The sequence below is a fragment of the Mytilus edulis genome, chromosome 6 (assembly GCF_963676685.1).
Source record: "Mytilus edulis chromosome 6, xbMytEdul2.2, whole genome shotgun sequence".
Classification (NCBI taxonomy): Eukaryota; Metazoa; Mollusca; class Bivalvia; order Mytilida; family Mytilidae; genus Mytilus; species Mytilus edulis.
The window spans coordinates 74417739-74489827 of NC_092349.1; the positions used below are offsets into that span (position 1 = coordinate 74417739).

General features: G+C 33.2%; 4 protein-coding genes across 4 annotated transcripts; 2 read left to right on the plus strand and 2 right to left on the minus strand.

The window, feature by feature from the left end:
* The first annotated feature begins 20982 nt into the window (after positions 1-20982).
* LOC139526611 (uncharacterized) lies at positions 20983-22257 on the plus strand. Its single transcript, XM_071321770.1, has one exon. The coding sequence runs from the start codon at positions 20983-20985 to the stop codon at positions 22255-22257; it is 1275 nt and encodes a 424-aa protein (XP_071177871.1).
* Positions 22258-23040: 783 nt separating this feature from the next.
* On the minus strand, positions 23041-26943 carry LOC139526807 (uncharacterized). Its single transcript, XM_071321961.1, has 4 exons — positions 26261-26943; positions 25351-25529; positions 24922-25044; positions 23041-24247 (listed from the first exon to the last, which is right to left on the minus strand). Exons 1-4 carry the CDS (start codon positions 26827-26829, stop codon positions 23115-23117), a joined length of 2004 nt encoding a protein of 667 aa, XP_071178062.1. The 5' UTR covers positions 26830-26943; the 3' UTR covers positions 23041-23114.
* Positions 26944-36927: 9984 nt separating this feature from the next.
* Positions 36928-37911, minus strand: LOC139526613 (uncharacterized). The gene has a single exon (XM_071321771.1). It carries the CDS (start codon positions 37909-37911, stop codon positions 36928-36930), a length of 984 nt encoding a protein of 327 aa, XP_071177872.1.
* A 2151-nt stretch (positions 37912-40062) lies between these two features.
* LOC139528386 (uncharacterized) lies at positions 40063-45329 on the plus strand. Its single transcript, XM_071324356.1, has 3 exons — positions 40063-41012; positions 43289-43454; positions 44991-45329. The coding sequence occupies exon 1, from the start codon at positions 40241-40243 to the stop codon at positions 40988-40990; it is 750 nt and encodes a 249-aa protein (XP_071180457.1). The 5' UTR covers positions 40063-40240; the 3' UTR covers positions 40991-41012; positions 43289-43454; positions 44991-45329.
* The last annotated feature ends 26760 nt before the right edge of the window (positions 45330-72089 follow it).

A 72089-nucleotide genomic window follows, 5' to 3' on the forward strand; every position in this document is an offset into this window, starting at 1 on the left:
CAGCACAACGGTAACAGGACAGAATTGGTAACAGAAAGGATTTTTCTGCTTTATTTTAAAGTTTAAGAAAAATACATCATTTTAAATTGGTCACAATTGGAAGATAACAGCAAACAATGTCATTTATCCTTTGAAACTGTATTTGCAAGATGAAAAATCTGCCTAGGTAATGAAAAATTCTAAAATAAATTCCTTTCTGTTACTATCTACTAAACTAGAATTGCACAATGTTCTCTGCTGTTATCAAAAGCAAAAAACCTATTTTTTTATTCAATATACTTTATATTATTTTGAAATTTATTTAATATGGTGGTGATAACTTATATTAAATGAAATGGTTGGCATATAGTAGATTAACTTTTCGGTTCTTCAGTGAAATTGTCTTGAACATCCTTCCTGTTACTGATGATGGTTATGCTGTTACTTTTTATCAGGTAACATGACAGAACGTAACAGAAAGGAATTACGCGATAGTTTTTGTCCTTTTTATCACATTAAATGTAAGTGTATTTCCTGTGACATATAACTTTTAAAAAGATGATATAAAAACACACTTAATGCTGTGGTGCACACTTAAAAATATTCTCAGAAAGTGTAAGAAAAGGCTGTAACAGGATAGAACACCAATAAGTATTTTTCTATAAATTCTTACCTTTGATGGGCTTGAATTTTCAAACCTGGCCGCCTTTCCAACTATTTCTTTGTACTAATGCATTCAGGAAATGATGCTCTTCACAATACATAATGGGAAAATAACTCTTGGTCTTGTAAACGTTTCCACAGGTAAAAAATAACCAGTGGTAACAGGAGGGAAATCACCCCTGGGGACAAATTTTTTTTCTCGTAAAATTTGCAAAATTTTATTACATGCTATAGTTATAATATAAAAAGACAAATTAGGGGCAAGTTTATTATATAATATATCATATATGTGAGAATCAGACGCCTGTTTAATTAATTTGGATATTATTTGAATGATTTAGTTTTCTAAAAAACACAGGGGACAACATGATTTTAGGGGGGGGGGGGGGGGGTTGAACATTTAAATTACAATATCTTATTGGAAGAAATATAAGAATGAGTGTTTAATTGGCAGGACATGGTGCATTATATAACTTAGTTTATACTGAAACTTAAAATTTTCAAAAAAGATGGTTGAATAAAAAAATAATTGCTGGTGAAGTGAGGGACATGGAAATTAGACTTTTTCAGATATTGTCTCATTTCTGTTGTGAAGTTGCTAACATGAGAATACCTAAATTGCACCTATATTGTCAGTTTTTTCACCAACTTTTTTAAATGTACCAGTTTATTCTGTGCTTATTTTGTAGACTATCCTTGTTTACAATATAGTTACACCAATTTAATTTTGAGTCCATGTAGAGTCATAGAAAAATGGGTTTGAAATGACCTCCAAACAATCCATGATACTGTAATGAGGTCAGTACCCAAATTCCATACATCATTACATGTATGGCTAATTTCAAATCCTTAACACTGGAAAATAAACAGATGATTTGTTTTATTTCTTCAAATATTTCAAACAATTTGACATTATTCCATGCTTCAACTATTATTTTTTGAAGAAAAGGATGCTGGTAACAAATTTAATTTGCTCATTTTAAAAAAATGATTTAATTAGATAATGGTGAAAGAAAACTTGTAAAATTTCTGCAGTTTGTTTTTGGGCTGAATAGGTGCAATTTGGTAACTGAGTGCAATTTTGGTACTGTGATGTTATATACATGTAACCATAAGTGTGTATTGCTAAAAAGATTGAAATGTGAACCTGATAGTGATACATGTATAGTGATAAAGTACTTGGTAGAGTGAAAATGTTTTGATCAGGTTTAAACTGACGCATAAAATATACAGGGGACTGCTGCAGCTTGAATTTTAAAGGATGTAGCCCACATACTTCCAGGTAACATGCCCTGTATATACCTATCGAAGTCATGGTATTCTCATGGGTTATCATACCTCCATCTCCCCATAAAATCCAATTTTGAACAATATGGGAGCATACAATATACAGTACTACTCAGACTCAAGTCTTTTATGATTAAACTTTAATAGAGAGCGAGAAAACAAAACAGTTTCCTTCTCCTGGGACTTATAAGGTAGATATCTGATATGTGAAGTAATCAATGAAAAGATTTGTTGAGAGTTTGCTATTTGAAGGAAGTGCAGAATTAGAAGACTGTGAATTATTTGAATATGTTTTTTTGTTGTTTTAAACTTTTATTAAAGTTGTGAGTTAGTCTGTGGGCTACCATAGGCGGATCCGGTGGTTTGGGGGGGGGGGGGTGGGGGTGGGGGGGGGGGGCATTTTCGTGGAGAAAAAAATGTTGATTATATAGGGAATCACTGAAGCATGACTGGAGTGCCCCATCAGCGTGCCCCCTTATGAAAAGTTCTGGATTCGCCATTGGCTACATGAATAACCGTGATCACATTCAACAGTATAACCAACGTCATTATCACTGTTCCTTGATGTGGGGAATTATGTGGCAGATGAACATAAGTAGTCAAGGTCAACCAGTGCACCGGAGTTTACCCCGCATGTCGCAAGGTCATTATAAAAAAAATCCAAAATGTATTACTTGCAGAGGTTTTTTCTGTGTTCCCATGGCTGGACGGAACTTTTACGCTAAATATGTTATCGTTGATTATGATTTTGTGACTTTTAAATGAAGCACCTGTGATTATTTAAGTAATTTGACCTCACTGATAATGGAAAGTTGAAGCAGACGAAACATGGCGTCAGTTGTTGTCCTAACTTCTGAAAAGCTTACCTATGCTTTGATTTACAAAAATATGAGAGCTTACTTCTTATATACGAATCAAAAATAAGTGCACTTGCTATTGAACGGGGTGATACACAGTTTACATAAAGCACTAGCAACTGAAAGTTTCTGTAAATTTTGTGGAGATAACGTAGAATATTGTGCGCATTTCCTTTTATAATGTCCCCAATATAAAAACCTTCGGGAGAATTTATGTTTAAGTTTAACTTTTCAAAAATTGGTTATAGTTAATGTTTTCAAATCAGTATCATATTTAATTAATCAAAATAAAATGGCTGTAAATATATCAGATACTAGTAAGCATTTGAATATTAAAAAAAGGAGATGTCAGATGTGGTATGATTGGCAATAGAACAACTATCCACCAAAGTTCAAATGAAGTGGATGTAAGTACATTGTCATTTCAGGCAATCGTAGGGTCAATAACAATGAGGAAACCACAATTTAAAGTTCAAAACAATGCTTAGTGTCGGTATACAGCATATAATACATTTTCTTTTATTTTGCATTATCATTATTTGTCATGTTGTATATGTCATGTTTGTTGACTTACACTTGAAATACGCAATGCCATCTTTATATATATATATATATATATATATATATGACCCTACAGCCAGGCCATACGAATAAAAAGGATTTGCTCCACCAACGATATTGCAAAAAAACGTCTACAAGAACTTCGCGGTCACCTTAAACATCGGGGCTACAAAAGAAAAGACATTGATAAAGGTTTTTCTCGTGCTAACAACATCAGCCGAGATGAGCTTTTACAATATAAAGAAAAAAAGGTCAACAAGAGGGTGCCTTTTGTGTTGAATTACCATCCAAAATTTGACAACTTATCTCACCTAATCCGCGAAAATTGGAAAGAGATCGAAAAACATTCAAAACTATCCAAGATCTTTCCCGAGCCACCTGTACTGGCATTCCGTAGGCCCAAAAGCCTTAAAGACTTGCTGGTGAGAGCTGATTTATCCTCTCAAGCAGGCTTATCATCTATGGGATCTTGCAAGGGTTGCGGAAACAAACGATGTCTGACTTGCAAACAAATACTGGATACCCAGACTTTTAACAGTCACTCCACTGGCACAGAATACACCATATTTTGCAATGTTAATTGCAAGACTTCAAATGTTGTGTATCTCTTACAGTGTAAATGTGGTAAACAGTATGTTGGCGAGTCAGAACAGCCGTTTCACAAACGAATGAACGGCCATCGTAGCGACTACCAATGCAAGCCAGACCTCCCTCTCAGTCGACATTTGAGATCCCCTGGCCACACTAAGGCAGATCTCAATCGACTGACCATTAAAATCATTGACCACAACTCTGCTTGGTCTAAGGAGGATAGACTCGCTCGGGAAAGATTTTGGATACGAAAATTAACAACTTTGGCACCAAATGGGATAAATGAAAAGATGTAGTTCGACTCCGTGTAGTGCTTCACATTCAGGTTATATTACTTATTATTACAGTCTCTATTTCTTTTTCTCAACCTTTTTCATTTGTTAAATACATTTGTTGAAGATACCAATTTAAATTGCTTAATTTTTTGAGGGATGTATAAGTACCTAGCCACATTCTTCTAGTTATACTTAGTAAAAAAATATTATTACATTTTTACGGCCGTTTGTTCACGATGTTTAAATATTCAGACTCTGTTGTAACTACTTTACTCTCAATTTCAAATATTTAGATCGTTCAGTGCTGTCTATTTGGTAATTTTACAGACGTTATCATGCGTATACATGTTATATCATCATAATTGTCGTTCCCGATACAGTTTTAGAATTGTGCTAGTTCACATCGCACATTATTATTTGTATTTAAAGCATATATATGAGCTCTCTGTTGTAATAAACCATATAACCTATGTCATGTTAACATTTTTTTAGAATGGTGCAAGCGTCTTTACTGATGTTCGGTTTGACTTTTTTTATTGTATAAAATTCAAGATTTAGTAAAAGTTTAATCTAACGAGACTCAAAGATTATTCATTTCACATCAGAATCTGACTGACGAAGGATATCTGTTATCCGAAATATTTATAAATAATTACATTTATAGTTACCTTTTTTTGTATTTGGAGTTGTTGTGTACACTTTTTTAGGCGTTTATATATATATATATATATAATATAATATATATATATATATAAAGATCACTATAATAAATGTTCTTGTGTATAGAAATATATATAGATTACTAAAAAATCCAACATTTCCGGTATGAATAGTTTTAATTCACTAGTACTTTCATGTTTAAATAACAATCTTCAGGTGAAACTATACATGATTAACGTAACTATGTAACGGTAGGTATGTAACGTCATAGTTGTCGTTGAGTATATAAAGGGAGATAAATCGTATTACACTTAGTCTATATATAGAAGTATGGAGCGTCATTATTACACAATAGAAAATGCATAGTTTGCATTCAATCGTGCTTTAAATTTTGAAATAAAATGTTTTTCCTTTACTTCTCGTGTAATGTCACAACCCATATTCATTTTATAAATTGGGAATATTTTAAAAAATCCCCCTCCACATTCGTCTAAATGTTTGCTTAGGGGGATTTTTCTGTATTGTGGCTGCCTTATATGTTGTCTATGAATGCGCACTCTTTCTGTTACACTGTTCCCTGTTTGGCCGATATAAATTTCCTGGCAACCATTACATTTAATGCAATAAATTAAGTTCTCGGATTTACAGGTAATGTCTTCGTTGGTAAAAAGTGATAGACCATTAGGTACGTCCATTCCCTTGCCGACATGGATATACGGACATGCTCCACAACGACTATCTCGACATTTTGACACACTGAATGTTCTTTGTTGGTCGAATCGTGCTCGGGTCAATAGTCGTTTAAGGTTTTGTGGTTGCCGTTTACTTTGTAGAAGTGTTTCTGTATTAATTAAACGGCGCATCTTTTCATCCTGATCAAGAATAGGTAAATTTGCCTTTGCAACGGGAATAATTTTAAAGTTCCGGGGATTATGTGTAATAACGAACGGTATTTTATCGTTGTTATTACTCTGCTCCTCGCAGGTGGAGCGTAGTTGGTTGGTTGGGATCTGTTTTGCCATTTGAATTCCCCTTTCTATTAAAGTCTCTGGATAGTTTTGCTTGATCAAAAATGATTGTAGTTCCTCTAGACGGTCTTCTCTCAAATGTTCATCCTCGACTACCGTACATATTTTTCTTGCTAAACAATAGGGGATATTCCTTTTGGTATGAGATGGGTGGCACGAATTAAAATCTAAATACTGATGAGTATCAGTACCTTTGTAAAAAATATCGGTTTTAATTTCAGTGCCATCTTTAATAACAAGAATGTCTAGAAACGGTAATTGGTTAAAATTTTCAAGAAGTTGAAAATAATTTTGGAGTTGAATTTGCAAGAGAATTCGAATTATCATGGAAAAGATACCTTGATGATTGCTTCATTATCTGGAACAAATCCGACGAAGAACTCCAACTATTTTCGGACATACTAAATAACCTTCATACCTCCATAAAATTTACGAAGGATGAAAATTTTAACCAATTACCGTTTCTAGACATTCTTGTTATTAAAGATGGCACTGAAATTAAAACCGATATTTTTTACAAAGGTACTGATACTCATCAGTATTTAGATTTTAATTCGTGCCACCCATCTCATACCAAAAGGAATATCCCCTATTGTTTAGCAAGAAAAATATGTACGGTAGTCGAGGATGAACATTTGAGAGAAGACCGTCTAGAGGAACTACAATCATTTTTGATCAAGCAAAACTATCCAGAGACTTTAATAGAAAGGGGAATTCAAATGGCAAAACAGATCCCAACCAACCAACTACGCTCCACCTGCGAGGAGCAGAGTAATAACAACGATAAAATACCGTTCGTTATTACACATAATCCCCGGAACTTTAAAATTATTCCCGTTGCAAAGGCAAATTTACCTATTCTTGATCAGGATGAAAAGATGCGCCGTTTAATTAATACAGAAACACTTCTACAAAGTAAACGGCAACCACAAAACCTTAAACGACTATTGACCCGAGCACGATTCGACCAACAAAGAACATTCAGTGTGTCAAAATGTCGAGATAGTCGTTGTGGAGCATGTCCGTATATCCATGTCGGCAAGGGAATGGACGTACCTAATGGTCTATCACTTTTTACCAACGAAGACATTACCTGTAAATCCGAGAACTTAATTTATTGCATTAAATGTAATGGTTGCCAGGAAATTTATATCGGCCAAACAGGGAACAGTGTAACAGAAAGAGTGCGCATTCATAGACAACATATAAGGCAGCCACAATACAGAAAAATCCCCCTAAGCAAACATTTAGACGAATGTGGAGGGGGATTTTTTAAAATATTCCCATTTTATAAAATGAATATGGGTTGTGACATTACACGAGAAGTAAAGGAAAAACATTTTATTTCAAAATTTAAAGCACGATTGAATGCAAACTATGCATTTTCTATTGTGTAATAATGACGCTCCATACTTCTATATATAGACTAAGTGTAATACGATTTATCTCCCTTTATATACTCAACGACAACTATGACGTTACATACCTACCGTTACATAGTTACGTTAATCATGTATAGTTTCACCTGAAGATTGTTATTTAAACATGAAAGTACTAGTGAATTAAAACTATTCATACCGGAAATGTTGGATTTTTTAGTAATCTATATATATATATATATATAAATGACTGAATAAATAGTCAACGATCAATCTTACAGGGCGATGGATCATGTAATATGATTCTGTACACTACAAAATATAATATATAACAAGTCAAAAAGGGTACAACATCACCATTAAATAACTATAAAATACACAAATATTAGATATTTCGGATAACAGATATCCTTCTTCGGTAATTGCACAATGACAAATGAATCATGTCAATTCAAATTGAGACTCTATCAAAATCTTGATTTATACAATTTAAGCGAACGCTGGAACAATTTTAAAATTTCCAAACACACCGCAAAGACTACAGAAATATGCCAAAAATAAAAATAGTTATTTACGATGTGAAATGGCACAACTCTAGATTTCCAAAGGTTGTGACAGTTGAGATGTTATAACTGCATTGAGGGCAGTCCTCAAACAAAAAAATCAAAAATGTCCTAACCGATCAAGGATGGTATAAATTAGACAACGGTAGGGCAATTACAACAGAAACTACATATTTAAGCCTCCCAAACGAATATCAGTATAATACTGATTGAAAAAATAAGTATTGTATAATGAGGTAAAATAATTGAACGTGGCAACGTACTTATACATCATCCCGAATCAATGAAAACCTGTAATTTAAACTGTTATTTTAAAAATAATTTCGAACTGTAAAGCCAGTACTAAATCCGGCGTTGTTTGAAACAGGTAGTCACAGGAAAATGAGGGACTCGTTCTATGTTTTTTCATTTATACCCTCTGGGGAGACTGTCCGTAACTTTCTTATCCAAAATCTTTCCCGAGCGACTCTGTCGACCTTCGACCAACCCTCGTTGTGGTCACGATCATAGACCACAACGAGGGTTGGTCGAAGGTCGACAGAGTCGCTCGGGAAAGATTTTGGATAAGAAAGTTACGGACAGTCTCCCCAGAGGGTATAAATGAAAAAACATAGAACGAGTCCCTCATTTTCCTGTGACTACCTGTTTCAAACAACGCCGGATTTAGTACTGGCTTTACAGTTCGAAATTATTTTTAAAATAACAGTTTAAATTACAGGTTTTCATTGATTCGGGATGATGTATAAGTACGTTGCCACGTTCAATTATTTTACCTCATTATACAATACTTATTTTTTCAATCAGTATTATACTGATATTCGTTTGGGAGGCTTAAATATGTAGTTTCTGTTGTAATTGCCCTACCGTTGTCTAATTTATACCATCCTTGATCGGTTAGGACATTTTTGATTTTTTTGTTTGAGGACTGCCCTCAATGCAGTTATAACATCTCAACTGTCACAACCTTTGGAAATCTAGAGTTGTGCCATTTCACATCGTAAATAACTATTTTTATTTTTGGCATATTTCTGTAGTCTTTGCGGTGTGTTTGGAAATTTTAAAATTGTTCCAGCGTTCGCTTAAATTGTATAAATCAAGATTTTGATAGAGTCTCAATTTGAATTGACATGATTCATTTGTCATTGTGCAATTACCGAAGAAGGATATCTGTTATCCGAAATATCTAATATTTGTGTATTTTATAGTTATTTAATGGTGATGTTGTACCCTTTTTGACTTGTTATATATATATATATATATATATATATATATATATATATATAAATATATATATATGTGTGTGTGTGTGCTTCATCCAATGAAATATTTGATTTGATCTAAGATGACCAACCGAAAATAAGTAAATCTGACTTACAATTTTGTAAAGTGTAGTGCTGTTTTGCAAAAACTGAACGTTTTCTTCAAACACTGCAAAGTGCTTGACTAATTGAATAGCGCGAAACTTCCTTAGTATGTGAAGTTATCATCATTATGACGTTACGTCATGTCATATTAATAACGTTAATTTTTGAAAAAAATAACATCTATACTTTATGTTTGGTAATTCTTCAATTATTTGAGTTAACATGCTGTTATACAAGACTGAATAACAATTTAATGTTTTTGATATTTTTTACTGAAATTGACCCGTTTCTGGACAATTTTTTGAAATTTAGCTACGCACTAAGAGGGTTAAATCGTTTGGTCTTTGGAGAACATAGTGAAATTTCTATACTATAATAAGTGGGAAAAGTTCATATTTTCCAAACATTCAATATACCACCAAGAAAAATATACTATATTCAATGGTCTAATATTACAAATTTAGAACTATCTCCACAAAACATTTCAATACAAAAAGGTATTGTGAATTTCTGTGATACACTGCGTATCCCTATTTCATCATTTTGCATGTATACCATTATTTGCTGAAACCCTGTATTTTAAGATATAGAATATATACATGTATATTTACTAAGGGTTATTAAAATTCCCTCCAGAAGTTACCGTATTAAAACAGACTTGAAACAGACGGAAAATGTGTGTATTGGGTATATTGTTTTTTGTGTTGTTTATTTTGTATGCAATCGTTTAATTAGATGTGTACGCTTATTTATTTTCGTCTTTGAATAAAAGTAACTAGAAATTTTAAACTTAACAATATAAATTTAAGGAGTTGTGGTATGATTGCCAATGAGAGAACTGTGAAGTGAACGTTAGCAATATCACTGCCAAATAAATTTTCAACGAAACCCCGTCAGTGCCAATGCTTTTTTGATTGTCTTAACGATTATGCAAAAACGGCGACGTCATAGTACAAGTATAATAGCGCCAAAAAGATTTTAACTGAAAATGGCGGGAAGAATAAACCTTTTTAATAAAAGTCTATTTTGTTTCATATATTACCGATTTTTGATTCCGGAGTTGAATTATTTAGACAAGTTAAGTTTTATAAGATATTTTGGTTCCGGTTCTAGCAAGGATTTGTATAGTAAGAATCCTTAGTTCTAGTAAGTGCAACTTATAAGGTAAAATATTTTTTTGGTATTGGCCTTGAGTAGGGAGAACTATTTTATATGTCCATGAAACATGACAAAATAATTGCACCGATTGTAAGTTTTACTTTACTTCTTTCAATTGCCCTCTCTTCAACTGATACCAGAAAATCAAATGCCCTACCCGTAGAAGGCAAACCTGTCTTTAACTCTTTCGCTGCCAAATAAATTTTAAACAAAACCCCGCCAGTGCCAATGCTTTTTTGATTGTCTTTACGATAACGCAAAAACGGCGACGTCATAGTACAAGTCAACTTCCGAAGCAAGGTTGTCGGCTCTCCAGACATTCCCGAAGTCCTGCGTTTAACACCCTTGCCTTCAGCCTAGGTTGGTCCCCTCCGTAAAACATTCAGTATGCCTTCGGAATATATACAAATATTGTCAAGAATTTCAATAACGGCCGGGAAACAGACTACCTTCAGCCGTACTCACCGTGTGCAAGATCTTGCAGAGATTAAGCATCCGCAGCGCATGCATACATTTTTTCATTAATTGCATAACCATATATTTAAAACATGTTTTTGTATTAACTTTAACAGTTCATTTTTAAACATACGACAATTTGTAGCCGTTTGACCATTCTGTGGAAAGTGCGTACATGCGAACTACTTTGTTTACGCCAGCGTACAAACCATGCAGGTATGATTTTACTTATATTAAACGATATAACTATTTTAAATCAATGTATATGACAGAATTCAATTGCATAGGTGTCAGGTATGATCGCTGGTGGACAATAAACAAAATTGCCGTTTCTTGGAAGGAGAAATAACAGAAATTTAAAAAAGGGGGAGGGGGGTACTTAAAAAAAAAGGTATCACACTTTATTCTAGCTGCGGTACCATACTGTGGCATGCATACATTTATTCTCATAGACAAAAAATAGTGTTTGCTGGATATTAAAGATGGTAGGATCCCCCCTCCCCCCCCCCCCCCCAAAAAAAAACCCACTGCATTATCATTATTGTGTGGCATTAGCATGAGCAAGGATTTGTACTATACAAATCCTTAGCAAGTAATTAAGTAAGTAAAACTTTATTTCGATTCAGCATATTGACAAACAGTACAAACATATGCTCTAATGAGCTTTTCACCAAATATAAAAACATATGCAATAACAAATAAAACAAGGCACGGGGCATGCAAAATAAATAATAAAAAGCAGCACCAAAAATTAGCTCTAAGCAATAGCATATACATGTATCTGCTATTGGAAGCCGCATGCATGATTAGGAATCAAATGAGCTAGCAATAAAAGGTTACCTATGAAATTATGGTGTCATTATTTATTTGTACATGTATGTCATGAAAAGAAAAAATCTATTTCACAGGTTTTGTGTCTATAATTTCTAAACAACATTTATAAGCTGGAGTATATATCAGTAACACTCAAGAATGTGTCCACTCAATGTATTAACCCTCTTGATGCCAGATTTTAAAAAATCAACGTTTCGACGTTGTCAATAGGCAATAACAATTTGACGTCGCCAGTGCCGAATTCTTTTGACGTCGTCTTTTTGGCGTTATTTTTCATATTGATTTATAAAGTAGTTTTTTTCTACACGAACGGCATTCACAAGGGCGGTGACCAGGAGAACATTTTGATTATTCTTTATTGACTGATTAACAGTTGGAAAGCAGGTCACGGTTTGACCCCAAGTTTATCAGCAACAATAGAGTCACGTGACCGTGAAAATTCAGTAAAAAAACGGATGAGACAAACCTCATTTTAACTCACTGAATACTATTGTCGTAATAAAAACTTATTGACCTAACTAATCTTGAGGATCCATAGTTTATTCTCGTCAAAGCTCACACATCAAATCAAAGTCCTTTATTCTTTAATTTATCTGCAAACTTGGAGTTTGGGTGAAAATTGTCAAGTCTCCTGAACGAAAAATCTAAATATAAATTTACGAGGAAACTAAAAATGATGGGCTGAATTTAAATTTAATAAAGCATCTCATTAAGACAAACACTCGATATGAATATCTCGGCAATAGAATGTTGGATACGCAAACGTCAAATTGATTTCCAACTGAAGCGGTGGTTTTTATGCCGATTTGTGCAAGTGGTTATCTCCCCTTAATATCACCAGTCAAAACTGTTAAGAGCCTTTAAACTCAAGCCTATGTTTCTAAGTTGAACAGTAAAATACAAAAAAGGGATTTATAAGTTTTATACCAAAAATATTGACAGAAATTCGGTAAAAAAAATATATGCTTTAAATTATAAGTGAAAGTGACACAATTTTGAATTTCAGAATCATTATTATTGTAAAATTAAACTATTAGATTAGCTTGCATAGTAGCCCTTTGTTTTATTTCTCAGACTATTTTATAGATTATGAAAGTAAACTTTTTGGAAAAAATGGGGCTTCCTCTCTTAAACAGGTTGCTGTATCAGCTTCTTTAAATAATTACATATTTATAAACAAAGTATTGTACATATACTTTACCTGAAAACTAGAGTGGGGTGCTCATTTTCGCCATAACTTTCCATGTTTTCTGCAGTGTATGTTCAGGTTTTTATGTTTTTGAAGTATACTGATATTTTTATATAAAGTTAACATTAAAAGCAATATATTCTTAGCTTGCAAACTTGTTTCTTGGAAAAAAAATTATCTGAAAAATTAGATGAAAGGCTGTTTGAAATGTCCTGATATTTTGTCAAAGGGGGACACATATTCGCCGTTTTTACATATCTATTTTAAACCAAATAACTGCAGCTTTAATAATTTTTTTATCAAATCAATTTCATTATGGATGAATAGCAAACATTTCAAAGGTGTACATAACTGACATTTAGGGCAATCAGTCAAAGAAATATTAAGAAATACTTCTATGAAATCGTGTTTTTCATTCAGGAAATTGGCCGAAAATCGTTGTCGTTTTTTTTGTCCTTTGAGGTAAGTGCCTTAATTTTGTCTAAGTTTCAAAAATAATCACATTTGGTATAAAATTATAATTTACCGGCATATTTCTTCCATTTTAGCCATCCTTTGAAGTTTTTACACCTCAAAATCATAAAACGGCGAAATTGTGTCCCCGGCGAATATGAGCTCCCCGCTCTAGTAATAGGAAATGAAATGAAACTGGTGGGACAAATTTTGTGCATTTTACTTCAATAATGATCAAAAGTTGACAAGAATTTGCCATTTGAATAAATTCAATTTTGTAAGAACACACGCACATCTCTATGAATAAACTTCTTGTTTGGCTGACTTGGCTTGATTAGCTAGTTTTTGCTCTTATTACTATAAAATTGAGAATGGAAATATAGCTTACTAAGTAAAGAGATAATAATATAAGCAAGATTTTATTAACTGACCTTCATTTTCTTTTTTCATATGTTTTTTTCCTACAGAATTTTCTTTGCAATGCATTTTCTATTGCTATTTTTGTGCTTTTGTCCATCCATACAGTAGGCTATCAATAGCTTGTCAGATCTGTCAGAATTTTCCAAGACGTTTAGCTTTAAACGCAATAAAGAAGATCTTTGTTTGTTGTTTCACTTTTCCAATGTGTAAATTTTTACTATGCACATGACCCTGACACATATTTTGTTATAAACGTTACATGACGTATGTTGAAAAAAGAAAACAATGTCACCGTCAATTTGTGTAGGGGATCAAAAGGGGTTTTAGTTACTTTAAAATACAAGTATCGTATGGAATTGTGAAAATCCACAACTTTTAATCAAAATTTTCATGTCTTTAATAAAATCAGTATTTTAGAGCACTTTGAAACAGGTACAATGAAAAGAAGCTAAACTTTACTGTTTTGAAGTAGAAACGTAGCTAAAACCAGATAAAAATTGACATGGCTGGTGGTCACTAAAATTGATGTATAAAAGTAAAAAATGATGGCTTCAAAACAGTGTATAAATTTGAAATAGGTCTCCCGGTTTCATTTAAGATTATAACCGTTCTTTTCTGTATTTGGATACGCAAACGTCAAATTAGGAAAAATCGATTTTTTTGGCGAACAAAAAAGATGGCTAATTTTGTTTAGAACTGACAGGATAAAGGAATAGCAATAACAAGCTATTTTTTGTAATGTTTGTATGTCGTAAAGAAATTATATTGGTCACAAAACCTACAAATTTTAAAATTTAATTGTAATAAAAGCATGGCAAGTTGCAAAAAATACTTTAAACGTCAATCTTTTAGCCGATTGATTTGGCGGACTTTTTGACGTTACGGACGACTGTACATAGCGCCACCTAATTAATTCCCCCTGCTATTGTTGCTGATAAAGCTTGACGACAACGGACGTTTCCAATGACTTGCTTTCCAACTGTAAAATCTTTTTATACAAATTTGCATCTTGATGAACCAAGGAGATTCACAAATGTAAAGTAAACTGATATTTTTTCAAAATGCTGTTGAATTCGTGCAATTATAAAAATATCTTTTTTAATTGAGAGAGAATTTTTTAAAGTATTATGCGCCGCCTACAATTTTTTGCTACATATTTTCATATCATAACAGTTTTTAAAAAGATATTTTAGGGTATTTATGGGCGGATTTTTACCAAACCTTATGTTGAAAGACGCGGAATTGCCGGAAATACGTTTGTTTATATGGTCATAATTTTATCTTTGATCGTTTTTATTTTCTACTGATGTGGACATCTATAATAATATTTTTCAAACCAATTTTGGTAAAATATATGGCAAATTTCAGGATAAAAAATAATGTTTATATCTCCAGTAAAAGATAGTTGTTCAGTGATAAATATAATCTGATAAACAAATAGATATGTGATAACAAATAAATCTTTTGGTTGATTGACATCCCATAAGAAATAACTTTATAAAATTTATTAAAAAAATGCAATATATAGCACAAAGTTGTTCGTGACAATATTCTTCTCGCCACTGTATGAAAGGGTTTCGTACATCATTTCTTCTAAAAGGGTAATAAAGCGTCAGTTATAATCGGTTTTTTTATCCATGTCCAAGAACTTTTATTTTTCTATAAGTAACATTTTGATATAACAATTACCGATACAAAAGGAGGCGAATAATGTCGGGATATTTTAGCCTCATATCATTGTCCTGTGCTGTCTGAATACATGAACCATGCGAGCAGAAGCCTTTTTTTTTATATCTCACATTTTTTTCTTGCATATAATGTGTAGGGATAAATTCAGAAGACTGGCTTGAATTTATCCCCGTCTCGACACGGGACTATTTACTTTATGAAGTTTTATACATTTTGTAGATGTGATTACGTATTGAATGTTTGTTTTAATTCATTGTGTCTTTTGATGTTGGCCTAAATAAAAAAAATAACATGAAGGTCACGAAATTCCTTTTGTGTAAATTTCTGAAGAACCACATACATTTCAAAAACCTAGCAAATACAAAACAGTATGAAAGGAAGTATTGCCCGTAACTATTATCTAAAATAATTTTATTATTCATACTCCTTGTACTCCTCACGTGCAAAACAACTTATATTATTTCTTAATTGTATATGTTACATCATTATCCGAATCAAAAGATAAAAATAGGTCCAGATTTTAAAGGCCTAAAAACCGCTGCTGGTTTTGTGTAACAAAATTGTGCGATTAGAGGGTGTCTCCTCTTATATATCTTTTCGTGTTCTCTTCTAAGTCTTCTAACGAATGCCAAAAAAAAATGGGTGTTCATTTTGGATTTTTTAGTGTGAATCATCGCACAGATAAATAGAGAATTATTTTATCGACAAGATCCTTTTAAGTTAAATTATAAAAATGAATGCCAAACACTCGGAGAACATATTGTTCCATCAGTTTATTCTCTATAATTTGGTTAATATTTCATGACCAGGTCTTTGGTTTCCCGTTAAGTGAAATTCAAATCCCTAGCTTCTATTAAATCCGGAAAAGTCCGACTTCAAATAAAAAAGACTGGTGCCTTTAAAATTTCAAGCTACTTACAGATGGTGCATGCATGCATGCAGGGCTAAAAAATACCAAAATAATGTCATGAACCTGTATGTTTATATAAGGATCTGTAAAGGGTCTATATTGAATTCAATTAAGCTGATGCTAATATAGATGAATAGTCCCTGAGCAATACAGTCTCCTAGAAATCATATTGGATATAGAAATACAGAACCCGTTACAAATATTTAAAGGTTAAAATTCGTTAATTTTCATTTTTTCCCTCTCAATTAAATGATTAATACTTATTTAGTATATACACGAGTATGAATAAGCCAAATATAGTATTATGAATTAGGCCATTCATTTTCTTGAATGAATTGTTTCCCATTTTACATTTCAGGGCCTTCTGTAGGCGATTAGTTGTACTGTTTTTTCTCATTGTTGAAGGCCGTACGGTTGCCTGCAAAATTGCTAACATCCACTTCATTTCAACGTTCTTTGATTGTTGTCTCATCATGTTCATTGGCAGTTAAACCGAATCCCCTTATTTTTATATTATAATTATAAGTATGAAATATTTGTCGCTGAACTAAATGACACGCAATTAATTAATCGTAATTTCAGTTTTAAAATAGCTTTAGTTAAAATTTAAAATTAAATATTTCGTCTATCAATTATGTGAAGCCGACTGAAAGTGTCCGTCAATAATGCACCATATATAATGTTTAATAGTGACACGATTTCAGTCCTAAAATAAATGTTTACCTATAAATATTTCTCCTACGGGATTCAGACAAATAAAAGTCTTAAGTTTACGAAACGTATGTTTGTAAAAAAATGAATAAACACTTTCCACCTTCATAGCAAGCTCTAAGCTAGCAATAATAAAGAACACTTTAAACATCAAAAGGAGTAATTCCAATGGGCGAAAACTAATAAATATGAAATTTAGTTTATCAAATTAAAGCCAACTTGCAAATATTTGTCGCTTATCAATCAAACACCATTTGGATAAAAGGAACTCAATTTAGATAGGAAAATGTGAACATTGACAGTGTGTGTTTTATCGATCATTTAAGGTGAATTTTGTTTAGTTCCATGCTGAAAATTAGTGTTTTTCTAAATTTTCATAACTCCAAATCTTAACATTCTTTTCAGTGTTAATAATCGAGTTTTCTTGTGCCATTATTCTGTCATGAGTGGACGGGCCGATTTCCTGTTTCGGACTGTCTTAGAGGATAAACACATCTAAACATTAATATTCGTACATACGTAATGTGCGAAACTTTATAAGTCATCATAGTTTTCAACACACAGTTTATCGAATATGTCGGAAATGCGTCAATAAAGTGTTTTTAATTATGTAAGTCTAATAAGTAACGATGCAAAAAAAGGGTGACCCGGTTTTATTCAATTATCTTGTGTTTCCAGCTCTTATGTCAATCACTAAATTTCAGCACCAGTGTCATGTGCTTGCAAAGATCTGCAAATATAAAAACCAACGTTGCCGTTTGCCGCTTGTTAATGTGATTTTTTTTCTGAGAAAGAATATTCAATTTACTTTTGCCATAATTATAACGTCATAATGACTTCAAAATACACTAAGATGACCGATGGTCAACAATGTTATAAAGGTTTAAATATTTACTGAAGTGAAGATTGCAAAATTTTGATTTATAGTATACACTATTGTTGAAACGACATATATGTCGCCTTGGCATCAAACCCCCAAACGACGTATATTGGCATCAACACTAGAACGACATATGTGTCGCTTTGGCTTCAATGTTCCCCCCTTTAACACTTGCATGTGTAGGCTGAAGGTAAAGACACAGAAGAGTGCCGAGTTTATGAGCTTCGGTCCTTGCTTGGAAGTTGAGTACAAGTATAATAGCACCAACAAGATTTTAACTGAAAATGGCGTGATTAATTAACCTGTTTTAATAAAAGTCTATTTTCTTACATATTTTACCGATTTTTGATCGCGAAGTTATAATACATTTAAATTCATAAAAGTTTGACCATTGTTACTACACGTTGTCATGGTTGTGACGTGACGTTGTTGATGAAATACAGAAGTTCCGGTTCAGAAAATGAAGGTCAGTTAATAAAATCTTGCTTATATTATTATCTCTTTACTTAGTAAGCTAAATTTCCATTCTCAATTTTATAGTAATAAGAGCAAAAACTAGCTAATCAAGCCAAGTCAGCCAAACAAGAAGTTTATTCATAGAGATGTGCGTGCGTTCTTACAAAATTGAATTTATTCAAATGGCAAATTCTTGTCAACTTTTGATCATTATTGAAGTAAAATGCACAAAATTTGTCCCACCAGTTTCATTTCATTTCCTATTACTAGAGCGGGGAGCTCATATTCGCCGGGGACACTTGTATGCAAATTAGTCCGCCATCTTTAATTTATTCCGGTCAATAGGTCATTTGGAGACGGAAACAATATTGGCGGCCATAATGATTGGATTGTACATCAACTTGATGATCAAGACAACTTCTTTATATTTTTCACGTCGATAGCACGCAATAACAATGCTCAACTATTATACTTTTAACATTGCATACTCGTAAGTTGTTTCACAAGTGAAATATTTAAGAATTGAATGCTCTTTTTTGTAAATTTATTGGGGTGTAAAAGCGTTGACCGAAGTACATTTTGTATGAAGCGCGGAAGCGCTTCATACTTAAAATGTGCGCACGGTCAACGCTTTTACAACCCTATAAAGTTACAAAAAAAAGCATTCAATACTTATAATTACATTTTTACCTATTGGATCATGAAAACAACGCCTTTTATCAAGTTTTTATTTTATTTACCTGTGCACTTTATTGTGGGACCTCGTGTCATCATGAATGAGAAGTTTTATTGAGTGATACAACTGCTTAAGGAATAACACATGATGTGCAGTTAGCCAATCAGAATAACGTATTGTAATGAAACATACATCTAATGTAATTATATATATTTGAAAGCACGAAAAGATAAAAGCAAGTTGAAACCGTGGACCCTGGTTAAAACTTACGTCTAACCTTGAAGGTCGTGGAAGTGAAAATTATGTAAACATATGATACAATTTCGATTCAGACCATTCTTCTACTTATAAAACAAACGGCCTTCTATTGCAGAATATACTGGGTTTTAATTATTTTGATTTGTTTATGGGGTGAAAACCTTTCAATTGTAAGTTTAGTCTGAGAGAAAAAACTGAAATATTATGAAAGAAGGGGCTATCATTACTATCACTATCAGTGTTGGGACTGGCATCAAAGTTCCTGGAAAAGGTGTAGCAATAAACTGAATGGGGTTATTTCTTAAAAGTGTTTCCTCCAGACTCAGGTGCTTGTTAATGGTTCATTATTATACCATCATCATGAAATAAAAATGCCAAACAAAATCACTATCAGCAGACAAATTCTGTGGTCATGTCACCAACGCAACAAAAACTGTAGTGGTAGCCGTAAGCCACCTGACGATTACCCTTGGCAGGGATGAAACAGTTTTAATTCCCAACCGACAATGTTTGGTACAAAGTACACTTGTTTTTCTCTCTATTACTATAGGGTAGCTTACACATTAAATGTATGCTATAAATTTTTGTGTGTATGGTAATATCAAATACAAAGATAATACCTGTAGTGGCAAATATATTTGATATGTATAAAGGTCTTGCTCATTATTTCATTTGAAATAGAATGGGACCCTGTTTTCTCTTGCACGACATGTCAGTCTTTTTTACAACTATACTGTTTTAATAATGTAGCCTCTACAGAATTAAATATAATTTATCAAGTGTCCATGAGCATGATACTAACTATATCCAATACCTCCGAAACACAATACCAGAATATTCGGTTAGTTCAATAATTAACACAAAACATACTTAACAATAAAACTTTAATCTTGTACATGTAAACATCTTTGCACATGCAATATAAAACCAGTACAACCACTGTAAAAGTTATCAGAAATGTATTTCATAATATTGATAAACATGAACAAAATACTATAATTTGTTATACATTGTATCAAGTATACATGTATTTTATAACAGAACAGTTATGGTTGATAAAATGCTTCGTCTACTATTCATATTCAGAAATTATATAACAACAAAAATAAATTTATAAAATATCTAGTTTGATTTATTGGTTAATTTGACATTTTCGTTGCTTTTATACTTTGACAGCTCTTACAAAAGGGGTATGTTGCATGTGTTTATTAGATGTTCAGTTTGTTAATTATGTTTTTCTTCAAATGAAATGGCTAAAAGGAATTGTGCTGTGTTCGGATGTACACAAAATGGAAAAAAATTAATAAAATGGAGGGAAATTCACTGTGATATTCATGACTGTAATAAAGGCACATGTCGTTGCATATGTGAACCACCTTTTACGCTCTTTCCCTTCCCAACTAAAGATCTTGAGAACAGAAAATTGTGGATTAAAGCAATAAATAGACAGCAAAAAAAAAGGCAAGATTTGGGAACCAAATTATGATTCAAGAGTATGCTCAGAACATTTTATTGATGGTCACCCTTCTGATGCAAATCCCTATCCAACTCTTAAACTTGGGTATGATCCTATTAAAAGATCTCGTGCGCGTCGTCCACCTCTAGACCGGAGTTTGATTCAAAATCAATCCCCTGTTAAAAAGCCACGACATGATATTAAAGATGTATCTTTTCACACTGAACCTATGGATGTTCCCACATGTACGTCATCAGTGCTTCAGATTGAACATTCTACACCTGATAGTTCTGTTCTAGAGGAACTTGTCACAAGTAACTGTGACCATGATTTAGCCTTGAATTTGTATGCATATGGGTCACATGAGCTTCAGAATGAATCTTTCATTTCTAATGCTGAAGATCTAAACACAAGTAACTGTGATCATGACTATTTTATAAATTGTGAAGGTTGTATGAGTAGAGACATAAAAATTGCAGAACTTAAACAAGAAATTAATAGATTAAAAAAAAATTTGGTAGTTCACAAGGCAAACTTAAATGAAAATGTAAAAAAAAACACCTTTAATACTCAAACAGTGCTGAACAGTGACCGTAAGGTGAAATTTTACACGGGTATACCAACTGTAGCAGTTTTTGAAACGCTATTTTCTTTTATTGAGCCAGTGGTAAAAAAAATGACATATTGGCGTGGACCTAGGCGTGTTGCTAATCCATTGAAATATAAAGCTAATTTTAGAACTTTCAAGCGAAGATTATCTTTCCGTCAAGAATTTTTGTTAACATTAATGAAATTAAGACTAGGCTTGTTGTCGGAAGATCTAGCTGATCGATTTGGTATATCCACAGCAACAGTTTCAAGTGTCTTTACAACATGGATAAGAGTGCTTTCCAGTATACTTGGACAATTTGTTTCTAACCCTTCAAAAGAGGTTGTAAGGGCAGGTTTACCACCATCATTTAAAAACAATAGGTACCAAGATGTTCGTCATATTATAGACTGTACTGAGGTTTTTATTGAAAGACCAAATAATTTAGAAGTTCAGGCCCTTACTTGGAGTGACTACAAACACCACCAAACAGCAAAGTTTCTAGTTAGTATCACTCCATCTGGAATGATTAATTATGTTTCTCAAGCATATGGAGGAAGGGCAAGTGACAAATTCATAACCAACAACAGTGGGTTTCTACAAATCATAGAGCCTTATGATAAGGTTATGGCCGATAGGGGTTTTCAGATTAGAGAAGAACTTGCACTACTCTCGGCTGAACTGTTAGTGCCCCCTGGTAGACGTGGTGTGTCTCAAATGTCTAAGAATGAGGTACAATTTACGAAAGATATTGCAAACAGACGCATTCATGTAGAACAAGCAATAAGAAGAATGAAATGTTTCAGAATTCTTAAATTTGAGTTACCTTTAACACTTTTGCAGCATTTAGATGAAATTATTAGGTCAATAGCAGGTCTTTGTAACCTGTACCCCCCTTTACCACGATATGAATAACCAAGTCTGTGTTATTTACTGTTTCAAATTCATCATATCTTTTATTGTATTTCTTCTTCTGCTGTTTACATAAATTTAGATATGATTTTTATTAAATTGCATGCCTTCATTATTTAAAATGTTTCAGGTGATAGCCATCCATGGCATATTAACATGATTGCTGAAATATTACTTAATTGACATTATATTTAAATTTATCTTGAAGTCATGATCAGAATTTGTCTCTGAACTTGCCAATAATGAATCTTGATTTAGTTGTTTCATCAATATGAATGCCAGAAAATTTTGGAAAAAAAATAGTAACTTTTAATACTATAACTGCTGATGGGTTTCTTTTTAGTTGTATTGTGCCTTTTATAATCTTACAACTTCCTGTTAGAAGTACATGTATGACCTAGAAAATTGGATTTAATTATTACATGTACATATCATTCTTGTCCACTAGTAATACAATATACTAAATACATGTACATCTATAGTATGACAGTCATCCTACAATAACTCTTATTTAATGTGTATTTAAAGAAGCATACATAAATAACCTCATCAATATTCAAGAAGCAAAAAAATGGTGAATTGATTGCATCTGTATTAAAATTTGAGGATTTTCAAAACAAAATTAATGAGTTTGTATTACTTTTGTATATACAAAATGTATCATTGTAAAAATACTTGTATGAGTACTGAAACATTTCAAATCCAAATCCTTCTTTTTTACTTCAGATTTTACATTTGAAAAGGAAAATAATGTTTGAAATATTATAATTACTTGACTTTGGAAATTTAGTAAGAAAGAACTATAGCAGGATGACTTTACATTATGTAGTTAAAGGGAAATAACTCAAAAGTTACTAATTTTATTCACAGTTTTGACAAAACCATTCTTTATTCTTACATTTATCTAAAAGGGTTTTTGTCATTTTTATACATTTGAAATGATACCATTTGTTACATTTATCACAACAAATACTTCTTTTAGAGAAGCTGTTAATATTTTCTTGCTCTTTAATAACTGATTTGCAAACAGGACAGAAAAAAATGCTTCCTGTAATATCTTCACCAACATTAACTGATGTAATTGACATTTTTTCTTTCAGGCTTTGACTTAATAACTCTGGTACCATGTATTTTGCAAAAAAATGTTTGACATTTGTGATTAATTGTTCAGTGTACATTTGGTCAAATACAATTCTTTCTATAAAAGTACCATTACATGTATGTATAAAAAAATCACACCATTGCCTGTTACAAAATGCCATTTGAGCTTGAACTTGAGCAAAATATTTATGATTATGCTTAAGAGATAACTTTCCATCTGTGTGATACAAACAATTTGGAAGAGTACAATGACAAAACCCTGAACATTTTTTACACTCTTCAATGCATAAACATTTCACTTCCAATACACCATCACCACAACATGAACATGTTACAAGAGCATCTGGGGATGCAGCAAGGTATGAACAACGCTTATTTAGAAATATGCCACAATCAGACAATATAACATTTTGATGATTACAAATATATTGTTGATAATAAATTTTCTTTGCCTCAGGTTCCATTTCACGGCCATATTTCAGTGACTTTATATTTGCATTGGGTTTCGAATAACCACACAACATACCAAGTAAATTATCAACATTCTCTCCAGGTTTTTTTAATACAGAGTTTACTCTGGTGTACACAGCATAAAAATTTGAGGCTGTTATCCTGCCTTCCCTTATCTGTACCCATTCAGGATTTTGAAATTGACCTAAAGTTGAAAAGTTGATAGATAACTGTTCTTCATCAGTAAGTTCTGGAATAAAATCCATGAAATTCAAATGTAAATTGTCCTTTGTTGCCTTGAAGTGGTGCACAATGGTAGGTAAAAAATGTTTTGAGACATCAAAAATAAGAGGCGGTTCCAGAGAAACTTCAGACACATTTTCTGCATGTGATGTATCCATAGTCACAGCTGCTGGTTGTTCTGCTTTTTCATCAGGAAAACCTAAAAAAGAACACATAAATTTATTCCTCATTTTAGGCACTGTGAAGGCTTTGGGTTTACAAATTGGAAATAATTTTAAACAGTACCAAAGTCAGCAATTTTCTTATTCAGAACAAGAAGTTGAGGATATATCTTTGGAATTATATGAACACCGAAAAAAAGGAGCTTGGGAGCAATTTTGGTTGGGATTAATTGCCTGGACAGTTAAGGAATAAATCATTCATGGACCAAAACCATTTCTTCTTTAATACTTTTTACAAGTCTTAGTGTACATGTACATTGTTCTATGATTTTCTAATATTCTTGAAAAATTTCTATATTACAGTCACATTCTGATGCACAAAGGGAAGTAATCCTTATATTATGAAATTATCTTCCCTTTTAACAATTTGTCTAGCTGTTTTATATCATTGATTCTATAATGCAGTTTAACATTTCTTTTTTTTTTTATTGTCTTTGACCACAAGTGTTGTACTGTCAATAATGTGTACAGTTTTATGACTGAGTACAATAATTCATTGCATTGGATTTAACCTGTAGACTAGTTGTATTGATAAGTAATTTCATGAACCACAGTATCTTTTAGGTACTTTTTTTTCAATGGGTTGCTAGCATAACACTTTGACACAAACATAAGCATGTGATAAACATTTAAAAATTTAAATAAAACATACCTTTAAACATACAAGAATTTGGTGTAACTGCTTTCAGGTTTTGGATAAGCTGATCAATATCTTGTATCTCTGCAACTGGTCTGTAATTCCTCTTGCTTGTATTAACAAGTGGTCTGCTGTGTTCTAAATTAAATAAAACCAACTAAAATAAGCAAAAAAAAAGTGACTTGACTGAACATGCTGTATTTTGCAATGGATATTCAACCACTCTTTAAAATTGCCCTTGAATTTCCTTAGGCACAATATTAATTACTATTCTAATGCAATTTGGATGTAACATTTTTTTTTATTTAATCCTCTTACCATAAATAAAAATAATTGTGTCCTTGAACATAAATATCAAAACATACATTATATTTCAATGTGTAAATTATCTTGACATTTGGACTGGAGAGCAAAAAAATATGATCTTGTTACCATGAAACTTACTTCTACCATGTCTTGACTTCACAATGTCTATTTCAACCAGTGGCTTATGGTGTAGTTCACTCTTTTCATTTGGAACGGTCCATTTGCTTTTTGAGGAAGTGCAACTTGTTAAGCCAAGTCTGTTTGCTGATTCAATCCTGAAGAGCAATCCTGCTACATGATTACATGTCTGACCAAGTCTGAAATTTAAGCAAATTTTAAACGTCTTGTTTAATAAGAGGTAGTCATATTTTTTATTTAATTTTATGTAAGCTTTTGGTTAAGATGTTGTACAAAAATGTTTACATGTATCTAGTGTTATGTTATCGTAACCATGTCAGTTTTCCATTTGTGTTATTTCTGTTGACAAAATTTGTTAAGATTCTGTTATTTTTAAATATATTTATTAAACTAAATATTAATAAAAATATGCCATAAAACTGTTATCAATTTTGAAGTGAAGTACTTAAATTGGCCAATTGTACAAAAATGTAAAGAAGAGTATGAACTGAAACATAAACAAAACCTTTGCAATACACATGATACACAGACATTTGAAATGTATCCTGTGTAATAATAAAGATATACAACAGAAATCACACACAAAATTAAATTTATTTTTAAATTGCAATACTAGTATATATATAACAGAACTACATGTATGGATTAAAGTTATCTTGTACACCATACATGTACACATGTATGTTGCTAAGTTCCCTTATTTATACAGTGTTATAATGAATGAATGCCATGGAACCATTTAACCTTCTTATTTTGTTCATTAATGCTGGGACTATTGTGATAATATTAGTATAATAGTCCCTGATTCATGGTTATTATAGAACATTTTTAAAGAGATGTGGTATGAGTGGCAATTGGACAACTCTCCATCTACATGTTATATATATGCATGAAAATAAATTATACCTACCCAGCCGTGCAAGTACAGTAAGCAGCTTTGACATCTCCAGATTCTTTATCAATGCAGGCCCATACATCATGGTCTGTATCAGATAGTCTTTGTGATGGGGTACATTTAGCTCTGAGTAAACAGGATGGATGGTCTCTCTTAATGTTGTGGTAAAATACCTCCTTCAACCAGTCACTTTTGAAGTACTCATAGGCTTTGCCAACCTTATATTCACTGAGGTATTTGTTAACTATTCCGATGGTGGGGTTCACAGTATTTATATAAGAAATAATGTCTGATAAAAAGGTAGGTGGCCAGTGTGCTATACCCTCTTTCTCGTCACACCACTTTTCTGACAAAGCCAATGGGTCGGGAATGTCTTGTGTAGAGAGAATTTTATCATAATCTTCTTTATTAAGCCTTAATACTTCTGATTGGGATGGCACACAAGGTAATGACAATCGACTCGCCGCATATGTCAGAGCAACAAGTTCGGCTTTGGTACCTTCACCTGAAAGTCCACGAAGACTAAGAAATTCTTTAAGTGAGGAAACTTTCCAAGTATTAAACTCATCTAGTGATTCTGCCATAAATTAAAATTGAATAAATAGTTACAGATATTAACTTTGAAGTTGTAGTATTACTGTTTATCGATTAGTTTTGGTGCTGCGCTGATGCTTGTTTAGAAGTTGTCATGGGATTAGCTTCCGTCTCCAAATGACCTTTTGACCCGCGGTGCTTCCGGTGACATGCGCAATAAACGATACAAGTGTAAATACGTCTATAGGCAATACACCTTATCGCTATTTGTCCGCCATTGCTAGAAATCACACAGGTTCCCGTAAAATTTTGACGTCATAAAACAAAATGTCTGACGCCACAATGGAAAAGTGATTGTTGTTGACGTCAAAAGTTCAAGCGGACGGGTCAGCCGGGAATAGCGATAAGGTGTATAACAATTTGACGTCGCCAGTGCCGAATTCTTTTGACGTCGTCTTTTTGGCGTTATTTTTCATATTGATTTATAAAGTAGTTTTTTTCTACACGAACGGCATTCACAAGGGCGGTGACCAGGAGAACATTTTGATTATTCTTTATTGACTGATTAACAGTTGGAAAGCAGGTCACGGTTTGACCCCAAGTTTATCAGCAACAATAGAGTCACGTGACCGTGAAAATTCAGTAAAAAAACGGATGAGACAAACCTCATTTTAACTCACTGAATACTATTGTCGTAATAAAAACTTATTGACCTAACTAATCTTGAGGATCCATAGTTTATTCTCGTCAAAGCTCACACATCAAATCAAAGTCCTTTATTCTTTAATTTATCTGCAAACTTGGAGTTTGGGTGAAAATTGTCAAGTCTCCTGAACGAAAAATCTAAATATAAATTTACGAGGAAACTAAAAATGATGGGCTGAATTTAAATTTAATAAAGCATCTCATTAAGACAAACACTCGATATGAATATCTCGGCAATAGAATGTTGGATACGCAAACGTCAAATTGATTTCCAACTGAAGCGGTGGTTTTTATGCCGATTTGTGCAAGTGGTTATCTCCCCTTAATATCACCAGTCAAAACTGTTAAGAGCCTTTAAACTCAAGCCTATGTTTCTAAGTTGAACAGTAAAATACAAAAAAGGGATTTATAAGTTTTATACCAAAAATATTGACAGAAATTCAGTAAAAAAAATATATGCTTTAAATTATAAGTGAAAGTGACACAATTTTGAATTTCAGAATCATTATTATTGTAAAATTAAACTATTAGATTAGCTTGCATAGTAGCCCTTTGTTTTATTTCTCAGACTATTTTATAGATTATGAAAGTAAACTTTTTGGAAAAAATGGGGCTTCCTCTCTTAAACAGGTTGCTGTATCAGCTTCTTTAAATAATTACATATTTATAAACAAAGTATTGTACATATACTTTACCTGAAAACTAGTAATAGGAAATGAAATGAAACTGGTGGGACAAATTTTGTGCATTTTACTTCAATAATGATCAAAAGTTGACAAGAATTTGCCATTTGAATAAATTCAATTTTGTAAGAACACACGCACATCTCTATGAATAAACTTCTTGTTTGGCTGACTTGGCTTGATTAGCTAGTTTTTGCTCTTATTACTATAAAATTGAGAATGGAAATATAGCTTACTAAGTAAAGAGATAATAATATAAGCAAGATTTTATTAACTGATCTTCATTTTCTTTTTTCATATGTTTTTTTCCTACAGAATTTTCTTTGCAATGCATTTTCTATTGCTATTTTTGTGCTTTTGTCCATCCATACAGTAGGCTATCAATAGCTTGTCAGATCTGTCAGAATTTTCCAAGACGTTTAGCTTTAAACGCAATAAAGAAGATCTTTGTTTGTTGTTTCACTTTTCCAATGTGTAAATTTTTACTATGCACATGACCCTGACACATATTTTGTTATAAACGTTACATGACGTATGTTGAAAAAAGAAAACAATGTCACCGTCAATTTGTGTAGGGGATCAAAAGGGGTTTTAGTTACTTTAAAATACAAGTATCGTATGGAATTGTGAAAATCCACAACTTTTAATCAAAATTTTCATGTCTTTAATCAAATCAGTATTTTAGAGCACTTTGAAACAGGTACAACAAGTGAAACTGCGAGCTACTGCTCACTGATGATACCCCCGCCGCAAGTGGATAATATTAATAGTGTAAAAATATGCAAGTGTTCGGTAAACAGGAAGTTGTCGAGTGATGAATCTGAAAACGCATCACACGGTATAGCTGACTTATAAAAATCCTGAAACCAAATTTCAGAAATCCTTGTATTGTAGTTCCTGAGAAAAATGTGACGAAAATTTTTAACTTGGTTATCATGTGTAAAATCATACAAGTGTTCGGTAAACAGGAAGTAGTCGAGTGATGAATCTGAAAACGCATCACACGGTATAGCTGACTTATATAAATCCTGAAACCAAATTTCAGAAATCCTTGTATTGTAGTTCCTGAGAAAAATGTGACGAAAATTTTCAACTTGGCTATCATGTGTAAAATCAGACAAGTGTTCGGTAAACAGGAAGTTTTTGAGTGATGAATCTGAAAACGCATCACACGGTATGGCTGACATATATAAATGTTGATACCAAATTACAGAAAGGGTGGATGTGTAGTTCCTGAGAAAAATGTGACGAAAGTTTCATGGGACGGACTGACTGACTGACTGACGGACGGACTGACGGACGGACTGATGGACGGACTGACAGACAGAGGTAAAACAGTATACCCCCCCTTTTTTAAAGCGGGGGTATAATGAAAAGAAGCTAAACTTTACTGTTTTGAAGTAGAAACGTAGCTAAAACCAGATAAAAATTGACATGGCTGGTGGTCACTAAAATTGATGTATAAAAGTAAAAAATGATGGCTTCAAAACAGTGTATAAATTTGAAATAGGTCTCTCGGTTTCATTTAAGATTATAACCGTTCTTTTCTGTATTTGGATACGCAAACGTCAAATTAGGAAAAATCGATTTTTTTGGCGAACAAAAAAGATGGCTAATTTTGTTTAGAACTGACAGGATAAAGGAATAGCAATAACAAGCTATTTTTTGTAATGTTTGTATGTCGTAAAGAAATTATATTGGTCACAAAACCTACAAATTTTAAAATTTAATTGTAATAAAAGCATGACAAGTTGCAAAAAATACTTTAAACGTCAATCTTTTAGCCGATTGATTTGGCGGACTTTTTGACGTTACGGACGACTGTACATAGCGCCACCTAATTAATTCCCCCTGCTATTGTTGCTGATAAAGCTTGACGACAACGGACGTTTCCAATGACTTGCTTTCCAACTGTAAAATCTTTTTATACAAATTTGCATCTTGATGAACCAAGGAGATTCACAAATGTAAAGTAAACTGATATTTTTTCAAAATGCTGTTGAATTCGTGCAATTATAAAAATATCTTTTTTAATTGAGAGAGAATTTTTTAAAGTATTATGCGCCGCCTACAATTTTTTGCTACATATTTTCATATCATAACAGTTTTTAAAAAGATATTTTAGGGTATTTATGGGCGGATTTTTACCAAACCTTATGTTGAAAGACGCGGAATTGCCGGAAATACGTTTGTTTATATGGTCATAATTTTATCTTTGATCGTTTTTATTTTCTACTGATGTGGACATCTATAATAATATTTTTCAAACCAATTTTGGTAAAATATATGGCAAATTTCAGGATAAAAAATAATGTTTATATCTCCAGTAAAAGATAGTTGTTCAGTGATAAATATAATCTGATAAACAAATAGATATGTGATAACAAATAAATCTTTTGGTTGATTGACATCCCATAAGAAATAACTTTATAAAATTTATTAAAAAAATGCAATATATAGCACAAAGTTGTTCGTGACAATATTCTTCTCGCCACTGTATGAAAGGGTTTCGTACATCATTTCTTCTAAAAGGGTAATAAAGCGTCAGTTATAATCGGTTTTTTTTATCCATGTCCAAGAACTTTTATTTTTCTATAAGTAACATTTTGATATAACAATTACCGATACAAAAGGAGGCGAATAATGTCGGGATATTTTAGCCTCATATCATTGTCCTGTGCTGTCTGAATACATGAACCATGCGAGCAGAAGCCTTTTTTTTTATATCTCACATTTTTTTCTTGCATATAATGTGTAGGGATAAATTCAGAAGACTGGCTTGAATTTATCCCCGTCTCGACACGGGACTATTTACTTTATGAAGTTTTATACATTTTGTAGATGTGATTACGTATTGAATGTTTGTTTTAATTCATTGTGTCTTTTGATGTTGGCCTAAATAAAAAAAATAACATGAAGGTCACGAAATTCCTTTTGTGTAAATTTCTGAAGAACCACATACATTTCAAAAACCTAGCAAATACAAAACAGTATGAAAGGAAGTATTGCCCGTAACTATTATCTAAAATAATTTTATTATTCATACTCCTTGTACTCCTCACGTGCAAAACAACTTATATTATTTCTTAATTGTATATGTTACATCATTATCCGAATCAAAAGATAAAAATAGGTCCAGATTTTAAAGGCCTAAAAACCGCTGCTGGTTTTGTGTAACAAAATTGTGCGATTAGAGGGTGTCTCCTCTTATATATCTTTTCGTGTTCTCTTCTAAGTCTTCTAACGAATGCCAAAAAAAATGGGTGTTCATTTTGGATTTTTTAGTGTGAATCATCGCACAGATAAATAGAGAATTATTTTATCGACAAGATCCTTTTAAGTTAAATTATAAAAATGAATGCCAAACACTCGGAGAACATATTGTTCCATCAGTTTATTCTCTATAATTTGGTTAATATTTCATGACCAGGTCTTTGGTTTCCCGTTTAGTGAAATTCAAATCCCTAGCTTCTATTAAATCCGGAAAAGTCCGACTTCAAATAAAAAAGACTGGTGCCTTTAAAATTTCAAGCTACTTACAGATGGTGCATGCATGCATGCAGGGCTAAAAAATACCAAAATAATGTCATGAACCTGTATGTTTATATAAGGATCTGTAAAGGGTCTATATTGAATTCAATTAAGCTGATGCTAATATAGATGAATAGTCCCTGAGCAATACAGTCTCCTAGAAATCATATTGGATATAGAAATACAGAACCCGTTACAAATATTTAAAGGTTAAAATTCGTTAATTTTCATTTTTTCCCTCTCAATTAAATGATTAATACTTATTTAGTATATACACGAGTATGAATAAGCCAAATATAGTATTATGAATTAGGCCATTCATTTTCTTGAATGAATTGTTTCCCATTTTACATTTCAGGGCCTTCTGTAGGCGATTAGTTGTACTGTTTTTTCTCATTGTTGAAGGCCGTACGGTTGCCTGCAAAATTGCTAACATCCACTTCATTTCAACGTTCTTTGATTGTTGTCTCATCATGTTCATTGGCAGTTAAACCGAATCCCCTTATTTTTATATTATAATTATAAGTATGAAATATTTGTCGCTGAACTAAATGACACGCAATTAATTAATCGTAATTTCAGTTTTAAAATAGCTTTAGTTAAAATTTAAAATTAAATATTTCGTCTATCAATTATGTGAAGCCGACTGAAAGTGTCCGTCAATAATGCACCATATATAATGTTTAATAGTGACACGATTTCAGTCCTAAAATAAATGTTTACCTATAAATATTTCTCCTACGGGATTCAGACAAATAAAAGTCTTAAGTTTACGAAACGTATGTTTGTAAAAAAATGAATAAACACTTTCCACCTTCATAGCAAGCTCTAAGCTAGCAATAATAAAGAACACTTTAAACATCAAAAGGAGTAATTCCAATGGGCGAAAACTAATAAATATGAAATTTAGTTTATCAAATTAAAGCCAACTTGCAAATATTTGTCGCTTATCAATCAAACACCATTTGGATAAAAGGAACTCAATTTAGATAGGAAAATGTGAACATTGACAGTGTGTGTTTTATCGATCATTTAAGGTGAATTTTGTTTAGTTCCATGCTGAAAATTAGTGTTTTTCTAAATTTTCATAACTCCAAATCTTAACATTCTTTTCAGTGTTAATAATCGAGTTTTCTTGTGCCATTATTCTGTCATGAGTGGACGGGCCGATTTCCTGTTTCGGACTGTCTTAGAGGATAAACACATCTAAACATTAATATTCGTACATACGTAATGTGCGAAACTTTATAAGTCATCATAGTTTTCAACACACAGTTTATCGAATATGTCGGAAATGCGTCAATAAAGTGTTTTTAATTATGTAAGTCTAATAAGTAACGATGCAAAAAAAGGGTGACCCGGTTTTATTCAATTATCTTGTGTTTCCAGCTCTTATGTCAATCACTAAATTTCAGCACCAGTGTCATGTGCTTGCAAAGATCTGCAAATATAAAAACCAACGTTGCCGTTTGCCGCTTGTTAATGTGATTTTTTTTCTGAGAAAGAAAATTCAATTTACTTTTGCCATAATTATAACGTCATAATGACTTCAAAATACACTAAGATGACCGATGGTCAACAATGTTATAAAGGTTTAAATATTTACTGAAGTGAAGATTGCAAAATTTTGATTTATAGTATACACTATTGTTGAAACGACATATATGTCGCCTTGGCATCAAACCCCCAAACGACGTATATTGGCATCAACACTAGAACGACATATGTGTCGCTTTGGCTTCAATGTTCCCCCCTTTAACACTTGCATGTGTAGGCTGAAGGTAAAGACACAGAAGAGTGCCGAGTTTATGAGCTTCGGTCCTTGCTTGGAAGTTGAGTACAAGTATAATAGCACCAACAAGATTTTAACTGAAAATGGCGTGATTAATTAACCTGTTTTAATAAAAGTCTATTTTCTTACATATTTTACCGATTTTTGATCGCGAAGTTATAATACATTTAAATTCATAAAAGTTTGACCATTGTTACTACACGTTGTCATGGTTGTGACGTGACGTTGTTGATGAAATACAGAAGTTCCGGTTCAGAAAATGAAGGTCAGTTAATAAAATCTTGCTTATATTATTATCTCTTTACTTAGTAAGCTATATTTCCATTCTCAATTTTATAGTAATAAGAGCAAAAACTAGCTAATCAAGCCAAGTCAGCCAAACAAGAAGTTTATTCATAGAGATGTGCGTGCGTTCTTACAAAATTGAATTTATTCAAATGGCAAATTCTTGTCAACTTTTGATCATTATTGAAGTAAAATGCACAAAATTTGTCCCACCAGTTTCATTTCATTTCCTATTACTAGAGCGGGGAGCTCATATTCGCCGGGGACACAATTTCGCCGTTTTATGATTTTGAGGTGTAAAAACTTCAAAGGATGGCTAAAATGGAAGAAATATGCCGGTAAATTATAATTTTATACCAAATGTGATTATTTTTGAAACTTAGACAAAATTAAGGCACTTACCTCAAAGGACAAAAAAAACGACAACGATTTTCGGCCAATTTCCTGAATGAAAAACACGATTTCATAGAAGTATTTCTTAATATTTCTTTGACTGATTGCCCTAAATGTCAGTTATGTACACCTTTGAAATGTTTGCTATTCATCCATAATGAAATTGATTTGATAAAAAAATTATTAAAGCTGCAGTTATTTGGTTTAAAATAGATATGTAAAAACGGCGAATATGTGTCCCCCTTTGACAAAATATCAGGACATTTCAAACAGCCTTTCATCTAATTTTTCAGATAATTTTTTTTCCAAGAAACAAGTTTGCAAGCTAAGAATATATTGCTTTTAATGTTAACTTTATATAAAAATATCAGTATACTTCAAAAACATAAAAACCTGAACATACACTGCAGAAAACATGGAAAGTTATGGCGAAAATGAGCACCCCACTCTAGTATTCAGGTAAAGTATATGTACAATACTTTGTTTATAAATATGTAATTATTTAAAGAAGCTGATACAGCAACCTGTTTAAGAGAGGAAGCCCCATTTTTTCCAAAAAGTTTACTTTCATAATCTATAAAATAGTCTGAGAAATAAAACAAAGGGCTACTATGCAAGCTAATCTAATAGTTTAATTTTACAATAATAATGATTCTGAAATTCAAAATTGTGTCACTTTCACTTATAATTTAAAGCATATATTTTTTTTACTGAATTTCTGTCAATATTTTTGGTATAAAACTTATAAATCCCTTTTTTGTATTTTACTGTTCAACTTAGAAACATAGGCTTGAGTTTAAAGGCTCTTAACAGTTTTGACTGGTGATATTAAGGGGAGATAACCACTTGCACAAATCGGCATAAAAACCACCGCTTCAGTTGGAAATCAATTTGACGTTTGCGTATCCAACATTCTATTGCCGAGATATTCATATCGAGTGTTTGTCTTAATGAGATGCTTTATTAAATTTAAATTCAGCCCATCATTTTTAGTTTCCTCGTAAATTTATATTTAGATTTTTCGTTCAGGAGACTTGACAATTTTCACCCAAACTCCAAGTTTGCAGATAAATTAAAGAATAAAGGACTTTGATTTGATGTGTGAGCTTTGACGAGAATAAACTATGGATCCTCAAGATTAGTTAGGTCAATAAGTTTTTATTACGACAATAGTATTCAGTGAGTTAAAATGAGGTTCGTCTCATCCGTTTTTTTACTGAATTTTCACGGTCACGTGACTCTATTGTTGCTGATAAACTTGGGGTCAAACCGTGACCTGCTTTCCAACTGTTAATCAGTCAATAAAGAATAATCAAAATGTTCTCCTGGTCACCGCCCTTGTGAATGCCGTTCGTGTAGAAAAAAACTACTTTATAAATCAATATGAAAAATAACGCCAAAAAGACGACGTCAAAAGAATTCGGCACTGGCGACGTCAAATTGTTATTGCCTATTGGCAACGTCGAAACGTTGATTTTTTGCGGTTTTGCTTTCTCTTATTCGGAAGAAGGGACAAATGATAAATGAGTAACTGTAGACATGCACCGATCAAAGAACATGTATTTTACTAGAAAACATGTTACATGTATCAATTAAAAGTGTCATGTTGACCTGGAAAATAAGTATACGCTTAAAAACTTTAGCCAGTTTAGGAAAGTTATCCTATATATATATAATACATAAATATACTAAATGACCTACTGCAATAGCGTCGGGAAAAACGAGTGGATTTGAGACGCTATAGTTCTTAATATTATATACATATATACATATTTATAAATGCACCCTCACATAATTTTATTTTCCTAAATTTCATAAAAAAAAAGCTCTCCTTTCTTATCTTTTAATCTTGGTTAAAAAAAAACCGCGCGAATGTTTCAAGACGGAGTAATTAAATTCATCACAAAAACGGCGACGTCATAGTTCTGTAACGGGAATGAGTTTTCCCGAGTTCACGGAATATTAGAAAACAGAATACGTTACTAATAATATAGATTTAATCTCAGCCAAATAGATTAGGCACAGTTTACAATGAATAATACATGTAATACTCTAAATGTTTAGAATGGCGAAATGAGACATAATGGTGGTTATAAACGTAGTATTAGTAAAAATATCAACCTGAAGAAGGTGATGTTCAGTGTTTTCTTTTCTCAGTCAGTATGTAAGTGCAGAACTAACGCAAAACTCTAGTCTGACGTCATGAGACATCAGACCGGCACGGGCCGGTCCTACCGGAAGAAGACCGGTAGGCCCGGTAACCTCATAGCTAACTACGACCAGTACGGCAGTTTAGAAGCTATTATAATTACAAAGCAGGTTTAATATGAATTAATTATAAGGTAAAACTAACCACCATTACACTCCTCCTCTCTTAAGACCTAATGTCGGAACGACATTAGTCTAACGATAAAATATCCAATAGATCAAAGTACATACAATATGAAAGCATGCAAGTAAATTTACCAAGTCCCTAATTATGTTTTAACTAGCACTTAATTGATATCAACGAAAATCAATAAAAATTTCATTTCCAAAACCATTAGCCTTGATCTCTAATTAAATTTCTTAATCAATTTGAATTATTAGAAATTTTATGTCACATATTTCAATTTCAAATTTAACAAAATACAGTCAATTAACTTTTTCATCGAACTTGCTTAATAATATATAAATAATGAACACTCAACAATCATTGTCACAAATTTCACAATCAGTCAGTCGAATATGATAAATTATAGTTCCACAAAACAAAAGAATTAAGGTTCCATATTTCTGAATAGCTGGTCCTTCCATTTTAAGTCGGCAAGTTCTGTAAGTAATCTGCGATTCTCAACCTCAACTTCTCTCCTCTTCTTTCGTTCAAGCTCAAGTTTGGAACCCTCTTTCCAGAGGGTCTCTAACCTTTCCTTAGCGACCTGCCTCGTTCTTCCCAGAGAGTCCATACTATTTGATAAAAACAGTAAGTATAAAGATAACTCAGACTCACTCTCTGGGATGGCTGGTAGCTGAATCGGAGGGTAATCCAGGCAGGACGTCTGGCTGGAATTTTCAGTAAGAGCGATTGCAGAATACCCAAAGGAGGTATTATAATTCCTAACAATAGCTGTAGAAGTAGTATCTGTAGAAGTAGTATCTGTGGAAGTAGTATCTGTGGAAGTAGTATCTGTGGAAGTAGTATCTGTGGAAGTAGTAGCTGTAGAAGTAGTAGCTGTAGAAGTAGTAGCTGTAGAAATAGTGTGTGATCTTTTCTGATAATCGGACAAAGAAATTCTAGAAGAAGTGGTTGGGAACTTCCTCGGAACTGACACTGTAAACTCTGGTCCATCATCCTCATTAGTAGGGTTACATGTAGCTGCTAGAACAGATGAAATAAGTGATATAGACGGAGTGGGTGATGATACCAGACGGACTGAAACTACGGGGTTAGAGCCTAGATGCTTAGCGGGATTCACATCCGAAGAAGCTGACTGCTGGTTAGAAATCACAACGGACGATAACTGCTTGGTAGACCTGACTGAAGGTGAAGGTGACTCATGAGCAGTCTTGTCTGAAGGTGAAGGTACTAACTGATTGGCTGAATTTGTTTTAGTTGAATCACATCTCTCTGGTGATCCGGCAGAATCAGGTACCAACACTCTGTTTTTGTATATAAAAAAACCAGGGTCAATAAACCCTTTGTTGTTCCTTTGTGTCTTTTGGCATTTCTCTACGGCAGACTGTATCAATCTCATATCTGTCATATAATGTTGGCGAACCAGACGGATTTTAATGTCATGTTTTCTTCGACAGGAAGCTAGACAACCGGCTACTGATCATTCATACTTCACACACTTCATAGTGTGTTTTTCCTCCCAATGTCTCTGATACTTTGTTCTGTTTTCAAAAGACTTAGCTCCACAATCGTACACTGGACATTGCATTCGTCCCCCAGGTTTAAAGAACAATTCAATGCTTTTTGTCAGTTCCGACATCTCTGTTTCCATTTCTTCCATTGTATTCCAATACATCCGGATTTTCCATGCTGTGAATAAGAGTGATACTTTAAAGAAATGTTTGGTATAATATGGGTAAAAGTTTTTCTGGTCAAATTCCTACGATTTATACTTATTTTTTTTATTTTTTTTTTATCATTATGTAGACATCCATGCTGACTGTTCCCATGCTATAAGAAGCGTCCCCCAGCTTCCAAAATTTTAAAATCAGGTTGACGTCTAACCTGACCTTATTCTCCTACCCTCACAAAAAGGCTGCTAAATTCTCCTATACATCTGCACATTACCGAAAGCTCATACGAAAAGGCCCATGGTAAATAAAATGTACAAACGTACATGTAAATTCCTAGCATTCCCGGTCACAGCCTTATGATATATCTACATAATGTAGGTCTAAAGTTTTAATCAGATATAACAGTATTAATAAACTTTGTTTAATAGATTGCATAAGAAAGCTAGTTTAAAGTGAAAATTGAAGTTTTGGTCGTATCAAGCGACCCCGTGTGCTGTATTTAGGAGAGTTATGTACAACATTGTCTTTATTCATGTTATTTTTGACTGTACAGTTATCTAAAACTGTTTCATCTTCAGTGTAAGAAACGGAATGGTATTCTTCTGCGTTCGAGTTTACATGTTCCAGAGATCCTTGATCCATTAAGGTCGCGAGGCTTGAATCGACGTTTGACAGTTCATTTTTGAAGCCGTTTCCTTCTACTCTTTTTAAATGGTCTACGTGTACGATTTTCATTTTCTTTGTTAGACTCGACTCGATCTGATAAGTGACCTCAGAAATTTTTCTTATAATTTTGTATGGACCGGTCCAACCGACACCTAATTTCCGTTTTGCATGTGGGGGATACCAGTACCACACTAACTGGTCCTTTTCGAAAGAACGAATTTTAAGCTTGACGTCGTAAAAACGTTTTTGTCGAAGAAAACTTGCTTCTAATTTCTCGTGAGCAAAAGCAAAAGACTCTTGCATAGCATCCTTAACCCATTCTACATATTTAATAGGACATTCAAACTCTGTTTCACTAGGCGGTGTGCCAGCAGTTATGTCTATAGGCAGACATACTTCCCTCCCAAGCATAATCAAATTTGGTGTACACTTGGTACTTTCGTGTACCGCGGCACGATATGCCATCATTATAAAAGGCAAGTGGTCGTCCCAGTCTGTGCGATTTTCATCCACATACATTGCCAACATATTCTGGGCAGTATGGTTATACTTTTCTACCATACCGTCCGATTGCGGTCTGTACGGAGTAGTACGCGACTTATCCACTCCTAGGAGTTTACAAATTTCCGAAAACAGATTAGACTCAAATTCTCTTCCTTGGTCAGTATGTATTCTTGTCGGTGCCCCGAATCTACAAATGAACTCAGTAACTAATTTATCTGCAACCGCTTGCGCTGTATGGTTTTTCAAAGCATATGCCTCTTTCCATTTACTGAAATAATCTCCAATAACCATTATATATTCATTATTGTTGTCTGTTTGTGGCAACGGCCCCATAATATCTATAGCAATACACTCAAGCGGACGCGTAACAGTGCAATGTTGCATGGGATACTTCCCTTTCCCTGGTCCCCTTTTCCGCTTCGCGCAAGAGGGACAAGTCTGACACCATCGACTTATATCGCTAGTCATACACGGCCAATAAAACCGCGACCTAACTTTATTTAAAGTTTTTTCCCGTCCTAAGTGACCAGCGGTCCGATTGTTGTGCAACTGGAGCATAATGTCCTTACGCAATTCTCTTGGTGCCACGAGCTGATTGGTAACCGAACCACCGATTTCAAAGAATTTACGACAGAGCAAATCATCACGGATGAAGAGCAAATCCCACTGCCGCAGTAAGGCAGACATATCCTGATCGGGAGTACTGATCTATATATTTATGTGCGGTTCGCGTATGATTTTTGAAGTATGTAATTTTTCTATTGTGTTTTCACAATAGTTGTAAACCGGTTTTGGCGGTCAGTATATAATGAAAGTTTGCACGAGATTTAACTATCGAGGTTTGGGTAGTGACCATTATCGTACGTTTCCTTTGTATTGAAGTTTAATTTCGTTATGTCTGATATCGAGCCTGATAAACTACTTGATATGGAATATGTAGAGATGCCGGGTCAAGCTGCTTCTGATGAAATTACAAATGCTGATTTGTTGTCGCTGATGAAAACTTATTTTACCAGAAAGTTGACGGGAATCGAGAGAAATTTTGCAGATACCACACATGATCTTGCACGAAAGGTACAGAAATCTGAGAGTTCTTTCAAGTTCAAGGGTAACAAAGTGCAGTTTGATTTGAATTCTGATTTGTTAGACAATATTGATATTGCTGTAGACTGTATAGAGCACCGGAGATATGACAAGGCCGTTAAAGTGTTGAAAGAATCTGGTCAATCTTTGAAGAAAAGGAATAAGCTGATTCGTATAGCCGATAAATCGGAAGGTGGGTGGAAAACTGTGGACGAGTATTTGTCGGATGACGTGGCTAGTGATTCAGAGGATGAGAAGCGCATTCGGGCGGCTGATGGCAGAGCAGTGAAGAAATTGAAAACTGTGAAGCAGGATAAGCGTCAAAACATAAAGAAAAGACCCGCGGAATCTGCTGGTGGTCCGTCTAGTATTGCTTACAATGGTAATAATGGTGGTTTTTCACAGCAACAGCCCTTTCTTGTCGCGGGGGCCGCCGCCCCCATTACATCTCGTCGGAACAGAACTAGGGACATCTGTTACAACTGTGGTCTGTATGGACATTGGGCAAAAGACTGTAAAAAAGGGGGAAATTCAGCAGCTTCCAGAGGAGCACCAAACTGAGAGATCTCCAGATATTCTTAAGGTACAGAATGTAGACAATTTTGACTCTTTTTATGATTATGAATCTGGTACCTCTTGTATTAACGTTAAAAATAGACTGAAAAATTCTTTAGATTTTTGGAAAAATATTAATGCTTCAAAGTTTATTTTAGATTTAATTGAGAATGGTTATAAAATACCTTTAATTAACGAACCAGAGAGCGTTTTGCTAAGAAATAATAAATCTGCTTTAGAACATAAAGATTTTGTAGAAAAGGCAGTTCAGGAATTAATTGATGCTAGCTTGATAGAAGAGGTATCGAACAGACCGCATGTTGTTAACCCGTAAACTGTATCGATTAATTCATCAGGTAAAGGTCGTCTAATTTTAGACTTGAGACACGTAAACAAACAAGTTGTTTATAGTAAGATAAAGTTTGAGGACTGGAAAACTGCCAGTCAGTTTTTGACAAGCGATTGTTTTGGATTTGCTTTTGATGTAAAAGCAGGATATCATCACATAAACATTTTCCCCAATCATCAGAAATATTTGGGCTTTTCTTGGAAGTTTGGTGAAACGGTAAAATATTTTGTTTTTACTGTTTTACCGTTTGGCCTCTGTTCAGCGGGGTACGTATTCACTAAAGTTGTAAGACCTTTAATTGCTCACTGACGCAAAGACGGTATCAAAATTACAGTGTATTTAGATGATGGTTTATGTTTAGCGGAGACTGAAAAGCTATGCTGTGAACAATCTGTGAGGGTCAAAAACGATTTGATATTGTCAGGTTTTGTTCCAAACAAGGACAAGTGTATATGAACACCTGTTCAAACTTTAGTTTGGCTTGGTTTCACTTGGAATTTGAAAAGTTCTTTGATGGAGTTGCCGTTAATTAAAATAGAAAATTTTATCAATTTGATTGATGTAATTCTGTCTAAAGCTTTTAAAGTTAAAATTAGGTTATTAGCTAAATTATGTGGAAAAATAATTTCCTTTTCACCAGCTATTGGAAATGTTACTCAAATTATGACCAGGTGTACTTTTTCTGTTATAAATTTAAGACAAGACTGGGATCAGTACGTTGATTTGAGACAACACTCAGATAGTGTTCAAGAAATTATGTTTTGGAAGCAAAATATTCACTGTTTGAAGCCAGTACCGTTATTACGGAATAATTCTGAATTTAATGTTTTCACTGATGCTAGTGATATAGGTGCAGGAGGTTATTTGCAAGGTACTGATTATATTGCACACAGACAGTGGTCTGTGACAGAGGCAACAAAAAGCTCCACTTGGAGAGAAATCAAAGCAATTGAATTAACATTAGATAGTTTTGCGAAAGTATTAGAACACAGTTCAGTTACTTTTTTCACAGATAATCAAAATGCTGTTAGTATTATTAAGAAAGGAAGCAAATTACCACACTTGCAAGGTTTAGCTTTATCAATTTTTAATACTTGTGTGTCGTGCAATATTTCATTATATGCACAGTGGATTCCTAGAAAGGAAAACGAAAAGGCTGATGCTTTGAGTAGAATTATTGACATTGATGATTGGGGCATATCTTTTGAATTTTTCGATTTTTTGAATAGCATCTGGGGACCATTCACTGTTGATAGGTTTGCTAACATGCATAATACAAAGCTGACTAGGTTTAATTCGAAATATTGGAATCCTACAACATCAGCGATAGATGCATTCACTTGCAACTGGCATGGCGAGAACAACTGGTTAGTTCCGCCAATTAGTCTAGTTAGTAGCTGTATTAACCACTTAGTTTCTTGTGGAGCAGAGGGTACACTTGTTGTTCCTAAATGGCAGTCTGCTGCATTTTGGCCTTTGATTTTTAAACAGAACTCAGAATACGCTTGTTATGTTGTTGATGTTTTAGAATTTCATGAAGCGGAAAGAATTTTTGTTGCTGGTAACAATTTAAACTCTTTGTTTGCTAAGGGAGCTACCATTTGATTTTTATGGGGGGGGGGCTAGGATGAAAAATTTTGTCCTGCATTTTTTTTTAGTTGTAATCTCTGTCCTGCCTTTTTCTTTTTCACTCTATTCGGTCCTGCCTTTTTTTTTGTTAGTTTGTCCTGACTTTTTTTCATAAATTGTCATCCTGCCTTTTTTTTTGCAAAGTGTCTCATCCTGCCTTTTTTTTTACTCAGATCTCCTGTCCTGCCTATTTTTTTTCAAATTTCATCCTAGCCCCCCCCCCCCATAAAAATCAAATGGTAGCTCCCTAATGGCCAATTTCACGGGAAAATATTAGCTGTACGCTTAAATGCTTCGGTTGTGTAATATGTATATTTATTTTACAGATTTATATTACCACTGGGTATTGCATTTTGCTATGGTGTTACTGTATACACGCATTGGACTGCCTTTTTTGGTCACTGGACCCTCATCTTATTGGTCGCTGGACTATTGTTATAGATTGCATTGTTTTACCAAGTCACTGGACTATAGTATGGATATAGTTTCAAGGTACTGTATTTTATATTTATAACTTTATATTGTGTATATATTTTGCAGACAATATTTTCGGTTGGATTTTGGTCACAGAACGAACAGATTAAACATCCTGAACTTAAAGCATTGTTTAATAGTTTATCTTCAACCATTCTTGATGCTCGTGCAAAATCTACAGTAGAAAAATATGCTGGATATTTTAAAAGATTCGTTAAATGGACTGAAAAATACTCTGAAATTAAATGTGTATTACCCTGTCAAGAATTATATGTAGGTCTATATTTACAAAATTTAATTCAATCAGCTAATCATTATAGCGTTATAGAATCCGCTTTTTATGGAATTAAATGGGCACATAATCTTGCTGGGGTAGCTAATCCATGTGATTCTGAAATGGTTAGATTGATCGTAGAAGTATCAAGAAGAAAATTGAACAGACCTATAGAGAAAAAGAGTCCACTTACTTCTGATATTATGATCAAATTATTTTCGAAGTACAATTCAATTGGTCGTTCTCTAAAAGATTTACGCCTATTAACAATGTGTGCACTATCTTATACCGGTTTTTTAAGGTATCAAGAACTTTGTAGTATAAAAGCAAAGCACATTTCAGTTTGTAATCAATATATAGACATTTTTATTGAGAAGAGTAAAACAGACTGTTACAGGAAAGGCAGACATGTATTGATATCAAAGCTTGACACTCCACAATGTCCATGTACAATATTAGACTGTTATTTAAAAGAAGCAAATATTGATTTGTCTTCAGATATGTATATTTTTTAGACCTTTATCATTTTTAAAGAAATCAAACAATTTTGTTCTAAGGAAGAAAAACGATAGTTTGTCGTATACCAGAGCGAGAGAATTGATCAAATGTGCATTATCAGAGATTGGTTGTAACGCTAAAGATTTTGGTCTGCATAGTTTTAGATCGGGTGGTGCAACAGCTGCCGCTCAAAATAATATTTCCGATAGATTATTTAAAATACATGGTCGGTGGAAATCCGACCAAGCTAAAGATGGCTATGTATTAGAAAGTTTACAGAAGCGTTTGTCAGTATCTCAAAATCTTGGGATATAATATGTACTTAACATCAAGTTTGCTTTCTTTGTGCGTCGAGATGGTCATTGCGCCTAACAGTACCTAAATATGTATTTAGTTTTCTATTATGCCTTTATCGTATAAAGGTACATATCTGAATGTGCTCAGATATGTATGCTTTACAAAAATCTAGAGAGATTTAGCACATAAATACTTTATGTTCGTTTGAACACAGTGAATTTAGAACATAAACATATTTATGTGCGGTTCGCGTATGATTTTTGAAGTATGTAATTTTTCTATTGTGTTTTCACAATAGTTGTAAACCGGTTTTGGCGGTCAGTATATAATGAAAGTTTGCACGAGATTTAACTATCGAGGTTTGGGTAGTGACCATTATCGTACGTTTCCTTTGTATTGAAGTTTAATTTTCATTAGGAATTCTGTTTTTTTAATGTATTGAAGTTGTATGTAAAGAATTAATATGTTTTGTATATATTTTGTAGATGTTTGATTGCTGTCTTTTACCGGTATTGTTGATTGTGTGATGTTTATAAACCGGGATTTGTTTTCGTAGATGCATGGTTGCCGTATTCAAAACATGAACTGTTAATGGTGTTTGATATTAGAAATATTGTGATCTCTGGATCTATAGTTATTAAAATTGAGATGGTCATTGCGCCTAACAGTACCTAAATATGTATTTAGTTTTCTATTATGCCTTTATCGTATAAAGGTACATATCTGAATGTGCTCAGATATGTATGCTTTACAAAAATCTAGAGAGATTTAGCACATAAATACTTTATGTTCGTTTGAACACAGTGAATTTAGAACATAAGTGGTTTTTCAGTACTCTGTTTAAGATAGTGCAATACAGTAGCTATATTACTGTCTTTGTGCTGCAGTCTACGTATATCCTCTGCACCCCATTGTTGTACCCAGTTTGAATCGGACACGATTTTTGTATTTGGAGTTGGCTGCTTTGAATCCCCTGAATTTGCATTGATAGCGCTAACAGTGCATGGCGTATTACTTATGCATTCTGAACAGTTATCGCGTTTACAGCGTCGTCTAGGCACTCGTGAAAGTGCATCTGCGTTTCCATGCGCGTTGCCCTTCCGATGTTGTATAGTCATGTCGTAAGTGTCTAACAGAGATATCCACCTAGCTACCATACCTTCCGGTTCCTTAAAGTTTTTTAGCCAAACTAACGAGGAGTGATCTGTTCTTAGAAGAAAGTTTCTACCGTAGAGGTAATGCTTGAACTGCTTTACAAATACAACAACCGCTAAAAGTTCTCTGTAAGTTGTGCAATACTTTATCTGAGACCGTGACAGTGTTTTACTGCCATAAGCAATAACGCGCTCTACGCCGTTTTGTACCTGCGAAAGGACCGCGCCGATACCGTAAAGGCTGGCATCGGTATCCAAAATGAATGGATCTTCACGAGTTGGATATGCTAGAATCGGCGTTGTTGTTAAGGCATGTTGAAGGTGGTCGAAATCGTTAACGCAACTCTCTGTCCACGTAAACTTTTGATTTTTCCGAGTAAGCTGTGTTAACGGGAACGCTGCATCGGAAAAATTAGGAATGAATTTCCTATAGTACGACGCTATGCCTAGAAAGCTACGGACATCACCAACGTTATGAGGCTTAGGCCAGTTTTTAATGACCTCTATTTTTCCTGGATCGCACTGAACGCCAAACTCAGATACGATGTGTCCTAGATATTTTATCTCGTCCTTGAAGAAGGCACACTTCTTAGGTTTTAATTTAAGATTGGCACTACGAAAGCGATCAAATACCGAAACTAAATTTTCTAATGTTTGTGTGAAAGTTTTTCCAAAAATAATTACGTCATCTAGATAGACAAGACATTTTTCCCACTGCAGACCTGACATTACTAATTCCATTAGCCTGATTAGGCGGCCGAAAGGTATGTGTTTGAATTGAAAAAGGCCTTTATGGGTGACAAATGCAGTTTTTTCTCTGTCTTCTGGTTTTACGGAAACCTGATGGAAACTACTTGCCATGTCGGCCGTACAAAAATACTTAGCTCCAGACAAGGCGTCAAGGGACTCGTCGATGCGCGGTAAGGGGTAGGCATCCTTTTTCGTTATAGAGTTAATTTTTCTGTAGTCTGCGCAGAATCGAGTAGAGCCGTCAGACTTCTTCACCAAGACGATATTAGCGGCCCACGGCGAGTGACTTGGTTCAATAATGCCCTGGTTTAGCATTTTATTGATTTCCGCTTCGGCTACGTCTCGCTGCATAATCGGTAATAGCATTAAAGGCAATTTTATTGGTTTACTATCTCCGGTGTCGATTTCGTGTCTAACAAGATCGGTGTGTCCCAACATCCCATCCGGTCCGACAAAAATATCCGCGTATTGATAAATTACGCTCTCTAAGCGTTTTCGTTCCTCTGCTGATAATTTCTGGGAGCATCTCTCGACTAACGGTTGCAAATGCTCTGGTATTACAATTTCGGGCAAAGTAAAGTTATCATTTATTTGAATTGCAGTTTAAAACTTGTTCAATTGGTTGTACAGACCCTACTTGTACATTCTTTTTAAGAATTCTCGGATCCGCTGTAGGATTCAAAATTGAAAATATTACTTTTGATTTTGACAAATTAACAACTGACTTTGGCATTAAAAGATGAGTATCGCCTTTGAATTCAGGTAATGGTTCTAAGCAACCTTCTTGTTTCCCGTAAAAATTCCCCCTAAACTCTCCTTCTACAAAAATTTCAGATTTAGCAGGAATATGCACAGTATCTGTAAGATGGACCCTAGCACAGACATTATTAAACGTCGCATGACGTTTTAATTTGACCTCAAATTTTGGTGATTTTAACCTTCCTTCTGCAGTGTCAATAGACACTCTGTTCGTACAAAGGAAGTCCATACCTAAAATACCCGAGAGTCCCCCCAGGCCGGCTACAATTACAGAATGTTCAAAATCATTTCCACCTAAACAAAGTGGAATTGTGGTCCTACCCATGACCTCAAGTGAATCGCCATCTGCAGTTGTGAGCTGGTTCGACACCCCCTTTAGTAACGACTTGCTTATGTTCAATTCCTTAAAAACTTCACTTGACAACAAAGTGACATCGGATCCTGTGTCAATTAACATACTAATGTCTGTGTTAAGCATTCTTACATCTGCATACCAACAATACTGTGAAATATTACATAACCTAATTAAAGACGACGGCCTTTCAAAATTTTCAAAATTAATAGGATTTGGGACTGAGTTTGTGGCCTCCAACTCCACAGTGTGGGAACGGAACTGTACGGTGTTTTAATGTTTTGGTCATTCGGGAGACTGTCAAGCGGGGTTCCGACATTCGAGAGCATTTTCAGCTACGGAGAAGATAAGTGTTTTATATAATTACTATCTCTGGGCTCACTTTTAATGTATATGAGAAAAGTATTGCATCTGTCAATAATATTCAAACATTCCAAGGGTCAGAAAATATTCTAGAGGCAAGAAAACAGGGGGATAAATGAAATAAAAGTAAGAGCTCCGACCTAATCCATCAGCTGGTAAGGTAAAATTTCAGTTCTGTGTTACACCCCAGGGTACCGCAATTTTTTTGCATAAATCTAAAGAGTAATGTCTGAAGAATATTTTAAGAGGTGTTAGACTTTTGAAAAAGTGTCCAAAAGGGGTTACAAGGGGTCTTATTTAAGAGTATATCAAAAAAATTTAACACATTTATACAGAAAAAAGAAAAAATAACCAAGTATTTGGTACTTTTCTCTTATTAAATTGAACAAATCATATCTTATTAATACGGAGGCTAATTTTTACTTAATTTTTAAATCGTATAGGACCAATAAAAAAGGGGGAGGGTTATATCTAAAATCCATGATTTTGAATGAAACAAAGCATACATACTAGTTTTCTTGAATAAAAAAAGGTATATTTTTTACATTGAAACATAGAGCATCAAGTAACTAAAGCCAGTTGAACAAAATTCAAAGGTAAGATAGGGAAAAAAACATGGAATCAATGACAAACACAAACATAAGCAATGTACATCACAGTCATTAAAAAACACACATAGTACTAAAAAAATAAAAGAACTGTGAGGGTTTCAAGATCTATATTAAAGTTCTTTTAACAACAGAATTACCACATTATAAGGTCATGAAGAAGGTCAATCCATAGAACGATCAATCATCTTCAATTTCGTCAACGCCATCTACCGAATTTTCATCACCATCATCTTCATCATCTTCGTCGTCATCGTCAGCCATATCAACGATTTGATTATTCTTGTTGCTACAAGCATTCGTACATTTGCAACCATCTGTCCAGGATAAAACTTGTCGAACACATGAACATCTTTTGGTGGCACAACCAGTGTTTCATGAACAGCTTATCAGTATCAATATAGCACCGAACGCTGGCGGTTGGTCTAGCCAATGGATGCTGATCAAATCGTTCTTAACAATCCAACCATGGTTGTTTGGCGATGGAGCCGTATTGTGTTGAAGAGCAGATTTCCAAATCTGTGCCTGAAAGTTGGTTCGTTTGATGTGCTTTAACATTGCATCTTTTGTTTGGAGCAATAAATGACAATGAATGTTTTTTGCATTGCAAAAAAAACTGAATCTTAATTCGTTGATGTTATTATTCTCGTAGCCATATATAGCACACAAAAACCTCTCGAGTGTTTTTGACAGTTCTTCGCCTATCTCTTCAAAAGTTTCACCAAGACGGGATAGACCTTCTGAAAACTCCACAGAACGTGTCAAAACGCCGAATGCGTTACTTTTTCCTTTACCGGACAAAGCACTAACTGAATCACAACCATTAAAAGCGTGAAATCCTGGCAGTGCTCTACAAACATTCTCCCCAAATTTTGTATCGGCTTTTTCCTGTTTGCTTTAAAGCTCAGTACATTTTACACTTGTCACTATTTCATTTTCAACAGAAATTTTGTGGCACATACTTCCATGTGATACAAATAAATCAATTCTTTCAAGTGTAAATCTATAGGATTGTTTACTCAATTCTGACACAAAGAATTCAAATAGAGCAACTTTGTTTCTACCATCTGACACAAAGTTCTTTCATTGCCGAGGACACGATTGTGATGGTCTCGAAATTATTGTTATGATTTGCCCTCCCAAGGACCTGCGATCCCGTTTTAATTTTTTAATGGATAATGTGGGATACTGACCAGTGACAAAATCATTGCGGGGAGCTCTTTTTGAAACTGAAAGGATGGTTTCAAAAACAACATTTGCCAAATCAGAAAAAGTACTTGGTATCCTTGTGATGGATTGAATGACTGCCATGCCATCAAATATCCACATGCTTTCCTCAGGAATAGCTTGCATTTGTTCAACGCCCTTTTCTAAAAGACCAGCCACGACAGATTTATTTGTCTTTACAGGTATACCATCAACGTTTGCAAGAGACCATGGAAGAGGACCTAATTCAAACTGGAGGACCTCTCGCGTATCCAACTGTCTTGTCTTGGCAATTACAAGCAGGCGACCAAAAATATTTCTTTCTGCTTTCAATGTGTTATTGTCCTTATCAGCCATTAACTGCTTACCTTTTGTTTCCTTTGTTGAAAATGTAAGCAATGATTGTCTTTTGATTGGTTAGAAAATGTCGATTGACTTTTGAACAAGCCGTCCACTGATGAAATTGTCTGATGCCAACTTTCCCCTTTCATACGCGGCGTTCAGAAGGTCGCACATTAATTCAGAAGAAGCAACAGTACCCGAGGACAAGCCTGGTAACTGCTCAGATGTCTCAAATGGATTTGCCCAGCTTTGCAGTATTTAAACCAATTTCAAAACGTCAGTTTTATCTCGCTTCATTTGAGTTTTGCCAAGTTCTTTTTGTGTGGATGTTTCAGGGTTAACTATTCCTGCCAAATCTCGACATTTTGATGATATTGAAGCTCTTTCATGTGCATTTAACAACCAACAATTAGAAAAAAATTATAATTTAAACTGAAACCAACAATGCCCCTCTTGTTTTTGTATCTCTGTTCAATTGCTACTCGATTATTTGGTCAACTGGAGATCTAGAAAATCCATGAGAGCTTCTCTGAACACAAAACACAACTAGATGAAAGATATTGATGCGCATCAGAAAGGGTATTTGGCAGATTTTGCATATGAAGCAAATAGACTGACATGTATCGGAAATAGTTTTAACGGTGATATGCAAAAAAACTGAATGCAAACAAAGTAACAAAATCAGTTGACAATATGTGCAAAATTTATAAAACAAGACTAAATTCATTGAATAGTGAAGCAATAAATCCAAGTAAGAAGGGAAAAAAATGAGAAAAAAACACTATCAAATGAGGAACAATGTATACATTACGAAAAGCAAATAAATAGTAACCAGATGGTATGACAAATTGACATATTTTTGTGCCAAAGAAAGTAAAAAGTCTGAACAAATTCCCCAACTGACTATTAGACCTTCGTTCAAAGCAATGTTTGTCGATTGAATGACTTTACAATCTTAACTCAATCACAACATAGCTAAAACACAAAACGTAAACAAGCACACCTTTATTGAGTTCGATAGAGTGCACCCTTTCAGAACGCAAAAATTTAACCTTAATTTGTCATTTTTTCATAAAAATTTTTGTTATACATTTACTTTATAAAATAATTTGTCTCACAAAAACAACATAATCGGCAATTTAATGTGTGTTTTCAGTTGCAAATTGATAAGCTTGAAGTGCTGATGTGTGCACTCAGGTATGAATATATTGTCGACTGAATCGAAGACGGTAATGTGATGATTTCCGGTATTTTACGAGTATTTGCACGTACATATGTTTTATTGAATAATTCATATCTTAGACGATATAAAAATACTGCAAATAGTTAAAACATTGCATACTGGTCTATTCTAAAGTTTTATTCACGAATACGGGTAATTGTATTACGAATTTCTTTATGAAATGAGAAAATATGCATTAATTTTAACTCAAAATATCGGATTTTTTGTAATGAAAATAAACATTTTTTTAAAACAAAAAATCTTCAGTGTTACATTAAATAGGATAGTTTTATATCTGTTTTAGTTGTTTATACCTATACTTTAATTTTTTTTAATCGCTTTATATTAAAAAAATTTTACCAAAATTACTTAGTCGTGATAGCTAAATGAGGGGACCATTGAAAGGGACGTTTTCAAACTTCTTTTTGGACACTTTTTTTTTAGTCTAACACCTTGTATTTTATCAATAAGATAATGAAGTTGAATTCTATCCAAAAAAAAATCGCGGTACCCTGGGGTGTAACACAAACTCCTTAACTAGAGCGCTTTTGAAAACTAGCTGATGGACTAACCCAAATTATGCAAATGATTGCCTTCCTTCAGCTGAAAATCTGACTTTAAAAGGTTTTTTTAACAAAATTTTAAGTTGTGTAATTAGAATTATTATATATTTCTTCATCATATTCAACTTCATCATGTTTACACTAGAAAATAGTTCTAAATCTTTGAAAACAGAAGTCACTAAATATTTTTCACTGTACGGTCGCTTGTCGGTAAACAACTTTCGACTGTATTATCACTTGGAGCAGTTCTGTAATGTCGCTTGGGAGCAGAGTAATGATTTTGGCTACAGTATTCATGAGAAACCTCGATTTTAGTACAAATGTATATCGAAAAAAGAAATTTACAAATCAAATATCTTTAAATAAAAACTCAGATTATATTTTATAGCCAATGGGATATTTATAAATATATACATTGACCTGATAAACTTCTTTATATATTTATATTAATATCATCAGCTGTCGTGTTCATATAAATTATTGAATTGACTCCACAGTAAGTAGTAATCGAGACGTCCTTATCATTTACATTCAAGAATTGTACACTGACACACACGTAACATCTATATTATTATTAACAAACTAGCTGACAAATATAAACATTTTGGAATTTGTTGGTTTATTAATGGAGAAAACATAAAATGAACTTAATTGTTAAAACTTCGTGTTTCAATCCTGCAATGTATAGCGCGGATTGGTCGACTTTGGCATTTTTTTTATATTTTTTTTAAACGATTTTATGATGATACAAAGCATGTAAAAGCACCAATCAATTTGTAGTTCCATTTTTCATATCATAAGATACATAGACTTTTTCCAAAATTTATCAATAAAAAGTAAACAGACAACCCATGGTTATGAAGACAAGCAATACCCCTTCCTTATTAACTTTAAACATGGGATTTAATTTCAATCCCAATAATTTTGGGATTGCTTCCTACTGAGAGTGGTTTTTGAAATCAAGCGCTGGAGATAAAAAAAAAATCCAGAGCCGTTAATTTTAAGTCCAGATTTCAAATCCATCTACTGCTAAAGATTTAAATCAAACAATTGAGATACAAAGTCGTGCGCTGTGTAGATATTTAGTCGACCACTGGATTTGTTACATCCAGAGCGCTTGAGCTTAAATGCTAAGATGTGGACTTTAGATCTACCGCGCTGGACTTTATATCTTTGAATCTGTACGAACTCTTTTCAATAAAAATCTTAAGTGTTACATGCATCTTACATGTACATGTAAGTCTAAAATATTCCTTAACAATTCAACTAAACATTTTTGTCGTAAGATCAATTCTACACTTAAGATTTTTTGTGAAAAGGGCTACTTTAAGATTAATAACACTTGACTTCAAAACCACAACCTTTTTTTTGTATGAGATAAATATCATAAATGCATCTCATAATTATTAGGATCGAAATCAAATAAAATTGAAAAACTTAGGTTTTTTTTAAGTTTAAAGCGCGTGTATGTCTCTTTCTCCTTTTCAGCACTTTAGATTAGTATATAAAATGTTTTAGGGTTAAGCGCTAGATATATATATATATATACAACTCGTCTAAACATCAACCCAACAATGTTAGATCTGTAAATTTGTTTTCGCAAATTTTTGGTTCTTCCCTCGCCGGGATTCGAACCCATGCTACTGTGATATCGTGACACCAATATATATGAATTGACATTGACAGCGGCAAACTTCACATTTCCACCGTTGTACTGTTTATATATCTACACCATTAAACTTTAGATCTGAAGCGATCGTGTTTATATCTTCAGCACTGGACTGTTTTCAGTGCAGGACATTACACCTCTGGACTTTGCTCTACAACACTTTATTGACATCTACAGTGCCAAAATTCACATCTCCAGCGTTTAACGTTTAACTCTTTACCGTTCCTATGACCCAAATTCGGGTCCTAAGCATTTTTTTGCGTAAAATTTGGATTCAAACCTGAAGTTCTTTGCCATTTGACTATCAACAGATTTTGACCAAGGGCTTAAATGAAATCTGTGAGTTTCCGATACACGTTAAAACGACAGTTGTGTATTTTGGGGTTGATCTTTGTGGTTGAATAAAGCAATTAAGCTATCATCGTTTTAAAAAAAATCAGCTAAAATTTAATAGAAAAAACTTTAGAATTGTATTAATCTCGAATTATGAAAATATTGTGTTTGGTTGCTATAAACCGCAAAAATCGGTCCGTTATGGATCTTTTTCTTTCAGGTTTGTTATGAGCTTTATAAAATGAAGGTTCATTGAGTTATTTTTTTTTTTTTTTATTAATTTCTACGAAAAACGAATACAAACAGTCGGTCTCACTAATTAGCGACAACAAGAATTTTAGCGACAACAAGCGTCAACAAGCGACAAGAAGCGACAACAAGAATTATTTTAGCGTCAACAAGCGACAAGAAACTATTTAGCGACAAGAAAACATTTTTTTTAATTAAAATTAATTATTGCAATAAATATTAAAAGAATATGCAAAAGAAAATAATTTTAGCAACAAGAAAGTTAAAATTAGCGTTTAATTATTGAATTATGAGATTACTTTTCCTTGTGTTTTAGAACATATTATTTATCTTATAATTTGTTTTTTTTAAACTCTTTTCGTGCAATATATATTAAGCTCGCAAAATGAATTATTTGTGCATCATTGTCCTGAAAATATTGACACAAATTGTGAAATACAAAGAACTGAAATTATTGCCTCATTAAACGATATTTATCTTAGATGTGGAACTTTACCTCTGTCCGTCGAGACGGGTCGTTATACGAAACCACCAATACCGTTAGAGGAAGGAATTTGTCCATTTTGTAACGATGCTGTAGAAGATGAGATACACTTTTTGATTAATTGTGACATTTACAGTGACTTAAGGTTTAATTTGTTTCACAGAGTTATGGTCATGGATAATTCTTTTTGTACAAAGTCAGATTTTAATCAATTTGTATTTTTAATTCAGAATGCTGAATTACAATACGAGTTATCTATCTTGGTGCATAATATGATAAGAAGACGTCGTGCACTGAACTTAATTGTATATTTCCGTAAAAGTCAAAGTTAATATATTTAATTTATTTATTTTATTGTTTTTAATTCATGATTGTGTATTTCCGTAAAAGTCAAAGTTACATTTAATTTTTTAATTGCTTTTTTAATTCATTTCAATCATGTTCTATTTATTTACTATTTTACTGAGAGGTTTTTAATAAAACAACAAGATAACTTCATTTTATTTTCTGCAATCTGTTTATATAACCTCTTTAAAATACATTCTTTTTATCACATACCATTTTTTTTTTTACGTCATACCTTAATTTTGTCATTTCTATTTTTAAAAGACATGGTTTTTTTTGTGTGTTTTTTTTTTAATTACTTATTTAAAAAAAAAATTTATGATGTGAAATAATTTTAATTTTAAACATTTTTAACATTTTATTATGTTTTTTTCAATTTGTTAAATAGATATATATTTGTATATATAGTGTCTCATAAGCCTTTCTAGGCTGGGTATTTGTCTTATTTTATTATTGTGCAATGTATATTATATAATCTGTATAAAAAATCTGTAGACAAGTATGTGACACTTTAATAAAATAAATTATTATTTATTTATTATTATTATTATTATTATTATTTATCATGTGTATGCATATTGATTGAAGATGAAAGGAAATTAATGACAATCTTGAGTTTTCAACAGGTGTTCACTATTTACAATGATTGTATATTCTGGCGCGTGTAATTGTATAGTCTGACGCGTGTACAAAGTAGAAGGTGTTAATTGGATGTTATTGTAGCAATAAAACAGGGGACACACGACTCGTTAATCTCATTTGATGTTCCACATTGTGTGTACTGTTATTACTTTAGGGTGAAGCCACATCTAATGTTGTTCCTATCAAGAACAATGAATTATACTGTTAGAAATGAAATAATATTTCATGTTTTTGTTTCAATAAATCCTTCAAAGGAAAGTTGACCATTTTTTGTTTGTTTGTTTCAATTTTATAGCGTGTGCATTTCCTTTGCTCTAGCAAGCTGACGGAAGCCATTCAACTTTTATTTTTAATAAAACATTTTAATTAGACATATCTGCTCGTATATTTAAAAAAACAACATTAAATACAAATTTCTTTATATCTAATAAAAAAAATGTTTTATTGTCGCTAAATAGTCTTCTTGTCGCTTGTTGTCGCTAAAATAATTCTTGTTGTCGCTTCTTGTCGCTTGTTGAAACTTGTTGTCGCTAATTAGTGAGACCCCAAACAGTTAACATTGTCAACATGTCAGTAATTTTCAGTAACTATTTCTTAGAATTTCTGCTCATACCAGTAAAAACGTGCTTATTGTGGTTCCAGAGGCCAAATAGTATAAATAAAATTCATTTCTCACTACTTGTGTTACTTGTTTCCCAAAACATCACCATGTTTAATTATGTTATGGTCTATAATCTCTCTGAAATCTCGTGTGGTTAGTTGGCAATATATACATTTGAAAATTTGGTTTCCGTCCATGATGTGTATCCTAGTGAAAAATTAAAGATTGAACGCTAAATTGTATTCCATTTAAAGTAGTATGATATGTGTATTTAAATAAATATTATTTGATTGATTGGTGCTTAATTATTGTCCAGTGACAATTATAGTTAGTGCATAATCAGGCCGTAATATTTATAGGTTAAGTATATAAGCTGTCACAGAAAATAGAGGAAATCTTCGCATTTTTTAATTGTGACCAAAGTTGAAATCAATTCCCAAAACTTGAAAGTAAATTTATAATTTTTTTATATAGAAAATAGTTGAATATTTGAAATAATTATTTTATTGACTGAATTTTGTGTGACGAGCTTACTATTTTTAATCGAGATTTATTATAATGTGTGCTGTACGTTTTTGTCTTGTATATCTTGATTTTCGATTTATGGGTCTCTGGTATAGAAAACCTACGTGTGCATTAGAATGGTGTACTTGATTGAAACTTAATTGGAAAACAATGACAAAATTTATGTTCACTCTTATTTATATATTTCATACATCAATATTAAGTGAAGAAATAGAAAACAATGAAATAAATATGCAATCTATTTTATTATTTTGCCCGAGTGATTGTACAGAAAGGCTCCGAGCGAGTATACAGCTGGCAAGCAAGCGATTGTACAGTCAATAATATTAACCAACATCAAGAAAATTGATTTATTTAATTTTCTACTGAAACAATCGTTACAGAACTTTCAGAATGATTAGACTATATATCACCAAAGACTTAATTGTAAAAATTGGTGTAGTTATCAATATCCTTTTGATTTTTTTTTTGAAATTTTATTCGCTGTTGATGAAGACTTTTGAGCGATTTACTCGGAGCTCAACCGTTTTTATAGAAAACGTCTGGCTGTATATGTCGCTTATAGCATTTGATTGGTCTATATATATATGTGAAGAATGTTTTCAATACCAAATCTTTAAACAGAAACTTAATATTGTAACGTTTGCGTTAATCAAAACTTACATTCCTCAACTTGTTGTTTTTCGAATGTCGGAGCACCGCTTGACAGTCTCCCGAATGACCAAAATATTAAAACACCGTACAGTTCCGTTCCCACACTGTGAACTCAGTCCGAGCTAATTTAAAGGATCGGACTCAACAAGATTATCCCCCTGTACATTAATATTTTGCTTCGAAGTCAAGCCTTCACGTTCAAGGACAGGACAGTCCTTCTTCATATGTCCTTCTTCCTTACAATAAAAACATTGTATTTTCCTCCTGTTTGTGTGATTCTTGTAAGGTTGCGTTCCCCTAAAATTTCCTTTATCTCTTTGACTTTGCATCATTGCTTGCATTGATTTTTGGATCCCCTGCATACCCTCAATTAGTTTAGAAAACATAGAGGTTTGCGAACTGTTATTGTCGGACCCTGAGTTTGCCTTAATTGACGTACACATGGGTGAAATATCCTCGTCCTTTGGTTTCCTTGCAAAAGGTTTACTTTGACTACCTTCAAATGCCTCAAATTCGAGAGCAAGTGAAATTGCCCTATCAAGTGATGTTGGGTGGCAAAACTGGACATGGCTTTTAAGTTCTAGATTAGGTAGCCCTGAAATGTACTGCTCTATTATAAGACTTTCTCTTATATCAACTGGGATTGATGGAAATGCGTGGGTGGCCAATCGTTTTAGTGCATAACCGTAATCGCCTACTGACTCTTCTCCTTTCCGCCTTCTGTTTCTAAATTCACAGCGGTAAGCTGTTTCTCGTTCAGCTGGACAGAACCTTTGGGTCAATGAACGTTTTAATCTCTCAAAATTAAACAATTCCTCCCTAGAGAGTTCACTAAGGGCACGCTGGGCATTCCCACGTAGACACATGGTTAATTGGGCTGCCATTTCATCCTCGGACCACCTATTCCAAAGAGCTACTTGCTCAAAGTGGCATATGTAATCAGGCCATTCGGTATGTTTACCATCATATGTATCTGGGTCTTTTTGTTTCCTTGGCATCTGCATACTATTCCGACTTTGATGTGACGGCACATTTCTATTTTCTCCCAATGAAACCCTATCAAACATTTGATCTGGTCTCCTACTATGTTGTATACCAACATTTGATGTTCCTGTATTTGTACAGTTATGGTAACCCCCAAAAGATTCTCTATTTTCACCATTAAGGTGAACTTGTGAGAAACACGGACTGTGTTTATTGTAAGAAGTGGTGAATCCCTTATCCTGAAAACAATTATTGTTTAACTCCCGAAACCCACCCTGGTCTATTGTGTGGTAATTTTGGTTAGACAAACTATGTGTTTGTTTTTGAGAATTAAAATTTCGAGAATCCTCACCCGGTAACACGTCCCTATCTTCAAATCTGACACGACCGCTGTATGGATCAGAACACGCACCTGTTGAAAATTTAAAATTTGTTTCCTGAGCATTTAACATTGTTTTACTCTTCAAAGGAGACCCAAACAAAACTGTTTGATCATTTTGAGTCCTAGTTTCAAGTTTATTTAAGTCAAAACTTGGTAAACCGTCGTAATATTCGCGATTAGCAAAGCCTTTTCCCCTTACTGAGCCCCTTTCTGTTTCCTTAGCTACGACGTTAATCATGTGATCTCCGGTCGAGGTTACTGGTGCTACGTCATCACGCCATTGAACGTCTTGTGTATTGCTTTGACGTTGTGTATTCCCAAAACCCGTTTGACAATCACCGACAGAGGAATTTAACAAACTAGACTCGGGTAACCCACGTAAATCACGAGAACTTTAAAAATTATTTATTCCAGTTGACTGTCGCGATTCGAAACTTCCACGTGAATTATCAGTGGAGATCACAGGCACTTGTTTCTGTCAATGTGGTGTTTACTATCCATGAGGGGGAGGACAGGGGGGTACCCTTCTCCCTTCTCCCACCCCTCTTCTCCTTTCTCCTACCCCCGTTCTCCTTTCTCCCATTAGAATAAAACATCTCCTTTTGAGATATTTTTTCTTGAAATATTAGAAAAATTTTTAAAAGGAGAGATATTTTATTTTTTCTCCTTTCTCCAACTTTTTCTCCTTTCTCCCAGCCTTCCTCTCCTTTCTCCTGCCCCCTTTCTCCGTTCTCCTACCCCCTTTCTCCCTGTCTCCCTTACCCCTGTCCTCCCCCTCATCCATACCAGTACAAAAAAACACAAGGTAGCTAACGGAAATTTTCAATGTGTTCGCTTCAACAAATATTTTTTTTAATTTCCCTTGATTTTTTCACAAATAAAAGTACACCAGTCTGTCGGTAATTGATTTATCTTTACAATGAAACAACGTTCACGTACCTTGAGAATACCCCTCAAACAGAATAACACACTTCAGCTGAGAATTATTGACCTTTTTCCAGACCATTGAATTTGTAAGGACTTAACTTCCGGTTAACTTAGGAAGTTAATATAACTGTGCAATCCCATTGGTTTAATTCATCTGGTTACCTGTTTATTTATACTAGTTACCAGTAACCAGAAAAACGTGACCAATGGGATTACACAGTTATATTAACTTCCTAAGTTTACCGGAAGTTAAGTCCTTACAAATTCAATGGTCTGGAAAAAGGTCAATAATTCTCATCTGAAGTGTGTTATTCTGTTTGAGGGGTATTCTCAAGGTACGTGAAAGTTGTTTCATTGTAAAGATAAATCAATTACCGACAGACTGGTGTACTTTTATTTGTGAAAAAATCAAGGGAAATTAAAAAAATATTGGTTGAAGCGAACACATTGAAAATTTCCGTTAGCTACCTTGTGTTTTTTTGTACTGGTATGGATAGTAAACACCACATTGACAGAAACAAGTGCCTGTGGTGGAGATGTGTTCCTTGTTACTGTTATTGCCAAGTTCAGTGCCGTTTTCCAGATTTAAAGTTAGAATATTTGGTGTGTACGCACCGTAACACGAAGAATCAGGATCTCGGAACAATGTGTAACATTCACGAGCTACTGAAGAAGACCTTTCGTCTTCGTTTTGTGAATTGTGACGAACAACAGAAGGTGTAATTCTGTTTTGTTCATGTGTTTTTATGTGTGTCTCCCTATTTCTGGGAGTTTCTGGATACACAAACTGTTCCTGGAAGTTTGTTTCATGTTCCGGTAAGTCACTTACATTATTTTTATCTCTATTATACTCGTTAACTTGGTAAACGGAATTTAAACTTTGATTTGTACACAAATTTTGTGTTTCATTTTCCCTACTTCCATGAAGAAGTCTATTAAAACTAGCCCCTAAGTTCGAAAATATCTTTTTGGCTGACGACATTTTTGTATTTACTGAAGTTTTCACAGAAAAATATATTTTCTTTTAGAAAACTTAATCAGTTTTCCTCCAAATATCCCGCAGACGAGCCCCCAATGTAACGGGAATGAGTTTTCCCGAGTTTACGGAATATTAGAAAACAGAATACGTTACTAATAATATAGATTTAATCTCAGCCAAATAGATTAGGCACAGTTTACAATGAATAATACATGTAATACTCTAAATGTTTAGAATGGCGAAATGAGACCTAATGGTTGTTATAAACGTAGTATTAGTAAAAATATCAACCTGAAGAAGGTGATGTTCAGTGTTTTCTTTTCTCAGTCAGTATGTAAGTGCAGAACTAACACAAAACTCTAGTCTGACGTTATGAGACATCAGACCGGCACGGGCCGGTCCAACCGGAAGAAGACCGGTAGGCCCGGTAACCTCATAGCTAACTACGGCCAGTACGGCAGTTTAGAAGCTATTATAATTACAAAGCAGGCCTAGGTTTAATATGAATTAATTATAAGGTAAAACTAACCACCATTACAGTACATTACGCAGTTCATAACATCATTACAATCGGCCGATAAATCGGCCCTTTGGCACTGAAAGGAGTATGACTTTGGGCCGATAATCGACAAGATCTTTTAGAACAGTATTAAAGTTCCATCTTATCCCTCTGGCTTTGTCTGCAGTTGTTTTTCGCATGAAGTCTATGACTTGAAGGAAAAGAAAGCCTGACATTACACATCCCTGTTTCTTGAGCAAACATACTTGAGCAAACAAATGAATGAAGGTCAGATTTAATCAGACTTTTTATAGACTTTGGCAAAGCAATTGACTCAGTCCACCTAAAGAGTCTATGGAAAATCACGAAGAGCTATGGAATACCAAGCAAGATCATAAGAACCATAAAGGAAATAAATACAGTATTTATACCAATTACCTAATAAAAAAACGAGAATAAATATTTTACTATTTTATAGGTGGTTAAGAATCATTTATGCATTTCACTTGACAACGATAAAACAAAGTCGCCCTTAAAGCTAGTATAGCAATTGGTATATTATTTTCACTTTATTTTAAGACAAGAAAGATAAAAAAAAATATATTCCAAGGTTAAAAGTTGTATTTGTAAATAATCTTGTATTAAAAACATTGTTTATGACAATCTTAACTTCCGTAAAATTACTTATACATCGTTTTCATAATTACGGCTACATTGACGCGGGAAAAATTATGGACGGCGGGAAAGCGCAGTTCTTCAGATAGGCACAAGTTTTGCAACGTCACAGATAAGAAACGTCAAGATGCTTTTGGCGCGACAAAGTAAGAAAAAAACTCGGCAGCAAGAGGGTTAAGTGTTCCGTCATTGATCAGGGAGAAACATTAGAACGGTTTGAAATAAAATCAGGAGTGCAACAGGGATGACACTCATACCACATCTTCTGATATCTATTAGATAAAGGCAACAGTAGTACTCCGCTGTTCGAAAGTCATAAATCGATTGTGAGAAAAAAAAATCCGGGTTACAAACTAAAACTGAGGGAAACACATCAAATATAAGAGGAAAATAAAGAAACAACAGAAACACAAAAACAAACGACAATGCAACACACACAGAAACAAACTATTAGATACCAACTGCCATTTTCCTGACTTGATACAGGATCGACATTTTAAGACAAAATGGTGGGTTGAACCTGGTTTTGTCGCTAGCAAAACCTCACGCTTTTATGGCAATGTTAAATATAACACTAAAATGACAAAATGACATGACAGGACTACAGTACAAATAAATGCAATAACATTCAGGACAGAGAAATACACAAACAAACAATACAATAGTACATTTCGAGTTATCAAATTACCAGGCTTATAATTTCATACGCCAGACGCGCCTTTCGTCTACATAAGACTCATCAGTGATGCTTAGATCAGAATAGTAAGAAAGCCATACAAGTACAAAGTTAAAGAGCAGTGATGATCCAAAATTCCAAAAAGTTGTGCCAAATACGGCTAAGGTTATCTATGCCTGGGATAAGAAAATCCTTAGTATTTAGAATAATTCATACTTTGGCAAACAGTAAATTTATAAACAAAAGACCATATAATTGATATTCATGTCAACATCGAAGTGATGACAAACCACAGAATAAAAACGTATTCGTAAAACAAGCTAGGATAGCACAACAGAGCCACGCATTGTCTGTAACACGACTGGATCGACGCCGCAAAAGTGACGTCACAGGTAAATTTCTAAAAATTTATATAGTTCAAGAACAGGTTTGTTAGTATGGTATTAAATGTATTTTATAACAATTACAAGACTATCAATATAGAATTGTGTAAGTGATTAGATAATTAAATGTATTATCTAGCTATGTCAGTATATCTTCTAGATCAAACTGACAGAGGGTATGTTACTGCGGAGAAACCCATTCTAAACCTGTATTCGACCTATTTTTCAGTCTAAACCATACTCGACCAAAGGTCTAAACGATACTCGAACAGGCTAAACCATACTTGAACAAATAACCTCTACCTTTTTTTTTTAATCTAACTATAAATTTATTTATTTTCAAACTGACATGACAACCGCACAATACAATAAAGATATACATAAAAACAGATTTTTACATCTTTACACGATTCTCAGATTTATCAAATAGAGTTAGTTAAATCAAATTATCTTTTATAATAATTTTGTTATATAAATTTTGAGAGTTTTGGTAATAAAAAAGAATTTCTTTTACCTAAAAACCACACCTATAATGAGGATAATTCTTGTTTGGCATATGTGTTTTTTTTAAACTTAATTTTCCTCAATTCCTAAATAAAAACTACATAGGTTTTATGGTTACATACACTAGTTATATAATTATCTTTTTAATGAGGTAACGACAGCCAACAAAATCACCGAAATTGTTTAACTTTATATTAGAAATATATCTTTTATTATAATTTAGGATATATCATGTATAAAATATATCAAAAAGGGATAAAAAATTAAAAGAAATTAATAAAATTGTTCTTCTGATTATAGGTCAAGTATAACGTAATACCTCCTGTTTGGGGCAAACTCATTAAAATGATAACACCTGGTCAGAGAAATTTTGATAATCACCTTTAATTTTTTTCATAACTTTTTCAAATCAACTAATATTTTCATCAAACTTTACAATTATATATTGTTCTTACAGAATGCTAGGTTGTTTGGTAGTTTGGTGTTATGCTGTCAAATTAAAGGAAGCCAGATACATGTAAGTTGGTTGCATGATAACCATCGGTTGAATTGGTTTAAACTTTGGTAAAGTCAACGCAGAGAAAAATAATAAGTTTATGTACAACTTGTATAAAATACATAATATTCTTAAAACAAGCAGATGTATTCGAGACTTACGATTTTTTTACTCAAACACTATCCGATATACTATATTTACTACATAAATGACACAAATCAATATGAAATTTAAAATAATTTTCCTGTGACTTTATTTTATTTTCACAATATATATATATATATTTATATTATATAACATATATATTATATAGTTTTACTTGTACATGTTGTTGTAACTAATACACTTGAAATAGATATTCAGGATTCAGAAAAAAAAGCAATTTGCTTTTACACATCTGTCTCCTAGTAGACGAATATTGCACTTACTGAGCAAAACATAAATACATATATATATATATATATATATATATATTATATGTTATTCAGGTCTCAAACAGGGTATATACTGTGACATTCCCGGCTTAGAGTTTATATCCCCTGAGCCGAAGGCGAAGGGGATATAAGCCCTAAGCCGGGAATGTCACAGTATATACCCTGTCTGAGACCTGAATTACACATATATTACGGATTACCCCTGATGTAATGTTACTTTCTAGTGCAGGTATTTGTTGAACATTCACAATGCAGCATGTATATTCATTACATGTTTACTGTTTCTTTAATAATATTTTGAGTAATCCATTTGAATGCACCTTTTTTTAATCTTGACAAATTTTTATCCGTTAAAAAATAGTTTCAATAAAGTTTTTAAATCATATTTTGTGTTTGTATGTGTGTCTGGCTTTGTTTTTTTTATTGACAACACACATATTGAAAACTCAACCTGATATGTTCGGCATACGTAAAGGATATTATAATTTGCTGTTAATATAATTTGATCGTGTATGTAATAATTTATTATAACACTTTTAACATTAGATTTAAATATTTAAAGTGTAAATTGCGTGATTTTGTATTAAAAATGTATTATTTGCTGAAGCACGTCATTATTTTCCCTCTGTGAGCCTCTGACATTCCTTAGTGTTCTGTATAGCTTTTGACTACGTCACATAGTAACCGGTTTATGATGACGTTTTTGAGGTTCCAATTGGGGATAAAAACATCGTATATACCCCGGCAGTTTCCTGAATATATACTGACATCTCTGTGTTGTTATCCAATCACAAACCTCGACACATTTGTAATCCGTAATATATATATATGCTTGTACACAGGTAGTAAGGTCGTCATATCGAGGAACGTTTATAGTACAGTGATTTTGTCATAGTTTGGATAATTTTGACATGGTTAATTTATGTTACTTTTCTAAACTATTGCCTCAGTTCTAGTCACACAAGCAGAGGAAGAGGAAATAAGATGTTTGAATCTGTATTGGATGTCAAACGAGCTACATTGGAATTGTTGTTTCACGAAATTAATGCAGAATAAGCAAGATATCGGAATTGCTATGGCTTGGTTAAGCGATTGACATGGTTCGGTTAATAGTCTAGAAATTCGTCATGGTTTCGGTCAAGTTTGTCATGGTTTAGATCGAAATAAATATATATAAAATTGAGAATGGAAATGGGGAATGTGTCAAAGAGACAACAACCCGACCAAATAAAAAACAACATGTGTTTCACTTTAATACTGAAAATTTGTTTGATAGCGCCTGTTATTGAACGAAGTTACACTATATATTAACTGCCTAAGAAGAAAAAGCCTTTTTAACCAAATTTAGTGGGTGTAATTGTCAAAGCGTGAATTATGAAACCGAATCGTTACGCGTGATATTGGTTTTAAAACTATATGTGAATTTACAATTAAAAAAAAAACACTTTCAAAGTTCGAATTTAAAATATGAAAGATCACAATTTCGATTTGGATTTAAACCGACATAACGTTCAAGTTTATAAATTATTATTACGAATCAATAAAAATCTTTGTAATCAGTCTCATAATCATTGCTTTATCAACAAAAGACATTTCTCCCGGCAAATAAAAATTACAAATTATCTCCCCTGGACATTGTAATACTTAAAAGTTACTACGGATACAATATGAAATATTTCCGGACTTTAAATAAATAATAATAGATTTGAATTAAATAAATTCTTGAAACGTTTCTCAATTGTTTACATAAATAAAGCATATCGCGTCCTAAGCGTAACCAACACAAAAAATAATTAATCTCAATGGAAACAAATAAAATCTATACAAAATATATACAATTAATTTAAGTGAATATCAGAAAATGAATTTTAACTTTAGTTAGCTTTACCCAAAAATATAAAGTAATTTAAAACTCTTTAATTTAAATAAACAAAAATACAAAAAATATAATTCAACTTACCTGGTGTAAAACAAGAGAAAGTTCTAGTAAATATTGATGTTTATTATTTGAAATCAGTAATCAAAGTGACCGTTGAAAACATAGATTGTTTCCATGCGGGCGTGGTCACATGATCACTGATTTCTTAACTTTCTCCTGTTTTCACCAATCAAAAATTACCTAAATTACAAGGCTCCCTTGACCACAACCTATTTTCACTGGTTGGTCAATAATCCAGTCATGGGTGTCAGGTGTTATAAACAATTTCACACATGAGTAATAGGAAAAGGTTGTTTAACAAAAGCCTTAATTTTCATGTAAGGTACATAATCCAAAGTAAATAATTTAGCACTTACATGTCTCTTTGTTATCCGTCTTAATTACGTAATCTAAATATTAAAGTTGTATGTCATTCTTCTTTATCAAAAATTAACATTCCAAAAATAATGTAACTTATGTAAGGAGAAATTTTAGAAATAAAATAAAAATTTAAACTTCAAAATACTTTAACTCAAATTGTAAAAATTGAATAATTTTCACTTTAGTTTTGGTCTGTTATATTAAAATTTTGTCTTTGGCAATTCATAATTTTTTCTATAACAACTCTTCCTCAACCTCACTAAGCTTTGTCCCAAAGCTTGAATTTGAAACATCATCTGAACTGATAAAATAAGAATAATAATTATATATATGTACATGTAAAAAGAATAAAAGTATGATAAACATAATGTAAAAGTTCATATAGAGTCAATGTTTATATATCACAATCATGTGAATGTAGTTTTGTGATCTAATGCCCATAAAATACTTAAGTTAAAAAATTAAAAATACATATATGTATGGTCATAATTGCAGATATTCAATAAGACACTTCCAAAATTTCAAAGTATGTATGTTAATACACTTGTAACGGGGAGGCACTGAGGTATTGCTTGTTTGCAAATATGCATTTAATAAGTATTACGGTACCAATTTGCATATGAGGAGGAAGATTAACACTTCACACTAAAATATGTGTGTTTTAAAAATAGTACTGATGCAGTTTTCCAATAATGAAAAATCAAGTAAACCAGGTGCTTTAGTGCAACAGAAAAGTCAAAGTACCAATACATTTTCATATTAATAGACAATATAACAATATAAAATTCAAATATAAAACATGAAAATGAACGATTCATTGCATGCTCACTTCTTGTAAGCGCATGATCTGCAATCTCACGATCTGCAATCTCTATGACATAATGTAATCTAAAAATATGTTTAATATAACTGTGTTCTAAATCCTACAAAAAGAAATAAACTAAATATTAATACACTCCAATAATTAACTCCTCCACTTTGGCTCTCGGTAACATTTCACTGAACACTTAACTTCATCATACATAACTATAATATTGGGATGGATTCTAGTTTCTCAGGACACTAAATTGCTAAAATAAAAAAAAGAAGATGATTAGTCGAATGAGCACGGCCGTACTCTAGCACTACTGACAACAAAACACATATGCATTCTGTTAGGTTTGACTTCACATCATAATTTGCCGATCAAATTTCTGAAATTAGAAAAAAAATGTTAATCAAAGGGTCAAATAATTAAAGAAAGGTCCACTGCGCAGATTCGAAACTGGAGTTCAATCCAGATTATTTGAATGTAAGTGAGTTATTCGCCATCAAAGCTTTATCTGTGTTATTCCAGTGAAATTTTGTACAGTAATTTGTTTTCACCTATGGCCTTGTAAAATATTTTTTCTGTTTTCTCCTCCTTCCTTTTTTTGTTTTCCTCGTAAAGTATTCATGTATCAATCCCTCTCCAATATTCTGTTTTGGTTCCCATGTCGGTTTGGAACCATCTTTCCATTTCACAAGAAAATACTGTATTCCTCTTGTTTTCCTTGTATTTAGTAGTGTCTCAACCTCATGAAACGTATCATCTATGACATTGTTTGGTTCATCTCCCTTATCACTGTTAGTATCTGAATCTGTACTCTCATCGTCTGCAATTTGATCATCTTGATCATTATCTGCAAGTGGGTTATTTTGTGCATTGGGTGGATTATCTGGAACTGAACGTTCTGGAGCTTGTGGCGGGTCACGGAAATCATTGGGATCAACATATTGTCTAAGATTGCTCGCATTGACCATAGCTTTAACTTCCTTCTGGTCACTGCAGCGTCTTAATTTATATGTGAAATTCGGCCCACAGTCAGTTATGTAATAAGGACCATTAAATTTATCAACTAATAAACAGACGACAAATTCACGATTTTTGAATAAAATAAGATATAATATGCAATACGTACTGTTTTCATAAATTCATGATAAATGTGTTTCATAATAAATAAATAAATAAATAAAATATAAGCTTTATTTAGAGTCGGCAAGGTATACAAACATAGACAAACATAATGAGCTTTTAACCGACATATGAAACATTTTTAACAATACAACATTTATAACAATACAACACATAATATAATACACATGCAATAAATGCGGACCCTACAGCCATCCAAGTGTAAAATTGATACACAGATTGATAAAGAATAGTTAACGAACAGAGCGGACAAGAGTTTTAAAAGTAGCAGTCAAGTTTCATTTGTAGAAAAAAAATGTACCTTTTAACATGGTTAATAATGTAGTATAACTTAAAATAGGGTTTGTTGTTCAGCTTGTTGATATTGAATCAAATTCCACTTTGTTGTTTTTGTGATGCGATTCATGTTTACTGTTAAATAATGATATATAAATTTCAGTTTCACTGTAGAGCGATTCATTACTGTTGTATATGCGATGCATTTTCACAGAAGGATTTAATAAATTTTCAACATATAAAGTCGTAATTTAGCCGACTCTCTAACATAATTTATGAAGTCAGAAGGATTCATTATGTATGCATACTTTGTGAGTGTGAAAGTCTGAGGTAATATTTCAATAAATGCCGTAAAAATGGCATGTATTGCTCATTGTTGAAGACCGAACGGTTACCTATAGTTGTTAATATCTGTGTCATTTAGGTCTCTTGTGGAAAGTTGTCTTATTGGCATACATACCACATCTTCTTTTTTATATTGTCAATCCTATATTCCCTGATAATTTAGTTTAAACAGTATTTATTAATGAAAAATGTCAAGACAAATATTACAATGTTACATAAAGTTCAAATATGGGATTCGGAAACAAGTTTGGAAAAACTTTTATAAATCCGTCTCCCTAAAAAAAAACAAAAAAAAAATCTATTTAACATACAATATTACGTGCCAACAGTATATTCATTTTATGGTAGCATATGATACATTGAATAAATAAAGGCTATTGGTACTTTACGGAACGGAACGGAACGGAACGGAACGGAACAGAATTTCATTTAAGGTATCCAAAGGGGGCATTTATCAAAATTTCGAAAAATCTTTAAAACAAAACAAACTTTAAAATTTCTGTGTTTTACGGTTTTCCATATACAAATAACACAAATGTATACTTAATCTCATCTTCACAGGTGAAATGTGTAATAATGTATAACATCGGGAAATATTCTGTAGACGAATATGTCGGATTGTCCTGATAAATTATCATGAAATTAACGCATTTGCAAGTCATGCATTATGATATCTAGACTCTGATTTAAACTTTTTAATTTATTTTTCCGTTCCGTTCCGTTCCGTTCCGTTCCGCAAAGTACCAATTGCTCTGAGGAATTGGTATTTAACGGAAAAAACAGAAACAGACATCATTAATGTAATTAAAGCAGTATGATAAAAAAAATATTGTCTGACACCTCTTTTTGCATGAGTGGTATGTGTTTTAGATAGCATTTTCGACTTGATCCATTATAAAAAATTTAACACAAAGGCAGGTTACACAAAAAGTCTTTCTCCTTCCATCGGTAATTATATTTAAAAAAAGAGGCCTTCAACAGCCCGTTCCGACGATGATTAGAGACAGTGATCAAGTTGAATCTGATGTAAACTTTTTAATTTATTTTTCCGTTCCGTTCCGTTCCGCAAAGTACCAATTGCTCTGAGGAATTGGTATTTAACGGAAAAAACGGAAACAGACATTTTTAATGTAATTAAAGCAGTATGATAAAAAAAAATTGTCTGACACCTCTTTTTGCATGAGTGGTATGTGTTTTAGATAGCATTTTCGACTTGATCAATAATAAAAAATTTAACACAAAGGCAGGTTACACAAAAAGTCTTTCTCCTTCCATCGGTAATTATATTTTAAAAAAGAGGCCTTCAACAGCCCGTTCCGACGATGATTAGAGACAGTGATCCAGTTGAATCTGATTTAAACTTTTTAATTTATTTTTCCGTTCCGTTCCGTTCCGCAAAGTACCAATTGCTCTGAGGAATTGGCATTTAACGGAAAAAACGGAAACAGACATCTTTAATGTAATTAAAGCAGTATGATAAAAAAAAATTGTCTGACACCTCTTTTTGCATGAGTGGTATGTGTTTTAGATAGCATTTTCGACTTGATCAATAATAAAAAATTTAACACAAAGGCAGGTTACACAAAAAGTCTTTCTCCTTCCATCGGTAATTATATTTTAAAAAAGGGGCCTTCAACAAACCGTTCCGACGATGATTAGAGACAGTGATCCAGTTGAATCTGATTTAAACTTTTTAATTTATTTTTCCGTTCCGTTCCGTTCCGCAAAGTACCAATTGCTCTGAGGAATTGGTATTTAACGGAAAAAACGGAAACAGACATCTTTAATGTAATTAAAGCAGTATGATAAAAAAAAAATTGTCTGACACCTCTTTTTGCATGAGTGGTATGTGTTTTAGATAGCATTTTCGACTTGATCCATTATAAAAAATTTAACACAAAGGCAGGTTACACAAAAAGTCTTTCTCCTTCCATCGGTAATTATATTTAAAAAAAAAAGAGGCCTTCAACAGCCCGTTCCGACGATGATTAGAGACAGTGATCCAGTTGAATCTGATGTAAACTTTTTAATTTATTTTTCCGTTCCGTTCCGTTCCGCAAAGTACCAATTGCTCTGAGGAATTGGTATTTAACGGAAAAAACGGAAACAGACATCTTTAATGTAATTAAAGCAGTATGATAAAAAAAAATTGTCTGACACCTCTTTTTGCATGAGTGGTATGTGTTTTAGATAGCATTTTCGACTTGATCAATAATAAAAAATTTAACACAAAGGCAGGTTACAAAAAAAGTCTTTCTCCTTCCATCGGTAATTATATTTTAAAAAAGAGGCCTTCAACAGCCCGTTCCGACGATGATTAGAGACAGTGATCCAGTTGAATCTGATTTAAACTTTTTAATTTATTTTTCCGTTCCGTTCCGTTCCGCAAAGTACCAATTGCTCTGAGGAATTGGTATTTAACGGAAAAAACGGAAACAGACATCTTTAATGTAATTAAAGCAGTATGATAAAAAAAAATTGTCTGACACCTCTTTTTGCATGAGTGGTATGTGTTTTAGATAGCATTTTCGACTTGATCAATAATAAAAAATTTAACACAAAGGCAGGTTACACAAAAAGTCTTTCTCCTTCCATCGGTAATTATATTTTAAAAAAGGGGCCTTCAACAAACCGTTCCGACGATGATTAGAGACAGTGATCCAGTTGAATCTGATTTAAACTTTTTAATTTATTTTTCCGTTCCGTTCCGTTCCGTTCCGTTCCGCAAAGTACCAATTGCTCTGAGGAATTGGTATTTAACGGAAAAAACGGAAACAGACATCTTTAATGTAATTAAAGCAGTATGATAAAAAAAAATTGTCTGACACCTCTTTTTGCATGAGTGGTATGTGTTTTAGATAGCATTTTCGACTTGATCCATTATAAAAAATTTAACACAAAGGCAGGTTACACAAAAAGTCTTTCTCCTTCCATCGGTAATTATATTTAA

Excerpts from the sequence above, each read along its gene's own strand:
- LOC139526611 (XM_071321770.1), top strand. The coding sequence starts at position 20,983 with ATGGATGTTCCCACATGTACGTCATCAGTGCTTCAGATTGAACATTCT.
- LOC139526807 (XM_071321961.1), bottom strand. The coding sequence starts at position 26,829 with ATGGCAGAATCACTAGATGAGTTTAATACTTGGAAAGTTTCCTCACTT. Across the intron at positions 25,045-25,350 it reads GAAGTCAAGACATGGTAGAA|AACACAGCAGACCACTTGTT; the intron begins GTAAGTTTCATG and ends TATTTAATTTAG. Across the intron at positions 24,248-24,921 it reads AAATTCTTGTATGTTTAAAG|GTTTTCCTGATGAAAAAGCA; the intron begins GTATGTTTTATT and ends GTTCTTTTTTAG.
- LOC139526613 (XM_071321771.1), bottom strand. The coding sequence starts at position 37,911 with ATGACAGATATGAGATTGATACAGTCTGCCGTAGAGAAATGCCAAAAG.
- LOC139528386 (XM_071324356.1), top strand. The coding sequence starts at position 40,241 with ATGTCTGATATCGAGCCTGATAAACTACTTGATATGGAATATGTAGAG.